The sequence below is a fragment of the Rosa chinensis genome, chromosome 4 (assembly GCF_002994745.2).
Source record: "Rosa chinensis cultivar Old Blush chromosome 4, RchiOBHm-V2, whole genome shotgun sequence".
In the NCBI taxonomy this organism is placed as follows: domain Eukaryota; kingdom Viridiplantae; phylum Streptophyta; class Magnoliopsida; order Rosales; family Rosaceae; genus Rosa; species Rosa chinensis.
In genome coordinates, this window is record NC_037091.1 from 47,083,330 (window position 1) to 47,144,565 (window position 61,236).

The 61,236-nt window shown below is 37.3% G+C and overlaps 7 protein-coding genes and 2 non-coding genes across 10 annotated transcripts; 4 read left to right on the forward strand and 5 right to left on the reverse strand.

Moving 5' to 3' along the window:
- The first annotated feature begins 1,531 nt into the window (after nucleotides 1-1,531).
- On the forward strand, nucleotides 1,532-2,283 carry LOC112201132 (monothiol glutaredoxin-S2). The gene has a single exon (XM_024342145.2). The coding sequence runs from the start codon at nucleotides 1,752-1,754 to the stop codon at nucleotides 2,058-2,060; it is 309 nt and encodes a 102-aa protein (XP_024197913.1). The 5' UTR covers nucleotides 1,532-1,751; the 3' UTR covers nucleotides 2,061-2,283.
- Nucleotides 2,284-14,475: 12,192 nt separating this feature from the next.
- LOC112198011 (acyl-CoA-binding domain-containing protein 6) lies at nucleotides 14,476-19,685 on the forward strand. Its single transcript, XM_024339007.2, has 17 exons — nucleotides 14,476-14,659; nucleotides 14,832-14,916; nucleotides 15,160-15,238; nucleotides 15,324-15,476; nucleotides 15,594-15,671; nucleotides 15,805-15,909; nucleotides 16,187-16,253; nucleotides 16,342-16,403; nucleotides 16,669-16,808; nucleotides 17,000-17,126; nucleotides 17,249-17,363; nucleotides 17,575-17,663; nucleotides 17,785-17,868; nucleotides 17,954-18,304; nucleotides 18,512-19,024; nucleotides 19,143-19,202; nucleotides 19,306-19,685. The coding sequence occupies exons 2-17, from the start codon at nucleotides 14,879-14,881 to the stop codon at nucleotides 19,378-19,380; spliced, it is 2,136 nt and encodes a 711-aa protein (XP_024194775.1). The 5' UTR covers nucleotides 14,476-14,659; nucleotides 14,832-14,878; the 3' UTR covers nucleotides 19,381-19,685.
- Nucleotides 19,686-21,323: 1,638 nt separating this feature from the next.
- LOC112200536 (anaphase-promoting complex subunit 7) lies at nucleotides 21,324-28,510 on the reverse strand. Its single transcript, XM_024341572.2, has 18 exons — nucleotides 28,296-28,510; nucleotides 28,132-28,200; nucleotides 27,994-28,044; nucleotides 27,699-27,833; nucleotides 27,519-27,581; nucleotides 27,181-27,296; nucleotides 26,528-26,612; nucleotides 25,955-26,014; nucleotides 25,409-25,454; nucleotides 24,816-24,889; nucleotides 24,112-24,162; nucleotides 23,714-23,914; nucleotides 23,584-23,628; nucleotides 23,408-23,501; nucleotides 23,129-23,274; nucleotides 22,819-23,048; nucleotides 22,228-22,288; nucleotides 21,324-21,942 (listed from the first exon to the last, which is right to left on the reverse strand). Exons 1-18 carry the CDS (start codon nucleotides 28,362-28,364, stop codon nucleotides 21,856-21,858), a joined length of 1,683 nt encoding a protein of 560 aa, XP_024197340.1. The 5' UTR covers nucleotides 28,365-28,510; the 3' UTR covers nucleotides 21,324-21,855.
- A 31-nt stretch (nucleotides 28,511-28,541) lies between these two features.
- LOC112198381 (renalase) lies at nucleotides 28,542-32,349 on the forward strand. The gene is made up of 8 exons (XM_024339493.2): nucleotides 28,542-28,979; nucleotides 29,434-29,703; nucleotides 30,022-30,148; nucleotides 30,314-30,375; nucleotides 30,468-30,695; nucleotides 31,307-31,428; nucleotides 31,633-31,771; nucleotides 31,988-32,349. The coding sequence occupies exons 1-8, from the start codon at nucleotides 28,644-28,646 to the stop codon at nucleotides 32,147-32,149; spliced, it is 1,446 nt and encodes a 481-aa protein (XP_024195261.1). The 5' UTR covers nucleotides 28,542-28,643; the 3' UTR covers nucleotides 32,150-32,349.
- Nucleotides 32,350-32,904: 555 nt separating this feature from the next.
- LOC112199428 (BAHD acyltransferase At5g47980) lies at nucleotides 32,905-34,526 on the reverse strand. Its single transcript, XM_024340448.2, has one exon. The coding sequence runs from the start codon at nucleotides 34,520-34,522 to the stop codon at nucleotides 33,212-33,214; it is 1,311 nt and encodes a 436-aa protein (XP_024196216.1). The 5' UTR covers nucleotides 34,523-34,526; the 3' UTR covers nucleotides 32,905-33,211.
- A 5,601-nt stretch (nucleotides 34,527-40,127) lies between these two features.
- On the forward strand, nucleotides 40,128-43,244 carry LOC112199429 (E3 ubiquitin-protein ligase Topors). Of its 2 annotated transcripts, XR_005809708.1 has the most exons (6): nucleotides 40,128-40,487; nucleotides 40,586-40,702; nucleotides 40,784-40,841; nucleotides 40,961-41,214; nucleotides 41,913-42,179; nucleotides 42,458-43,244. XR_005809708.1 is itself a non-coding variant. In XM_024340449.2 (5 exons), the coding sequence occupies exons 1-5, from the start codon at nucleotides 40,153-40,155 to the stop codon at nucleotides 41,980-41,982; spliced, it is 834 nt and encodes a 277-aa protein (XP_024196217.1). In that variant the 5' UTR covers nucleotides 40,128-40,152; the 3' UTR covers nucleotides 41,983-43,244. The 2 variants fall into 2 exon arrangements, 1 of the variants encoding a protein (XP_024196217.1); XM_024340449.2 differs by having other exon boundaries at nucleotides 41,913-43,244.
- A 2,499-nt stretch (nucleotides 43,245-45,743) lies between these two features.
- On the reverse strand, nucleotides 45,744-51,834 carry LOC112197009 (probable serine/threonine-protein phosphatase 2A regulatory subunit B'' subunit TON2). The gene is made up of 12 exons (XM_024337527.2): nucleotides 51,484-51,834; nucleotides 50,552-50,643; nucleotides 50,324-50,386; nucleotides 50,092-50,190; nucleotides 49,707-49,865; nucleotides 49,543-49,614; nucleotides 49,264-49,396; nucleotides 48,988-49,052; nucleotides 48,754-48,829; nucleotides 47,392-47,493; nucleotides 46,989-47,181; nucleotides 45,744-46,157 (listed from the first exon to the last, which is right to left on the reverse strand). Exons 1-12 carry the CDS (start codon nucleotides 51,620-51,622, stop codon nucleotides 45,917-45,919), a joined length of 1,434 nt encoding a protein of 477 aa, XP_024193295.1. The 5' UTR covers nucleotides 51,623-51,834; the 3' UTR covers nucleotides 45,744-45,916.
- LOC112201229 lies at nucleotides 46,294-46,408 on the reverse strand. The gene has a single exon (XR_002936683.1). It is a non-coding gene; the product is annotated as a small nucleolar RNA snoR104 (small nucleolar RNA).
- Nucleotides 46,646-46,764, reverse strand: LOC112201228. Its single transcript, XR_002936682.1, has one exon. It is a non-coding gene; the product is annotated as a small nucleolar RNA snoR104 (small nucleolar RNA).
- Nucleotides 51,835-61,236: the final 9,402 nt, after the last annotated feature.

The window sequence follows — 61,236 nt, forward strand, 5'->3', positions numbered from 1 at the left end:
CTTAATTTTCAATTGTGATGCCACTACCCGTCCTCGCATTCTTTGTCTTAAAGTCTTGAACCCTAAACAATCTCCTTTAGTACATATTACGTTGAAGCTCCTTTAGTACGGTCCCCTAGCCTCAGTTGGACCATGTCAAATCAATTAATCACTAAAGGCGATTCGATTGGATTCCTTTTGGCATTTTGACAAGATTTTCCGCGACAAGCATGACCTGAAATCACTTATCACAAAGAATATATACAGGCATTTATACTCTCTCTCTCTCTCTCTCTCTCTCTCTCTCTCTCTCTCATATATACATATATATATATATATACATATATATATATATATATATACAGATTTTATCCAGAGCGGAGGTCCGCTTTGAAATTAAAGTGTTAACTTCGAGTTTTTGGTCGCTTTTCGGTCGCATATCCACATCTCGACCGTTCAGTTTTTAGGTACTAGTGTATAGATCATCTCTGCAAATTTTCAGCCAAATTAATGATCGTTAAGGCATTGATGCCTTAAAGCTAGTACGGTTCAGGTTGACAGATTTAATCCGTCGATTGGTTTAAGCTAGTACGGTTCAGAATCTGATATATATATATATATATGTGTGTGTGTGTGTGTGTGTGTGTGTGTGTGTGTAATATAAGGTATACTTTTGACGTGATTACATAACCAGTAATTCCAGTGGGTGATGGAAAGCTGAAAAATTGATCAAGTGAAGAGGCTTTTCTCTTGTAATGGGGAATAGCCGTCAGCCGACGTATTCTCTTTTGGTCTGGAATGTATCATCAAAAGTGAGGAGACTTTTTTAGCTCATAAATAAACATATTTATATAGATATATATGCGTACGTAGTTTCCAATGTTTTTCCTTTTTGATCTGAAAGTTTCCCATGCATGTTTTTGATATCTACATATATGCTTTCTGTATCCTTTTCATGAATTGGAAGGGAATTTAAATAGTAAAGGAGATCCCAATTGGATTAATACAACTAGTGTCTCCAACTCATCAGATATATGCTAAGCTACAGAATAGATAAATCTAGATAGATACCCCAGAAAATCGATCTGTACGTACAACGCAGCAGGCAGCCCGGCCAGAATGGAATTCGAGTCGCCTGCAGATCGATCTATGATTCATATCATCAAATATCTACATGCACGGGAATTTGTAAAAGAATGAAGAAAATGGATCCGCGTACAGCTGATACGTGTAAGTTGTGCATGCAAATGTATTGAGTTCTCTGTAAGAAAAGGAATTGGAAGGGAATAGGCATGCTATCGAAAGAAGTTAAAGATAAGAATCTGAAGCCGTACAAAATACAAAGGACACGTCTCTATCTCTGTTTGAAAAGATTCGACAATGTTCATTCAACTTTAGTTCTCCTAGTGCTACTTTTGGATAGTTAATTGACAAGTAATGATCAAAGTGTAATGGAACATTCTTACCCTTTAACTTCTGTTTAAGTCTAGGCTGTAAAGTCCAGACAATGCCAATCGACTCTCACCCATCTCCTATATAAACACTTCCATGACACCCCAAATCTCACAAACACATCAAACCGCATCAATTCCTCTAGAGTCATTTCAAACACAATCCTCATCTCTGTTTTTGCTCTGAACTGGTTAAACACGTACTTCACTTATCGACCCACAATTTGCATTGCCATATATACTTAGCCTTCCAATCATTATACTTTTGCGTTGTTTGATACATTGTCATATTGGACTGTACGGGAAGACAGCAAGGTAGCGATGGAGGCAGTGACAAAGATGGTGTCCGAAAGACCCGTAGTGATCTTCAGCAAGAGCTCATGCTGCATGTGCCACTCAATCAAGACCTTGCTTTGTGACTTTGGGGTGAACCCAGAAGTTCATGAGCTTGATGAGATGCAAGGAGGGAGAGAGATAGAGCAAGCTCTGTCAAGGCTTGGATGCAACCCATCAGTGCCGGCTGTGTTCATTGGCGGTGAACTCGTGGGTGGAGCCAATGAGATCATGAGTCTTCATCTTAACCGCTCCTTGATCCCCATGCTTAAGCACGTCGGCGCGTTATGGGTTTGACCGATCAATCTAATGATCAAATTCATCAATCACGTGTCCTTCCATGAGATGCAAAGACCTATTGAGAATCTTAGTTATGCATGCATAAGAGGTAGATATTAGGGCAAATAATATTATCTTCTACGGTCTGGTTAAGAGTTTTATGTTAAGGCTATACATCTTCATAGCTTTTCTTGTAATGCTCTCATTGCTATGTTTTGGTAATAAAAGCTTGCTTCTAATGTGACTGGCCGGGTGACGTCAAAACCCTAAATAGTTTGACCAAACATTATGACCTCTTACACATTCTCTTCGATTAAACTGCTTAATTAGAACTAGGATAAATATACATACGAGCTCTCGACTTTTCACTGTAGCCGCAGGGGCTTACTATCAGTTTTTCTTCACTTTTTCCCTCCTTCCTTCTCCTTCCTCCTCTCTACCTCTCTCCACTTCTTGTAGAAGGAGCCTAAGCTTCCCCACGATATCTTGTAATGTTTTCTGGGTTTCAGACAGTGGCGTATCCAGGATCTGAATATGGCTTGGGCTGGATTTAAGTGCATACAAATTTTGTAAGCTCGTAAATTTTTTTTCTTTTGAGGTTTGGAACCTTGTGGGAGCCTCATCCTCATGCTTTTAATATTATCATTCAAAACATAAAATAGGTGGGGGGGGAGGACATAAAACCAAAACTCCTTAAATTAAAAGTTACAAGCATAAACTTGTTGTAAAATAATAAAAACTAACTAAATAGTACCCTCCGAGGCCCACTTATTTCAAACTCAGCAATCACAGAATCATTGTCAATACTATCAGCAAATTCTTTTTCAATGTTGAGAACCATCAAATCATCAAGAAAATCATCTTCCATCTTATTTCTAAGTTTATTTTTGATGATGTTCATAGCCGAAAATGCTTTCTCTGTTGTTGCTGAAGAAACTGGCAGAGTCAACACAAGACAAATTAATCTATAAATCATAGGAAAGAATGCTGACTTTCTTGATTCAACTAACCGCCAACACAAATCAGACACAGAAGTTGTCTTGGAAAATCTTGGATCCCTCTGAATATCTGTTAGAAAATATCCACACTCCATATCTAGAGCAAGCATATCAGATGATGAAAAATCCATAGGATAAAACTTTAAAGCAAGATTGCAAACATCTTCATATCTGAATGATTGAAAATTATCATGTGGATCAAATGTACACTATTAAAAACAATTGTTTTTGCGACGCCTATTTTGCGACGGCAAATTGAGCTTTTGCGACGGTAAATTGAGCTTTTTGCGACGGCAACACAGGCGTTGCAATAGGTGGCGTCACAAAATCCAATTGCTACGGCAATTTTCCGTCACAAATGCTTTTTTACGACTGTTTTCTCTTGCCGTCACAAATTTATTGTTTTGCGACGGTCCATTTTCTACGGTGACTTCCGTCGCATTGTTTGTTTCAGGATAATCCATGTGGAGGTAGTTGCGATGGCAAGGTTGCCGTCGCAAAAAAGGAATTTTAAAATATATATATATATATATATATATATATATATATATATATATATATATGGTGCTAATTGCACCATATTTTCATTCTAAGAACATTCAAAAATGAAAACTATTATACATGCATCTGAAGTTAAACTACAATATCAAATCCATTATAACTAAACCAACCAATAATTACAACCTCACATCAGCGAAATAAATAACTAAAGCCCATTGTGACACATTGATTAGAATTTCTTCATACATAAAGATTGTGGCACCTATGTACTAGTTCAGGATCGATGATAAAGAATTGCAACACCCAAGTAAGTGTATGCCAGCTTATGCCTAGGAAACTTTAGGCTTTTTTTTTTTTTTTTTTTTTTTTTCAGGCTTCTTTGAGTTGTTGTCTCCATGCTTTGGCAAACTCAGTATCTGAATATAAGCACATGAAGTAGGTGAAGTGTGTATGTAGTGAATAAGTAACAAGATCAGAATCGTAACACTAAGAACTAATGCAAGCAAGAAAGATATTACTCTAGAGGAAAACTAGATAGCAACTCACCATCATAATGACAGATTGAAATAGAAACAACCACAGGCTGCAAATATGGTTTCACTTGCATCCTATATACATAATCACGTAAGAGCTCTATGAACCAAATATTCAAGCCATTGGCTAATTGAGAGTCAGAGCCCACACGCCGCATGATGATTAAGGTAGTCTAGTAGATTAGTAGTTCAGTCCGCATATACTTTCAACTGAAAATTTTAGTTCAAACTTGTATTTCACCTTAGATAAAAAAGAACTAGTACAATAAACTGACTGAAAGAGTATAGAACATGTACACAAGTATGAATATGAAGTTGTTTGACTAGAACATCTAAGTATTGACAATTAAAATGATAGAAAGGCATACCTACTATAAATAGTACAAAAATACAACTGAAAATGAGAGCATGAACTACGTAGAATCTAGATGAAGTTAAAGCATTGATGTTAGATGATAATTTTACTAAAATAATGCATAGCTCTAAGTGTGCATGCTTCTCGACCAAATAAGAAATGAATCATGCACCAATATCAGAAGCTAAATTCTTGCACCCTACCCCACAATGATAATAAAAGTAAAGGTTACGCATTCTCAACTCAAAAATAAATTGGGAGTAAGAATAGACGTTAAGGACATTCACCATTGATGATCATTGCACTAGGAACCTGCGCTTTTTGACCATAAATAGACATTAAATGCAATTGAGGCACCTCACTCCAGAACCGTCTGCAATAAATTAAAGTTCCATTTTGAGATGTTAGCGAACAGCACTCTGAAGTCCAACCACAATTGCATGTACAAGCACCAAATAGCAAATCCATTACTTCATCAGATTCATTTGAAAAGTGTTTCTCACTAAAACAATGGACTTAAGCCTTCCTCTAAGTTACCAAAACTATCTTATCAAACAAATTCACTAACCAAATGAAAACTACAAGCTACACTACCAAGGCTTCAACTTTTGCTAATCTAGTAAAGAAATATTTAAAAGTGGTTCCAGAAAAAATAAGAGAGTACAAAAAAAGTAAACACATGGTACTTCTAAAGTAGTTTAAACAAAGTTGATACAGAACTCAACTTTATTAAAGAAAACAAGACATTTGTAAATCTATGTAACTTAACATCTATGGCCAACTAACAAAAGGATTTAATAACAGAAATCGAGGGTGTGATGGGAGCAAACCTTCCCAAATAAATAGGGTATCCGAGGAAAACTCCTGATAAAAAGGCTGAACCTGCAAGTTGAAGTGGATTGTAAAGAGCAACCAAAGCAAGCCCTAAGTGTCCTCCAACTTATAATTGTCCCTATTACAAAATGAAACTGACGATCCAATAACAATCATGAGTTGCAGAACAACCATAGGCAACTGGAAAACAGTAGGTTAATGATCATATAGTTTTAAGTTAGGACCAATGCTCATATCTGCCCTACCTGATTTAGTGTTGTAAGCCCTCCATGGAGATTTTTGGCGCGATTTGTGCTATAAATATTGGGACCTGTTGATCCACGTTGCTAAATGTTATGAATATCTTAAACTTTATGTCATCATAAAGAATTAAAACCATCAGTTGGTAAAAAAGATTTACCACATAAGAGAAAACTCCAATTCGATATCCAGTTAAAAACCTTCCTATGTCAAGTGACCAAGCTCCCTGCATCAGATTTTTAACCTCTTTTAATTAGTGCCTTTAGTAATAAGATATAATTTGATTGCCTTCAATTAAATGCAAAAGTACAAATGATCCAAATTAACAGCATATACCTCAGAGAAATAGATTGCTAGCCATCCTGTAATATAGAAAGTAGCTGACATTCACTGCCTGGTTAGTCTATAAAATTTCAAGAAGTTTATTAGTTCAGAGTTCAGGTCACAGGTTATTACTAATTAAGCTTCAAATTTTCTTGTTTTACACAACTAAGACTAACATTGTTCAATTATGAACCTAAACATCAACATTAACCTAAACCCATCAAAACTCTGTAGCAATTCACAAAATTAAAGGAGCACCAAAACAAAATGGAACGAGAGAGAGAGGGAACGAACCGGAGCGAAAGAGGAGGAGTTGAAGGAGAGTAGAGAGATCTAGTCGACCTTTTTGGCTGGAAATCACAAACACTGAAAACCTAGAAAGAAAACCGAATCAAAATTAGATCTTGACCCAAATGAAATCCACCCAAACCAACTCAAATTTTCACAATACCAAATTAAATGAAAGATCAACACAATAGATGAGCATGAGAGACAACTGGAGCCTTTTTCTCGATCTTTTCGGACCTCAACTATGTCTTGTTCGAGGCGCTGCGAAGCTTGGGCGAGAGAGAGAGAGAGAGAGAGAGAGAGAGAGAGAGAGAGAGAGAGAGAGAGAGAGCTTGGGCGAGAAGAGAGGGAAGAGAGCTTGGGCGAGAAGAGAGTGAGAGAGCTTGGGCGCGATAGAGGTTAGGGCTGCAGGTCAAGATGTTAGTGGGAAATTTGGTAACAAAAGGAAAAACATAGGGAAAAAGAATTAGGTCAGGCGCCAAGGTCTTTTGGTTTTGCAATTTTTTATTTTTAGTCTACAAAATAGAAATAAGTTTTGCGACAACAAGAGGAAAAAGCGTCGCAATTGAGTATAAAGTTACTGCGGCAAAAATTTTCCGTCGCAAATAATAAGGCTTAATCGCGACAGAACATTTTCCGTAGCAATTGGGTGTCAATTGCGATGGCAACTGTTGCCGAAGTAAAAAAGCGAAGCAATTGCAATTTATTTTAGTAGTGGTACTAAGAACAAGAAGCTCCAATGACTTATCTGTAAATCTACTATCCAGCTCTACCAACTGAAAGTCTATTACAGCATGACCCAATAAAAATGCTCATTTGTAATATTTTGTTCACAGGCCCGCTCTGTACCTTTCTTGTAAGAAGCAGACATATCTGGCATAACAATATCATGCTCACAACAAAATAATTCAACCCTCATAATCAAATCATCCCAACCATCTTCTCTCATATCTTGAAGTTTTGATTTTGTTATTGAAAGAAAATTTAGAGCATTCAAGATGTCTATGGCTTTTTTTTGCAATGACTGACAAAGAAAGTCAGTAATCTTCATGACATCATGCATCAAAAGCAAGCAAAACAGAAAATCAAAACGCTTCATAGCCCTACCTACACTCCTTGCTTCTTCTTGTAATTTCTTTGGTCCATTTGCAACCAAATCTGTAAGAGTTTTTTGAGTAGCTCCAAATAACTTGATCAAACTTGAAATAGCGCGAAGATGTGAGCCCCAATGAGTAGCTCCTGCTCGTTGCAAAGTGCAAGTTTGATTAGCCCCTGTACCTGTCTCAAGGGTACCTGCAGCCACTAAATCTGCAATTTCTTCTTCTCTGATAACTCTTAATGCTGAATGCCGTTTTGCAAAAGAATCAACAAAATTAACAATCACATTTAGAGTTGAAAAGAATTGCCAAATATCATGCACTCCTTTAGCTGCGGCATTTAAAGTCAATTATAAGCGATGAGCAAAGCAATGCACATAATATGCATATGGACACTCTTCACGAAACAAAGTTTGTAAACCATTAAATTCACCCCGCATGTTGCTAGCACCATCATAACCTTGGCCACACATATTTTCTACTTGAAGATCATATTGGGCAAGGACTTTGGATATCTCATTTTTAAGAGTTTGAGAACAAGTGTCTGCAACACTAATAACTTTGAAAAATCGTTCTCTAATAAACCCATCACAACCAACAAATCGAAGAATGATAGCCATTTGTTCTCTATTACACACATCAACCACTTCACCAACAAGGATACAAAATTTAGCATCTCCAACTTCCTCACGAATCTTGGTTCTAACTTTGTTACCAAGAATATTTAGGATTTGTCTTTGAATAATTGGAGAAATATACTTGGCATTCCCAGGAGCATTATGTAAGACTTTGTGGACTTCTATATTAACTCTTCCAAAGGCTTGCAAAACCGCATTGAAATTGCCACCATTGGATGAATTAGCCGATTCATTATAACCTCTAAAAGCACATCCTTGATTTGCCAACAACCTTACACTCTCTATAGTAGAATTAAGCCGAAGTCGGTTACTTGCTACTTCTTGTGATGATTGTGTGCTAATCACTCTTTCAGTATGCTTAGATGAGTTTCTTAGTGTATCCCACTTATGCATGCAAGTATTATGTGGGGAATTAACTCCTCCCACATGATCCAAAATGCCAGATTGTTTGGACATAACATTCTTCCAACCTTGAAACCCATATTCAATGAATATTGGATGATGGGATGGATAACCATCAAATAAGAAACAAGGGATGCAATATGCTTTATCCAACTCTATGGAATACTCAAGCCAATGCCAATCTAAGAACCATTTGTGACAAAATTTTCGACCTTGACCTCCATCTCAAGAAGATAGATAACTACTTAATTGGGGTTGATATGGTCCTAAGACCACATAAGCTCTTCGAATATTGTCATGCTCATTCAAAGGATACTTGCATATTGGACGTCGTATTCCAGGATCACGTTCAAGAGAAGTAACATCAAAACTCACTTCTATCTCAATTCTATCATTACCACACTCTTCTACCGGACTAGATGGACGAGAGTTTAAAAGGACATCATTCATAGAATTTTCAGTCACATTTCTACTCTCACTCCCACTCCCAATCTCATTCCCACTACCACTAGATGGAGTATCACTTGTAAACCATGAAAGAAGATTTTTGTACCGCTTGGGTTTTCGGTGATCCGTCATTGTATTCAATACCTATAATAATATATATGTATCATTATTAAAATTTTATATATATATATATATATATATATATATATATATATATATATATATACAAAAACCAAAAACCAACATCAAGATTCAAGCACCAGGTTATAACTTATAACCAAAACAAAAACTAAGCAACTGAAGCAAGTGAACAATATTTATATAAACAGCCTAATATTCTAATGACCAAAAGAATGGACACCAGGACATGGCATAAAGACCTCCCTAAGTCGGCAGAAATCTACCAAAGCAACCACATATAATATTGCATATTTCAAACATCCATATTTAATATTGCAAGCTTCCAATAGCCACCGCAAACCAATTGATCCACCACAAAGCAACTGATATACCAATTATCATTTATTAATAGCCCATCCGCCATCCCTATCACATATTTCAAGCATTCACTGATCCACAGATATACCGGAACATCCACCGGCTACCTCATGACCTCAAAGCAATTAAGCAAAGATAATGAAAGAGAGAACTCACAGGAATGACAGGATTTGGAAAGATTTCAGACTTCTGCCATTCAATGATCTCTTACGAAGTTCCGGTCTTCCGAATACTTCAATTGAAGCCTCTGAAATTCAAAGCTCACAGTCAATTGCAAGCAAAACCCATCAATGGGGCTTGGGAGAGATGAAATTAGAACTTAGAAGTACCTTTATGCGGGTGATCTGGAGCTAATCGGGTTGGAGGAATTTAGGAAGAGGAACTTACAAACTGACGAACTGATGAACTCGGTCGGAGGAGCTGAGGATTAGGAACTGAGGAAGTTAGGAAGAGGAACGCTGTTGGCTACTCTCTAGTAAGGAACTAAAGGAAGTCACGAACTGAGGATTAATAATTTAATATGATGTGTGTGTGTGTATATATATATATATTTTTTTTTTTAAGTGGGCTACTATCAGTACTATGGGCAATACCTATACTGAGGGCTTTTTCTCCTTGATTCTGGATTGGGCTATAGCCCAACCAGCCCTGTGACTGGTTACGCCCCTGGTTTCAGATCGAGAGATTGAAATTTTGGGAGAAAATTTTCGAGAGATAATAACTGGGTTTTGAGAATTGAGACTGAGAATGAAGAAATAAAAGTGAAAAATCGGCGACATGGTTTTAGGTTTAGTGTGAGGGATTTGGGTGCAGTAGGCATTCCACTAATAAAACATGGACAACGAATAAAAAAATTATATTTAAATATAATTATATTACAAACCGGTTCGGTTTATAATCGGTCAGTTAAAGATCGATTTTGATTTCAAACCGGATGCAACCGATCTGGTTTGGAAAATTGAGAATTTGTGCGCTATCTTAAACGGTTCGATCTCTAACCCAATTTTTCCTCCCTGTTCGATATATTTTGAAACGTTTAGTTTGGTATTTTTTTTTTTAGCAACATCCCAGGAGATTGGTCTCCCTAGAGGAAATTTATGCAAGAATAAAAAAAGAGATGCAAAGAGGGGAACCAAACCAAAGCTCTTAGAAAAAGCAACATTTCTTTTCAAAAAAAAAAAAGCAACATTTACAGAAAGCGGAAATTAGGAATACCTAAAAATATTTATTACAAATCCCAAGAACAAAGGGTGGTACCAAATCCCACCAAACTAGAGCATTTGAAGAACAACCAATATTATTCTCAAAAAATATGCGAGGAATGAAACTAGACTTGAGCAATTCGGTGTAAACAATTGTTCCACTGTACTTGAAGACGCTAAAAGATCAAGTGAGGAGAACGGAGAAAACTAAGCACAAGGGATGAATTAATCTCCAACCAAATAAGCTTCCAATCCCTAACCCATGTCAGCTCAATAGCCTATAATGTTATGAGAGACTCTATTGTTTGCTTTAGTCTTTCACCCTATTTTTAAGAAAAATTTCAAGAGCAATACACAAACAAAATATCACTATAAACTTCGATATTTAAAGTTTTAATATCATCATATTGGCACCTTAGGTTCTAAACATGACCCACAAACAATACATATCTTCAATAACCTCATTAACCTTTATACCATTATTTATTTTTTAAAGGTTAATTTAATCTTGAAATTGCTATAGCATTTGAAAAAAAAAAAAAAAAAACCCTAAGCAGCCTCCCTTGCCGCACTAAAAACCCTAGCATAACGTCGACCACGTTGTTGCCGTTTTGCCATCATTTTCCTATCCCTTCCCCCACAGATCTTGATCCTGTATCACAAATCTCCAGACCTCTATTCATATTTATCATATTTACCATGTCCAAAATTGATTTTGTTACCAAAAGCTTTGCTACCTTTCTTGCTATCGCTACCAATGAGGTCGTGGACATTTCTTCCATGGCAGAGGGGGGAGCACAGCGAAACTCCCAGTCGTATCTTCTGGCACGACCTCTGACACTAAAGCCAACAAATGCTGCAGATTTGAAAAGACATTTTTGCCGAATTTGGGTGCTGAATAAGGGCTTTAATGTTCAACAGCAATCTCCGAATCGTTTTCTTTTCTCCTTTGACCTCCGAGGAGATAGAAACAAGGTATTGATGGGTGATCCATGGAGTTTCAATCGTGCTTTGGTTGTTATACAACCATATGATGGAGTATCGTCTCTGCGATCTGTGGAGATGGAGGATTTATTCTTTTGGGTTCGCATCACAAATATGCCGCTGGCATATGAACAAAGGAATACTATTGCAAATGTTGCTACTGTTGCAGGTAAATTCATTGAATTGGACCAAAAGCTTTTTGATGCAACTGGAGAGATTAGGGTTAGGGTTTCACATGAAATTGCAAAACCTTTTTTCATGCAAAAAACCCTAAAGTTTGCCAAAGGGATTGAGCAAGAGGTTTACTTCTTCTTTGAAAACCTCGTGGGCAAATGCAAGACATGTCATCGTGTGTATCATGAGGGAGAAGCATGCAATGGTGAAACTGCAACTCCACCGGTCACTGCTACCCCATCACCGGCGACAAGAAAACTAGAGCTCAATGGCTCATTTTTTGGGTTTTCAGGAAATCAATTCAAGGATGGAATGTTTCACTTCCAAGGTCTCACTACCCCTATTCTTCTGCCGGTTGGAAGGTCTTTGTTTGGAGGAGCTGAGACAAGTACGATACGCAAACCTATTGTTATTCGTAGTGCAAAAAAAAAAAGACAGGCTACAGAAAGCAATGAGTTGGCTTTGGTACCCATGGACACCGACCTGCAAGCAAAGAGAGAACGGTCATTTCCTTCTCCAAAAAAGCTCCAATTTTTATGTCTGATTTCTTAGAGGGCAAAACAAGCCCTATTACTCCCTCCAAGAAGGTAAAAATGCCTGAATTCCCTACCAAGTTCAGTGCAAAATATTTGGGATTAGTAGAGACACCAGGTGGTATGTTGGTGCGTGCAGAGGTAATGATGCCCAAACCTGTCCGAATAGAGCTTCCTAGTGGAAAAAAGAAGAGAGGAAGACCTTTGGGAGCCAAAAACAAAAATCCTCCTAAAGCAAAGAAAGTTCCTGCTGAAGATGTCCTGAGTGTTCTGTTTTCAGGTAAACCTCCTAGCCCTAGCTTAAAGGGCAAGGAGAAGATTGATATAGGTTTTTTTCTTTTAATGGTTGTAAAGCCTATAAACTATGCAATTGTTTGACATAGTTATAGGCTCACTTTAAATAAGTGAGCGGTAAGTTCTAATATAGTAGGTCTATCCTATGTACCACTGTGGCTCCCCCACGAAACCTTGTTCTGTCCATCAGTATGTGACAACAAGTGGGTATGTAATGGCCTTCTTGGCATGCGCTTTTATCAATGAAATTATCATTACTTAAAAAAAAAAGGTTAATTTAATCTTTTTGAAGTCTCTCTCTATGTGCGCGCGAGTTTTGCAACTCTTCTCCATTAAAAATTCCAAATCTTCATCCATTCTCTACACCTCCATGTTTCAAAGATAAAAGTTTAAGGAATTTCTAGAAGGTGAGTAAAGGAAACTCAATCAAATTGATAAAGGTTGAGATGAAAATAGTAAAGGCATCGACCCACAAATCGTTTTGATCTTATTAAAGAGGAACTTACTCTGATATCATGTTAAACAGTGACATACATGACATGTGGCCCACAGTGTCGGTACAATGGTCCCAACTTAACCACCCATGAAGTATTGAGTTTTAATCACAAAAGGTTTCGATACAATTGAGTGTGAGCCATCCACTTATAATTTACATTTTTGTATGTCACTTTTTTAATGTGAGATCTTTCTTTTAAAACATGTGTTTCTCTTTATGCGTCTCAATCTCCTCAAAAACCCAGAAAAATGGCTACTGTGATTGAATTTGTGACAAATGATAGTAGATGAGAGTGAAAGAGGAAGAGTAGTGGAGCTTGCTCAAAGAAGAATACATAAAAATATGCCATGTCATCGCATAAGTGTTAACGGAGTTATTAACTGTATATAAGGTTTTTAGGTTGAGTTTGGAATTGGAGTTACCATTATAAAAGTCTATATAACAAAGTTTATAGTAGTCTTTTGTTCGAATCATATTCCTTAAATTTTTCTCTATATATATAACATAAGAATTCTTCTCAAAAAAAAAAAATAAAAAAAAAATAAATGTTCGGAAATCTTGAAGGAAAACGGAAAACGTGGATAAAACAGAGATGAGTCTTTCTAAATGTACCCAGCAAATTTCTATGTAGACTCGGCAAGTTTTTTACATCCAGCAAAATGATAGAATTTCTAATTACACCCAACAACTTTTCCAATATACCCTTATTATTAATTAAACCCAGCAAATCTCACCCCCAAAACCCCACACCCAGCAAATCTCACCCCAAAAACCCACACCCAGCAGTCTCCTCCCTGAATTCGTTGTGGTCTGCACCCTTCACCCACTCTGATCTCCATCCACGATACTCTTTTGCTCTAAAACCTCTTAGCAGCCGGTTCATTTTTCTAAAATTTCCCAAATCGTTTCCCAAAAGGTTAGTTTCCTTCTGGCATTGCGAAATTATCTCTAAGAGCTTGGAATGTGGCTTGAATTTTAAGTTCAGATCATATTTGTGTTGATAGCATTTAAGGCCTCAGGTGACAACAACATGGGCAATGATGTTGTGCCACCGATTTACATGCGTCAATCTAATGGTAAGAATGTTGGAAGATAATTGCAACTGTAAGTATCTTTCTTGCTTGCAAAATACAATATACAATATACATGGCACCCTTTGAATGATGTACTTGATGAGTTATCTGATATGGTTCACAAATCGGATGTTTCAACTGGCAGCACCCGAATCTAAATTTTTTCTTGATATAAGTTTTGCTGGGTTTATTAAAAAGGGTATTATTGAAAGTCTTATTGGGTGTACTCAGAACTTTTATAATTCTGTTGGGTGTAAAAAATTTACTGGATATAGTTAAATATTTGCCAGGTACAAATAAAAAATTGACCCAACAGAGATTTGATCTTTCCACTGAAAGTTCCCAGTCCCAACTCAATGACACATATATATATATATATATATATATACAAATCCCAGCAGACCCCACTGCCGCACGCAATAAATGTCTGCTCTTCTCTCTACCTCGAATGCTTAAACCCCGCTCTGACCCAACGGTCATTCAGAACTCGCAAGTATTATTTTTCTTACAGTTCAGTAGTTTTCATTTTCATTTTATGGTTTTAATGTAAAGAGATAAAAATTTCGTACAATGCATTACAAGACAACCTCGGCTTCTACTTGCACTAGTTTCAGGCTTCCAGCTCACTCTAGCTAACTGGGTCGCTCGTGATTCTCTCTCAGTCTTCTCAGTCTCCTTGGTTTTTTCTCGGCCACCAAAGTTTAAGGTAAGTAAAATTTCTCGTACCCACTAAAAATCTTGGTTTTTTCTGACTTTACTGCTTCAAGAAATTCATGGGTTTGTGGTTCTAATCTCAAAGAATGTAGCTTTGTGTCTGAAATTTAAGGAGTTTGGGTTTTAAGTTTAGGCCAGTTAGTTGATGTTTGGTGCTTGTTTAGGGTAATAGAGACTTCATTGGTGCTGTTGAAGTTGTTGGTTCTCCAAAATGTTCGGTTTTTCTCGCAAACGCATGAAGATTGGACGGTGAGTTTGTCTTATCTGAGCTATTAAGTTTTCATATTTATTTATTATTGTTGCTATTAGAAAATGTTGTATGCCCTTCATTGATTTTGTGAGTCCAATCTTCTGTGTCAGTGGTAGTGTTTTTGTATTCAGTAAGAAGCTGAATGTGTGTGGTGGAAGTTGAAATTTTCTTATAAATTATGATGAGGGATTTTTTTTAGAATCAGATTGTGATAGAAGTTGTAATGATTTGTGTTGATTTAGATTGAAAGTCCAGCTCTCAGATTCTGCTCAGGGAACTAGAAGCCCCATAAGACAGCCGAAACAAAATAACAGCTCAAATGTAAGGCATTTTCTTTGGTTGTTTTGCATTTGGGTTTAATGTCAATGAGTCCCTGCTCTGAGCTGAGTTCATTTTGATTTGCCAGAATGACTCTGATGCGCCGGCAATTAGTATTTCTGATGAGCTCGATTGCCAGTGTCCGTCTTCTGCTCCTGAGATTAGTAATTCCACAATGGGGAGCTCTGAGAATTGGATGGTGTTGTCAATTTCTGGAGATAAGCCTACGCCCCGCTTCAATGTAAATTTCTATTGATTTTTACTTGTATAGTTACTTCATATGGTAAATGGATTCGGTTGATCTGTGTTTATAGTGGTGCTGATAGCTAAACCCTTGTTTTTTATTTTCCAAAAACAGCATGCGGCGGCTGTAATTGGGAATAAGATGATAGTGGTTGGTGGTGAATCTGGGAGTGAACTGCTAGATGATGTACAGGTAGGATAATGATTGTTTGTCATTTATTTGTTTGTCATTTATTTGATGATTATGTAGATCTTCACATTTATTTGATAACTACATTAATGCAGATTCATGTTGCAAATCATTATGCTGCCATTTCTATTTTCAGGTGCTCAATTTTGACAGTTTTACGTGGAACACAGCTTCGTCAAAGCTTTACTTGTCACCAAGCAGTCTGCCCTTAAAGATCCCTGCATGCAAGGGCCACAGACTGGTACAATCTTATAGTTATCTCATGTTTGGTTTGCATTTCCTTCTAGAGTAGAGTTCCTTCCTCTGAAAGACATTGGATATCACGACACATACAGATTGGAATTTATAGCTAGTTTTCTAGAAAGCTATGAACTTAGGTCTTAAACTTTGAAAGAATACCATAAATAGGTTGGTTTTTTTTCCTGTAGACTTGGACTATAAAAAGGTTTCCATACATAACTTAGGTCTAGGTAAATCAGGTTGGTTTACCTTTGAAAGTTCTACTCATTCTTATCTAGGTTTCCTGGGGGAAAAAGGCACTCCTGGTTGGAGGAAAGACTGAACCTGGGAGTGACAAAATTTCAGGTTAACATTCCCCGTCTTTTAAGCTTATGAAGTAATCACATTTGGCTTGTGCATATATGAAATTATTCCAGTTCTTTCATTTATGCAGTTTGGGCATTTGACACTGAGACAGAATGCTGGTCTCATATGGAAGCAAAGGGTGATATACCGGTACTTTTTCTTCCTCTTCTTTTCTCCAATTAATTGGTGTTTTGACTTGGACCTTACACTTGCAGAAATTATAACATGACTACTCAAGTTTAAATTCTGGTACCAATTGGTTAAGAAATTAAGAAAACGTTCATCACCTAAATTGTATACCCCTTACTATATCCTTGATTTACCTGGAACTGAAAGTCAGTCACCTAATGAAAATTTAATAGAGGATCAAAATATAATGATAGGCAGTATTTTCCCCATATCTTATACATTGCAGGTTGCTCGTACTGGTCACACTGTAGTCAGGGCAAGTTCTGTATTAATCCTTTTTGGTGGTGAAGATGCTAAAAGACGGAAACTGCATGATCTACATATGTTTGATCTGAAGTCATTAACATGGCTACCTCTTCATTGCACGTGAGTGATTTTTGCTATGGCCTGTGTAATTTGTTGATATTGTTTTCTGATGGAACCCAAACATAACAATCTCACCTTTTTTATGGTTTCTTCTTATTTGGTTGAGACCTTTCTTCTTTACATGGCCAGAAAAGTGTTAACCTTTCTTTTTATGTCATTTTAAATGTCTTTATATGTTGATATACGTGCAGAGGAACGGGACCAGCTCCAAGGTCCAACCATGTGGCAGCTCTTTATGATGACAAAACTCTTTTTATATTTGGAGGCACGTCAAAATCCAGGACTTTGAATGATTTGTATTCACTTGACTTTGAAACGGTGAGCGAATGCCTGTCATTCTTACACTTTCTATAATACTGGATTGTGTGGCCAAACATGTCAACTTTTATAGATGAGAATTAAACTCTTATTTGTGATATACTGATGGGCTTTTTCCTCAGATGGTATGGTCAAGAATAAAGAAGCGAGGTTTCCACCCATCACCTAGAGCTGGTTGCTGTGGGGTCTTATGTGGAACCAAATGGTATATCGTTGGTGGTGGAAGCAGAAAAAAACGTAAGCCTCTTAACTAAGACATGGTTGAGCTTTTTGGAATATTTCTATAATTCCATGCATGAAAGTGTCATCTCCAAACCTTGAATTTCATTAAAGAAAAAAAAAAAAGGAATTCTCTGAACATTCTTTCAACAAAAGAAGAAATTAATTCTTGAAGTGAATTGATTAATTTTGATGTGAATTTTGCATTTTGGTTTCCTAATCTTTCCAGGGCATGCGGAGACTCTGATCTTTGATGTTTTGAAACTTGAGTGGTCATTGGCCATTGCATCGCCTCCTTCTACAATCACTACGAATAAGGTGTGTACAAATATATCAGTTAGCATACATAATAAATTAGCTGGTTGCAACATCCCTGTGATGGCATAAACATAATTCTTTTGATCTTACCTTAAGCATTGTTCTCATGTTGAATTCTCAGGGTTTCAGCCTAGAGCATGTGCAGCACAAAGAAAAGGATTTTCTTGTTGCTTTTGGGGGATCCAGGAAGGAGCCATCAAATCAGGTTTTTAAGAAGTCATTTTTTTTTAGTTGATTCTTTTTTTTCTCATTAGACTTGTGCCTTATTGCCCTCTAATGTTTTGTGATAGGTTGAAGTACTAACCATGGAAAAGAATGAATTATCCATGAGTCGTCGATCTTTTCCCAGCAAAGGACCTGGAACTTTGATGCCTGAAAAACGCCCATCAACCAATGGCTTGGCTAGTCAACTAACTAACGGTTCTTCCCAGCGCTCAGTCAATTCAGTTGCTAGACAAAATCTGGCATCTGCAATTGAACAACATGGTTCTGGAAGAAAATCTTTGTCAGAGTCCTTGCTTGTCGATCCAAATCCTGTTTCTGGTAATGTCTCACTTAGGAAACAATTTCATAATGACGAAGAATACAACACTTCTGTTAAGGTGACAAAGGGTTCAGAAGATGAAAGTTCCCTCTTGCAGGTAAACTGCAGAATTTTTGTTTATTGACAGCCTGATTTATATAATCATCGTGATCCAAAGTTCAGCCAAAAAAAATACCAAAGGTTGAACTTTAAGTTGAAACTTATATGATTGGAAAAAAAAAAAAAAAGAACATTGGAACTTCTCAGTTCAGGTATCATTCTGTTCCTTAGTATACATAATGATTTGATATTGTGTTGATTTCAGCCCTCAGAAAAGAAGAAAAGTCAATCTGATTCTGCAGTACAAACTAACATACATGGAGGTAGACTTTACTCAGAGGAGATGGTCTCTGCATATGAGTTCGAAAACTCAAATCCCCACAACCATGGACTTGGGAACTTTCCGGTTGATAACAATGATTCAATATATCCAGAAAGTGATAGTAAACCAGGATCACTATCAGCGCCTTCAAGTATGTACCAATATTATGAGAAACTAATAAGAAAGAATGGGGTTTTAGAAGGACAGTTGGCTGCTGCATTGGCCAGTCGAGAAGCTGCAGAGAAAAACTTATCCTCTGCTCTCAAGAGCCGACAGGAGATTGAGAGAAAATTAGCAGACTCTGGGAAGGAGATAGAGTTACTGAAGGACAAGCTAGCTGGTGTAGAACTAGCCCAAGAAGAGGCCAACAACATGTCAAGTATTGTTCATTCTGACAATGTGAGGCTTGAGCATGATGTGGCTTTCCTCAAGGCTGTTTTGGATGATACCCAAAAGGTATTCTAATTTCTAAATGCTGCATTTTTATGCAGTAATCTTATAGTCAAGTTATAACTATATTACGTGAAAGATTTGTTTTGACAAACCAATTTTGGTTATTGGATATTGAATATAGGAGCTGCATTCAACTAGAGGAGTCCTTGCTGGAGAGCGAGCAAGGGCATTCCAGCTACAGGTATGGCTTTAAAACAGGATAAAATTGGCTGGCTGTTTACATCAAACACTTGCATTTGTTATGGAAGCTCTTATTAATGTGACTGTTTATTTCATGTATGCAGGTTGAAGTTTTTCATCTTAAACAAAGATTACAATCTATGGAGAACCGAGCACCTACACCGAGGAAACCATTCTAGGAGAAAACAAGAGTAAGCGAGCAAGGAGCTGTTGAACAACTCACAATTGCGCTCCCATCCAGCAGCCATCTCAAACTTGAAGCCACCTCGAACCTTTTCTAGGGTACAAACTGAAATGCACATGCACACCTGAGGGATTGGTGTGAAGATCATATTGTCCTGTACCATGTATATAAGTGAATCCTTTGTACCTTAACTTGTATGTTGATATGCAGCATTTTCGTAGGCTCTTTTCACATTTACATGAAGAAACGTTCATTCTGATGTCTAATGATTACTAGAAGGAAGCTTTTATGGTCTTGGTACCTTTTGGCACTGATAAACTTTTGCTATATATATATATATAGCCATATAGGTCGTTAGGAAAGTAAAAGCCATGTACATGATTTTAGCTTGTGGAGGACAGCAAGCTTCCAATCAGTGAGACTCAGTCTGAGAGTTCTGGGGATCAGATTAGTGACCAACAGGAGTATTACCCCAAATTAGAACATCTATGCCACAACCCTGAAAACCAGGGGGAATAGAGAGAACTTGATTCACAATTTCAGTAGGAGATAAGAGCTCAACTTTGTCATTCCACAAGTCACAAATCTCAGCCTCCAGGTTAACATTGTCTAGATCAAGGGCCTCATGAATCAATACATAGTTGTTGATCCATTTATGTTTACATAATCTCATAGTTCTGACTCCTAACAGAGTACCATTAGGAGTCATATTACGCTCCAGATAGATCAATACTTCAAGTACTGGAGCAAACACTAGGCACCTGAGAATCTAGAATAGAATAGGGTCTTCATATATGCTTGAATCATAGCATACCAGAGCCCCGAGTCAAATTACGCTGTTCTCCAACCAGCCTTGGCCAACATAGCCTGATTCATCTCACAGGTTCATCTTCATCTTCAAGCTACCATTGACTTTAGGTTTGCAAGCGGTATCCCCTTTTCTTTCCCCCCAGTAACTTCCCATAAGAAATTCCTATTGAGTTTATCCAGAGAATGAGAAATACGCATTGGGAGCTTGGTTCTTTGCATGGCATAAATAGGGATAGAGGACGACACAGATAGAACGAATATTAACCGGCCTGCCCTATTACGAAATTTGCTTTTCCAGGTAGCAAGTACTCTGGACCTTATCAACAACACTAACACAAGTTTAATTGTTAATCCTTAAGGAGAACACTAACCCTCAGGGAAGCATTAGGAGAGCAGAAAATAGATGATTCGTTTAATGTACAGCGTGTCCAGAAAAGTTACATATTCAGCACTCGAGCTTGTTTCCAATTTGCTTCAGCAAAAAGCATCAAGTCATTAACAAAGAATGATTTGAAGAAAAGAAAAGGCAAGTAACAAAAATGCAAGGAAATCCTAGCAGTAATTTAAAGACAAAGGTAGATTTTCCATGTCTACCATGTTCAAGGAACATATTGAATCTGTTAAGTAGTTTCAAGAAAGCAAGAGATATGTGAGATCAAAGCAAGAGATATGTGAGATCAAGAAAGTCATCATACTAGCGTTCTTTCCAACCACATGCATTTAAAATGCAGCAAAATTTATGAGTTTCTTCGCTAATGCATAATGGTTTAAGAATGTTACTTTGCCATTCGCCAATACAAAACTAAGAACAGCTCTATCAATGTCGGAAACAAATGCGAATGAGAAACACCATCAAGTCATCAACAATCACATGGTGGATTAACAGAAGTCAATGAGGATGTGCATATCTTCTCTGCTCTTACTAGTACTATCATTGGAAAATAGAGGTATATTAGAATTATATGTAAACCATCACAATATTATAACTTAAAAGGTTTAATATTACAACCACATTTGTAGGATTTTGCAGTCCGAGAGAATCTTAGGTAGGGCAACCATATATATGTTAAACATTACTACTTCAAGAACAAGGTCTTCCAGAATCAAGGAGTATACACATATTATCAATTTCAAGTAATACCCAATGACAATTGCTTGAAAGTTGAACTCAAACTACTATTTAGTACAGAAGTATTACAACAGCAGCAATCCAGAGATGTAGCAGCATGTCTGGGAACAGCTGAGAAGATAATGCAAAACATAACTACTTTTAAAGGACTCAACATTGTTAAAATTGAGATCACAAAGAAAATACAACATGATAAGTATAATGTTATTAAGAATTGACAGAGAAATGGAATGACTAGGGAGGATTGCATGGAGAATTGCCTCAGGCCATGAAGATTTGTTACTCTGCAGCCACCGGTCAATATGCTCTCTGGCTCCCTCTCTATCTTTGAATGCTATCTTCTTGCGCCTTCATTTCACATTTATACAAATAATTTTGGTTACTCGTCTGAAACACAGCCAAAAGTTGGAAAGGAGCTTCATTTCTAGGGGTGTCAATTTGGTTGCAGAATGGCAACCCCCCTGTGATCATGGCAATCTTTGCAACAACAGTCTCTTCACAAAAGCTGTACAGACAATTGTTTAGCCTAATCTATAAAAGTTCAGTCTCATCTTGGTCTCCATCAGCATCATCGACCTCGTTATCTTCATCTTCTTCAGGTGCATCAGGATCCACCCCCTAGAGAAAGTACAATTTTATGAAACAGATCTTCCAGAATTGCCTTGTTTTAGTAAGTAGTAACTAATTCCATAGCCATTATCACTAGTTTCTGTACGTGAAATTTACTTTATGAAAAAGATATTGCTGCTTTTGGATATGTGGATTAGAACAATGTATTTCACATGATGCTAAACCAAAAAAGAAAAAGAAAAAGAAAATCCTTTGGTAAGTGATTTAAATGCGCTTGCTGGAGAGGAAGCACTATCAATTATCAAGTAGCAAAGTATAAACGGGAAGACAAACCTTCATTTGTTTCTCTAAGCGCTCTAAACCTTTTTTTGCAGCTTCATTCTGTGCATTTATCCTGCAATCATAAAATTGTGAACATCTTTTGGTCATTTTATGGTCAAGCCAAGATATCATATTTCAAAAACACTCACGGGATCAGAATCTCCTAAAGATATTTAACGACCTTGTTTTCATTTATGCAACACCGGACTGCTAGTGAGCCATGACCTGTTGATTAGCTAGCCTAACTAACACTGGAGGTTATGGATTCAAATCTCATTGGCATCTAGGATGGGTGGAATGGGGATAAAAAAAACAAACAAAAAATTATGCACCAATGGACCATGAAATTTCATGGTTTGTCATTAAGACAAATAAAAAAGTGTGACATCTCAGGAAAATAACTTACTATTCCGTACCTTCAATAGTTGGCTTTTAACTATTTTAATGACTTCAGTTCGGACATCTAACTCTAAAATGCAATTTCTGGGGGCACTAAATTTCCGTGGCATATACAAACTCATCTAGCCAGAGCTGAGTGAAAAATGCAGATTTCAAGTCCTAACAGAAAGAAAGTGATTCTAGATATTTGATAGATTTTTATACCTCAATGCAGCTTGAAAATGTGATAATGCATCTTGCAGCATATTTGTTGCAGCAAATACTTGAGCGAGCTTGACATGTAGAGAGTCATCGGCCCAATCCTTGAGATATCGCTCTAGCAGAGACACAGCATCCCCGTTACGGCCTTCAATAACATGGAGCTCAGCCAGAGCTAATGCAGCTCCGAGATAACCAGGTTCCAGCCTAAGGGCTGACTCATAGAACTTTTTTGCCTGTTTCAAGATTAGGTTGAATTCATTAGAGGGACACTCGATTTCTTAACTCATGCTGAAATGTTATACGTAAGGTTTACCTTCTCCCTGCCACCAGAGTTACTCGCATGTACATCCCCTACTAATTTTAGAGCCTTCGCAGATTGAGGCATGGCCTTCATAGCCTCCCTTGAAGCATATAAAGCCTCTTTAATTTTAGAGAGAGCTAGATAAGACTGAACCAAACCTGAAATCATAATCGAGTTCCAGACAATTAGCCTCTGCGGTTACATATTTATTTCTTTGCAAAATGATTGAGTCAAATGTGAACAAAGCAATGGTTTCTAAGATGCATGTCATGGAAGTGTTACAAATCCCACCTTGATATGAACGAATATCAGGTCTCAACTCTTGAGCTGCCCTAAAGGCACTTACAGCTGCTTCTGCTCGCTTCATTGATAACAGCAGGTTACCCTGAAAATGTTGAAAGAATATTTATTTGAGAACAGGGCAAGAAGAAAGAAACTCAGTACCATATACAAGATAGCATCAATACCTTCATTATATAACCTGGTATATGCCTCTCGTCGATACGTATGCTCTGATAACAAGTAAATTGGGAGCTTATGAGATATTTTAACAAAAGAAACAATTCCAGAAAGCTTACTCTATTTTGACAAACAAACCTTCTCAGCATAAGATAAAGCTCCTCTCTCATCTTTTCTTTCCCAAAGCACAGATAAGGCCACAAAAACTTCTGGCCTCATAGAGTCAGTGATCAACAAATCATGCACTAATTTGTTTAGCTTTGAAAAGTCAGACTTTATCTTCAGAAGCATTGCATACTCATCCATATATGTCACAACATATGGATCAATTAATCGAGCCTGTAAATAACATAAGCCAGAGAGAATGAGATTTGCATGCATTCATGTAGGGGTGGAGGCACATGTCTGGGTGAGTTGGTTGGTGTGTGGGGTGTGTGTGTGTGTGTGTGTGTGAGAGAGAGAGAGAGAGAGAGAGAGAGAGAGAGAGAGAGAGAGAGAGAGAGAACAGTAGCACTACCATAATAATATTTACTTACCTTATCAAAATTCATTATAGCCTCATCATTCTTCCCAACAATAGCTTCAACCTTCACATTCACATGTAGAAAAGAGTAAGTGAAAGTTTTTATTTTTCTTACTTGCTATGATCAACCTAATATATTATAACATTTAAGACTATAAGATAAAAGAACTCTAACCCAAGTAATCAGAACAGAAGCCCACATTTGCAGTCATCACAGGTAAATTAGTCGTGTCTTTGCTATAGCGCCAAGTGACAGTATCTATCTTCTATATCAAATAAAATTTAGGTATATATTATGTAATTAACTACATTTCTTTTGGTAACTTGTGCTCAGGGAATGTGCCAAAAAATCACCGTATCTTTTTTCTTTTTTTTTCCAAAGTCTGTCAGGTAACTGTTATAGAAAACATAAAATTGTAATTAACTTCTTATTTTTAGGAGCACTGGTGTGAGCATTGGTAATAGTGGTATTCAAGTTTTGTCAGTTTATACTCATTAGAGAGCAACTGCAAGATTTATGTAAGAGTCAAAACTTAAATTATGCAAAGAGTTGTATGGCCTAGGAACTCATGTAAACATAAATGAGAGACCAATATGAGAAGCCTACTTGTCATTGATCAATCAGTACATCATAATATCATATAATTGCTTCTTATGAAGCAAAGCATGTAGACATCTCAATACCTCTTAGCATAGCAAAAAGCTCAAATAGCTAACCTTTGCAATTTCAAGTAGCAAGTGTAAATTGTTCGGGAAACGTTGCAAAAGATCTGTAAAGAGTTCCAGACCACCTGCAACACCAAAATAAGGATAGATTTTAAGAGATTGTACACATCAATCATCAATTATTACTCAACCAGATAATGCAAGTAGAATTGCCACACCATAAACACGCATAACAACAGGACACTACATCTATGAATCAGAGATTATAAATAAAAGCAAATGCAAACTGATATAAAAGGGCTTCTTGCTTATTCTAGCACAGCATACAACATGTATTTTAGAATAAATATGACCAATATATAGAAAAAGTCATTAACAATAATAATCTCATTTATTTTTTACCTGAAGAAATTAGGAGTAAACAAAGAAAAACTTTAGACACTAACAAGATGGTTGACAGAATCATATGAAAATTGTGAAACATGAGATGTGACTGCATATGGCTCACAAATTATAGCAGCAAATAGCTATGACCTATAAGCATGTGACTACAAATCATGCCTTTATCATGAAAATACATTTGTTCTCAAATTCCCACAAACATGTACACAACTATAACTAAATTAGAAGAATGTGCTCTTTACCTTTGTAATCATTAGAAGCAATGGAACACTGGGCCTCAACATAGCGCTGCACAGGAAAAAAACAACATAACCATTTGTAGGAGTAACAGGGTTCCCCCTTCTTTCCATTGTTTGACAACACACACACACACACACACACACACACACACAAATAGCTGGTCAGTCCTGAAATATAAAGTGATGGCAAGCCGAGTTGCAGAATGCACATGTATCTTTTCTCATGCATGGCAGACCATCGGCATAGGCCAGCAGACCACCAAAAACCATGATGACTACAACACTGACTACTTTTGATGAAAAAGAAAAAGGAAAGAAAAAACCTTATCCTTGCAGTATCTGTTTATCCAAGCAAACCTACAAGTTTTTCATGGAAATGTGGGACTGTTCATATGGGTATGAAGCCATCTAAAAATGCTTAGAATAAAAGAGGAAGATAAAGAGATTCATTTTGCAAGTTCGTTATTAAGGGTAGTCCCTACAAGGGATCAGACCATCCAACATGATAACTTAGAATTACTGGCCTCTGCTTCCTGAATTGGTACTTACTGGCAGCCAACGACTCGAGTCCAAATGATCAAATGATGCCCTCCCACTTCTATTTGGAGTCTGAAATTGACATTCAACAAACAGAATCAAAATACGTCACAATGGACACAAGAGTAATGCCAGAGAATTAAGCCAGGGGATTTCTAAAACTAAACCAAAGAATAATGCTTGAGAATTAAGCCATTCAAGAGCTAATGTTCAGAATATTTCATTAAACAACCGCATCTTGCAATAATTCCAATCATATTTCGAAATCAAACTGTGGTGTCAGGTTCCTAACTGACTCTACTACTGAGCTGGGAAGTATGAAAAGTAATTTTATCCAAGTAACAATACAAGGAGCTCTATAAATGTGATCAGAGCACCATGGCCTGATGAGTTATATGTCCCAAATAAAGCCTGCAATTCTTTTTCTCTACGACAGCAGGAGGCAATACAGTTTCTCTATGAATTTTTTTCTTTTTCTTTCATGAAACCCATAGGTGACCCACAGCCGACAATGTAACATGACTTTCGACATGCCAAGTATTTGATCAGCGAAATGTAACTACCATCATGTCTTCACAAACAAACCTGCGGAATCAAGGAAATAATGTCTTTAGCAGAAACTCCTAATTCTGCCAAAGCTATGATAGCCTCGAAGACATAAGGGCAAGACCTGTCAAAAGACATAAAAAATAAAGCAGCATGAATATAAAAAGATGACATAATAAATCTCCAAAAAATAGTAAAAGCTAAATATTTTCCTAACATATTTTGCATACACAGGTGAACTAGCATCAAAAGGGAAAGCTGGGATTCACATGGTCACAGTAATCTCTATGAGCAGGAGAAGAACCAAAAAGCTAAATAGTAATAAATAGCTGTTTAGCAAATAGGCCATGAACTTTAACATCATTCTCAGGCACAATTTTATTTAATGATACAAGAGCTACCCAAAAAGGACAGATATATAAGAAGTCATTAAACCTTCAGCTGACTGTAGAGATTCAACAAAGAAACCTATAATTGCAATCATAATGTTCAACAAAGCACATAATATTGTTTACTCCAGAGAAACAAACTGTGTAATTCATGCAATTTAAAGTATTAATTCAGCATAATGACCATTGACATGCAGAAAATATGTTTGAATATTATCATATTTGCAATTTACTCCAACGATCGAGGTATCTATATTGAAATATACAATCTGAATGATGATATGAACAATGTGATTGGCAAACCTTAGACATTCTTTGAAACAAGAAACAGCAGAACGATTCTGTCTAGAATACCGATAGAGTTTTCCCATCAACAAATTCATCTGCAAGTTTCTCATTTTGCTTGGAATATTATCCATCTGCAAATTTATAAGTGCATTAATCCCACCAAGATGAAAGTGTCAAAAGTGCCATATGAAATAAATAATGTATGTGTGTATATCAAAAGTATAAAGAATAAACTAAATAAAAGGAGGAAGTAAGTAAGCCCACGGTAACACCCTTATACTGGGACCAGACCACTTCACACCAATTATATTAGCATTCTCCCTGCCCCTCAACATGAGTGTATGCATGCATACCTCAGCAAGGGCTGCTCCGTACTCACTAAGCGCACATTGACAAGACGCAATTTTGAACTTCACCTGTCATGTAGCAGAGACAGGAACTTTGAATAAGCAGCTAACGTCAGAAGAGAAATACTACCATGATCTGAGGAAGCTGAGAACAGACCAAATATTTGGGGGATGAAAATCGCCTACCTCATTCTCATTAATTCCTGAAATGTTAAAAACATTTGGAGACGATGACCGATTTGAGACCAATGAACTTCTCGACGATGTTGGATTTGTTTTGGAAATAAGCTTGCAAACTTGCAATGCTTGCTTGTATGTATGCTGTCACAAACAGAAGTAAAAATGAACTTATGGTCCTTACTATGAGTTCAACTATCAAATGGACCTTTAAGCTAAAGAATAACCATTTTAGCTCTATGATATGCCCAAGTTATTTTGCTTCAGCTAATGAGTTTAAAGTGTTTGTGTATGGATTGCTTACAATTGCTCTGCGAAACTCCCTTTCCCGAAACAGCGAATCTCCAAGAAGCACCTGAAATCAACAAAATTGAACCTAATTAAAAACCAAAGAAAAGATAAATAGATGAAGGAGGGCATTGAAAAGCGCAAGCTTTCTAACCAGGCTATCAGCTTTGAGGTGCGGAGTGACTTCGGCATTAGCAGCTGGTGAAGAAACAAGAAAGCAACCCTATCGAAAACCCAGAATCTCAATTAGCAACAAGACTGTAAACTGTAAAAGGGAAATTGAAATTGGGATTTGGAGGGTTGGAGGGGAAGACTCACGAGCATTTGAGCCGAGGTGTAGAGGCCATGCTCCATAAGAGTAGCGATTTGATCCTTGGGGACGTCCATGTTCCAGAGCTCTGTGACTTTTTGAGTGAAAGCTTTGGTCTTTTGCTGCTGAAATTTTTTGAAATGAGATTTGTAAAAAGGGCGTGTTAATTTGTCTCAAAGGTTGCAACTTTTCTGTTTCTCCAAATTTTTGGACTCAAAACGACTTCTGAGTAGGTCGTTTTAGTTCTCAACAATTCAAATACAAACCACAAGAAGATACTGAACTTGACTCTTATCTTTTTCTGTTGTGCAAGTGTGTAACTCCTTCTCCCTCCAAAACCCACTAAACCCATAACCATGCTCTGCTCCTTTCACTCTTCTCTCATCCTTAAACCCCTGCTCAAAACCCATAAACCCTTAACCATAACCTTATCTTCCCAACCCAAACCCCCACCCAGAAAAAGACCCACCTTTGATGGTGGTGACCAGAGCCCAACATCCAGAAACCGACACAAACGCTCCTACGGAGCCTCAAGAAGGTCAATCTTGAAGACCCTTAAGCAGGAGCAAGTCACTTTCACTACTCCAGTCCCTGATGACCCCATTGTGGGCATTATCGGCGGAGGCATGGCCGGTCTTGCTTGTGCTCTCTATTTGGAAAAACGCGGCGTCCGCTCCACCGTTTTCGACACGGTTGGCCTTCTCATTTCCTTCAAGTTATTATCTTTCTGTGGTTACTGACATTTTATTTGACGAAAGTTTGATTCTTTTGTGGATTGTTGTGATTGCTTTACTGTGTTTGTGTGTGGGTTCTTCATGTTTTTCTTGTTGATACTCTCATTTTCTTTTTCTGAGAAAGACATTGCCAAACGAGCGTACTTTCAAGCTCAGTGTAATAATTCTCTTGATTTCTTAGTACCCAATTGAGTGATTCAACTTAAACTAATGCCTTTCGGTGCATCTACTCAAAGTTACAATGTTTACATTTTACAGAAGCTTTTATGTTTTACTTGTTTTTACTCTCATGGCTAAGATAGCTTACTACATTTACTATGAAAGGCGCTTTATTTCAAGCTTAATGTAATAATTCTCTTGATTTCTGAGAACCCAATTGAGTGCTAATGCATTTCAGTACTATATATGTTAGGGGGTTCATGGTCTGGGAGGAAGAATGGGAACGCGGATAGTAGATCCTCAGCCTTTGATATTTGATCATGCAGCTCAGTTCTTTACGGCCAGCAATCCTCTGTTTGTTGAGTTGGTTCAAGGTTGGATGGAGCAAGGTCTGGTTCGAGAATGGCAGGGTACAATAGGTGAGCTTGAAGTGGGTGGTAAATTTGTGCCACTTCCTTCTCCTCCTCCAAGGTATATAGGTGTTAATGGAATGCGCCCTGTTGCTGACTCACTATTGTCTCAGGTAAACTCAGCTCATTGCTGACGGTATTTGGTACATAATTGAATCATCATTTTAGGCATAAGATGATATGAAGATGGTTCAAATTGAAAACTTACTGTCTTTAAACATAAAGTTTGATTACTTCAGCGGCATGGTTTGCCTTGTTACGATAAGATCTTTATTTGTGTAACAAGACCTTTAAGTTAAAGAACTACATTCATTTGAGGCTGAAACATTTGCGTCCTCAGGACTAAGTCAGGATTTGTACCCTTCTGTTTGAGGATCTCAATTCCTCTTAATATCCATTGTTATGGCTGATCAAAATGTCACTTGGTGCAGAGTTCTATGATTAATGTGGAGAGACCGACCTGGATCAGTAAACTTGAGCCATTTAATGGGACGTGGTACTTGAGTGAGAATGGAAAACCTCGTGGGCAGTTTGATGCAATTGTTATTGCACATAATGGTAATATATGTAGTATTTCTTTTAAGTCTGATTTTCTTGCTATTGTCTCTTCACATTTTGTGGAGCTCCTTAATTTACTTGTCTATATTTCATATTCACAATGTTCCTAGTCTATGTGCTTGTGCATGACTATTTACCCTATTTCTATTATTTGTTTACCAACAGGTAAATGTGCAAACCGTTTGCTTGGTTCGTCAGGCTTACCACTAATTGCAGGACAGATGAAGGTATATCTTATATCTGTTTGATCAGTTAACACTCAACTTCGATCACTTCTAGTTGAATTGTCTGCTAATTCCTTTCTGTTGAATAATGGTAGAGGCTGGAATTGAGTTCTGTATGGGCTCTCCTTGCCGCATTTGATGATCCACTTGAAATTCCCGGTACTGCCACATTTCCTTTCGAGGGTGCTTTTGTAAAAGGGGTTGATTCCATCTCCTGGATGGCAAATAATACCAAAAAACTCCTAGGCTCCCAGAGTAGTGGCCCTCACTGTTGGACCTTTCTCAGTACTGCAGCTTATGGAAAGCGAAACAAGGTTCCACAGGTTTGTTTCAACCCAAATACAAGCATATTTCAAACATTGTTTACCAAGCACAAACTCAAATCACTTAATGTCTTGGACCATAACTTGAATGAAATGTCGGTTATTATGATTCCTGGAATCCCAGTTTAGACCACAGAATTGCCACATCTCTCACTTACGTAGCAGACAGGTAGAACCAATTTAGTTATGGTGATACCAACTAAATTCTTTGATTAAGACAGTGTTCTGTCCGTTCATGAATATCATTGGTGGTAGGATTTGTGATGATCTATACTTAAATAGATAATTTGACATGATATGGTATTTCTATGGATCTGTCTGCTTCTCTGATGTGGTGGATGTTGCTGTTCTATAAGGGCAGTCGAAAAAGGAATTAGGAGAAAGCAGAAGGGATAATGATGTTCAGATTTTATTTTTCCGAGTTATTCATTCCTATAGAAGTTTGAAAGCATGATAAACTTTACAAACAAAGACCCATGTAGAAGACTAAGGTGTTGCATATATTCATGTACAAGTCTATTAACTTTGTTTGTCTGCATCCAATATGTTTTAGCTCTTTCTGGATTACACTGTTGTGGAAATAATGTTGTGTGCCAACTGTTGTTTATTAGGAGAATATACCAACTGCCACAAAAGAGAAGGTGACAGCAGGCATGCTTATGGGCGTTGAAGAGGCACTTGGATTACCAAAAGGATCACTTCAGACGCCATTTTATACCCGACTCCAGTTATGGTGAGAAACTGCACTTGGCAACATTATATGTGAATTTTTATCATGTTCCAGTGAGGTCTTGTAACTGAATTGCAGTCTGGAAGTAAAGTTGTGGTGATTGAACCAGTCAACTGTGGAATTTTGTTAACCGTAGTTGTGGGAAATGGCTGTAATTCAGAATGCTATATTTACTGAGTTTATTTCCCTTGTTGTAATATATGCAAGGGGTGCAGCTCTTCCAACTAATACGCCTGGTATCCCCTGCATCTTTGATCCACACGGAAGGGCTGGTATATGCGGTGATTGGTTGCTCGGTTCGAATTTAGAATCAGCAGCCATAAGCGGAATGGCTCTTGCAAATCATGTAAGTAGCTCTTCAACTTTTATTCAAAAGAGTTGTGACTGTGAATTTTATTGGAATATATATTAGGAATACATTGTTTGTCTCTATAACTATGCCTCTTGCACTGAGAATATGATCAAATACACTAAATTCACTGCATTGCTTCCTTGACTGAGCGAAAATAGATGTCTCCTTACTTCATATCATTCAATCTTAGTAAGGCTTTTCTGATTTCAGATGGCGGACTATTTCCAAAGCGGTGGAGACCGTCCCGAAGAGTTTTCTGTTGGTTTACGCAGCGAATTTCAACGACTTAAAGGACATGATATAGGCCAATTTCCAGGGTTGGCGCCCGTAAGCGAAACACATACAGCGCCAGAGTTGCAGCTTACCACTTAAAAATGCATGAGAGTAGCAAGAAAGTCGCTCACAAAAGTTGTAAAACTGTGTAATGTAGCTCAAAAGTGAATGCAGATTAGGAATCATATAGATAGCAATTGCCAAGTTCGTGATTTGGTTTTTGTATATTATCTTTGATTTAAAGAAATGTACCAAATTATGGAAATTTTAATATAAAAGGAATGGAACAAATTTTGTTAGCTTGTAAATTTTGTTACACAAAGAAAACCACAAGAACACCAATACTTCTGGAACTAGAAGCTTCAGCCTTCAAGACGACCCAAGGTCAGAAATTTTCTTAATTATTTTGATTTTGGTCTTCTGGAAATTGCAATTTGGAGCTGAAATTAACCTTTTATTATTTTTTTATTTATTTTTTATAATCAGGTTTGTGATGAATGAGCGGCGGCGATCAAGGCCATTGCCATGGCGGCCGTCATTTGGACGGCCAGGTTCTGTGGCTGCAGATGTGAATGCTGAGAGGAAGCTTCAGTGGAGTCTAAGGTATAAATGTGCAGGCATTTTTTTGTTTTTTGTTTTTTTTTGTTTTTCAGAATGCAATGATTTTTTTTTTTCTTTCTGTGTTGCTGGTTTCGGCAATTTGATATTTTATTTTACTTATTTATTTGGTGAGAAGTATATATGGCAGACGCTTGCAAGCTGTTGCTTCGGCTCCAAGAAACCGTGTTCTAATCAGTTGCCACTATCTGTGTAAAGTTAATATGCTGAATTGTGTGCTGTTTATGAATTTTCAGAGTGCACTGGTTAACGATGCGGTAAAAGAGAGTGTTACAAAGAGTAAAACCTTGGATTAGAAGAGAGCTGCAGGTTCATCTTGGAGACCGAGGTCCATCTGTTGTTGTTCATGTGACCACCTTGCTCTTCATTGCAAGCCTTGAAAAGAAGCATTGTGTCTCTTCACATATGCATTTTTTTTTTTGAAATAGAAGTTGAATTCATTAGATCAACAGCCAAAGGCTAGAGTCTACCATAACATATGCATTACTCTTGCTGTATTTAAATAATTTAGATGTATAAAATGTTACAATATGTATCTGTGGCTTAATAAGATGCGATGCTTGGATTCAAAGATGCATATGCCAGCAGTTCTTGATCACACTCAAATAGTTTCATGTCTTCTTGGCTCAGTCTTACCCAGGACTCTATTCCATCACCGCCTTTTGTATCCATCAGAAATACCATATTCTTGGCAGGTGGAATACCTGAGCTCACCCAAATTGGTTTTCCCCACCCAAAATCTGCAGCCTCGTATAGTGGAAACCTACACCAACTTGTGCACGCATACAAGTCCATGTCATCACTAGTCAGCATTCTTAAAGCCTCCATCTGAGGCTCGCATATCACCGAAATATCCTCACTCAGTGGTAGCCTTTTTGCTTTCTTGCAAAATTCTTCAATGCCTTTCCTTAATTCAGCAACCAAGCCATGTAACTCTGCCTCAGCGTCCTCTGCCCTCGCAATAAAGGACCCAATAAAGTTCCCAACAGAGTCATTTGGTAGGGGAGGGACTGTTCTGTTTCGAATGTTCACATTTTGGTACAGTGCCGATAGCCTGGATGAGGATCCGAAATTTGTCCTTGAAGCCTTCATTGCACATTTCCAGATGAGTGCTGCTACCGTCTCCACCTTTGTAGCTTGTTTGACACTCATAGAAGGTGCTTTGGTCTTAAGAGCAGCAATCTTTGAGCCATTGAATACAAACCTCTTTGTCACGGACTTGTCATCTCTGATCTTAAGATTCTCAAGAGCTGGTGGAGTCATCGAGATATCTCTTGGTGGGGTTATTGACACGGTGTTGAAAATAGGACACACTTTCTGGCCAATCCCAGAAGCAGTATTGGCCCAACTTCTGATGAATGTGCTCAATGTGGCTGCATCAGCTATCTTGTGAGAAAGACATATGCCAAGGCCGATTCCACCGCACTTAAAGTAGTTGGCTTGAACATGCAGCACACATCCCCTGCCTTCTAGAAAGGCTTCACAATTGATAGGTAGCAACTGTTTTAGTACCTCGTGGTCTGGTGCTTTGAGAATGTCAGAAAGAAGGCAGCTGACTTGAGCTTCAGTGAAGCTTGCCCCATCATCATTGCAGTCAATGGAGGAATTGTCTTTGATTCTTCCAGCAAATGGATGGAAGCGAGTTAGAGTTTCAGATAGCGATTTCTTTAGCTGCAAGCGTCTTCCAGCTGCAGCAGTATGATCACTTGTGGTATAGAAGAGCAGCAACGGAATGTAAGTAGCAGGAGCCAGTTGGTCCAAAAGGGAAAGATTGAAGGTTTTCAATTGGATGGGAGTTGGAGAAGAAGGTTTAATGCTTTCTTTAGCAATAATACCAATCTCTATAGTTGCCATTTTATTCTTGCTCCGAGTGTTTAATAGGTTTCAACTCACTTTGGAAATGTGTTTAGCCTCTACATGTTTATAAGCACAAGCCCAACAACCTAACTACTCACATGCAAATGCTGTGAAGGGAAATTTTTTGAATGAAATTACGTACTGAAAATTCTTTCAGTTCTCTTTGAACTCTCAATTCACGCAAATGTTGTGAAGTTACTAATAGTTAATGAGCTTACCAAAATAACGATACCTTCGATGAATTCCAATAGTTACTAGTAATTATATCAAAACAGAGTACAATATAACTCATATATGTTACAATTCAAATTGATTAAACATGTCAAATTATTAAGCACACTAGCTATGGTCATAAACTGGTGTCCTGCAACTGCAACTGTGACGAGCACCTCCGTGATGCCTAAACTACAACTCGTCCAAGCTACTGCAATCCTAGATTCCAACTCCCTACAAGATCAAACTAAAGCGTAGCACCCGCTCAGAATATTCTCTGACCTTTCAAAGTCAAATCATGAAAACCAATGACCAACCAGGAAGAATTGCCTCCCCTTCTGGTTTAGGAGCAGCAGTCTAAAGTCATGTAGAATGCAAAAGAATAAATGTATAACAAACTAATGGCTCCGTTAAAATGACTTATGCACGTCAGTAGCAAATATTAAGATAGAACGAGGGATAAACATCAATGTACACTTTTAGTAACTTCAACCAAAGAACCATTTGAACGCTCATGAGTACTAGCATATTACTGAACATCATGTTTTTACATTATTATGTAATACTAACATCTGGTTCTGCAAATCTAGAAGAAAAACTGAAAAATGATCCAGGGAAGACATCAACCTCCATTTCTATTGCATCATCCAACTCATAACATCTTTGATAATCAAAGATTCCAATACCCTCAACACTCCTCAAGCATTAATTAAACCTTATAATCTCTCCATCGATCCAAACAAGACCTAACAGATTTCAAATACATCGGAAGAGCAGATATCAAAATGTAAGTAGAGTGAAAATGAGGAGTAACTAACTAGATCAGTACTTGGCTACTTGCACAGAGTGGGACAGCTGGTAATTGTTCTTCTGGATATCAGCTTAATTTGCAGGACCAATGCCATCTATTGGGTTTTGAGTCGCCTCTTCCTCCTTCTCTTTGGCTGCATGGGAATCTGGAGTAGACTCTCCTCATACACAATCATTTTAGAATAGGCACTGTCAAGCATATCCATAGCAAGCGGCTCCCCTTTATGTTCAATCCTCATCATCATCATCATCATCATCATCATCTCCTTCCTGGAATCTGTCAGACTATCCATAGTCAATTTTGCCACAACTGTAGTAGTTTCCATAGTCAAGAATGGGAAGAGCCATCTATCATGACCAACAAATCTTTTACCCCAGCAATCTATGGTGGTGAAGAAGAAGAAAAGCGGTATTGGCACCATAATAAACAAATGCATGCAGAGATTGGCTTAAGCGGTATGGTGAATAGTGAAGCAGCTGCTAGTCCTCTTCTTAGTGGCTTGAAGATGACTGAGGTGTTGGCTAGTAAGTCCATATACATTTGCTGTAAGCAAATTAACATTGCTTATGGAACAAGACATTGTTTGGAGTTTGTATTCTGCATATATGCTTCATATATGTAATTAATCTAAGTTTAGACTATAGTATAAGCTTATGATATATCTATACTATTATTAAGAGAAGAGAGCTTGCTCTCCAAAACTGAAATTTTTTACCAAAATATCCCTCAAATATTAAAAAACATTTGAACTCAAATATTTGAGAAAGACAAAATGGTCAATTCACAAATAAAAGAAAAACAAAAGAAAATTAAAATTCAAAATCAAAATCAAAAACAAAATATTTGGAGCAATTTTCTCCACATTCTGTGAAATAACTTCCAATGTAATTATCCACACCCATAGGGTGTGTTTGGGTGTGTTTGGAGTCTAGTATCTAGACCTGTAAATGGACCGGCTTTTGATCCGGACCCGCTCCAGATCCGTGACTATTGGACGGGTTTGGATCGAAAGTTTTGATCCGTTAATGATCCGAATCCGTTAACCCGTTTATTTAACGGATCAAATACGGATCTAGGTCGATCCGATCCATTAATGATCCGGCCCGTTTTTGTAATAATTTTTTTATATTATTAATATATTATTATTTTAAAAAATATATAAAATATAAAATATAAAGAATTTCTAATACAAATTTTTTGCAGAAATCTAAGGGACAGTCTATCACCCAAGATTCCAAGAAGCATTAAGAATGTTGATAATATAATTCTACATTTGGTGATACTTTTCATGTTGTTTTAATATTTTATTAATATCTTATGAGGTATCATGATATAAATTTAATATTACTATCTAAAATTTTAAAATATTTGAAATTATAACGGGTCGGATTAGCGGATCGGGTATCCGTACAGATTTGGATCGAGCTATCAACGATCTGCCGGGTTAATGGAGCGGGTTTAGATCGAATTTTTTTTCAAGTAAACGGATTTGGATTTCGGTCGATCCGATCCAAATTCGATCCATTTACAAGTCTACTAGTATCATATTAAGTCAAGCTTATTTGTTATTTGAATTCAAAATTTGGTTGCAGTTAGACAAGCAGTTAAGGATGATATGCAGTTAAGGTATTGCAGCAGTTTCTTTATGGATGAAACTGATTAGCAAGGTTGTTGTATATATATGTCAGATTGGTCCATTCTAATGCACGAGTTGTTCTTGATTTTAGTCCCATATACTAAGAGAACATAAGGGTGAAATTAGGAGAAGGCTATCATGGACAGTGGGAGTGCATCAAGTAAGTTTTCTGGGTTCATATTCTTGTGTTCTTATTTTCTGCAGATTCAGGATTGATATGTAGTCTTCAATCCCTAGTTCATTCTTACATTCAGTTAATTTGCAGTAATTCTATTAACATGATTTGATCTAGTATAGGTTCAGATAATGTGTGATTTGATATATTTTCATATCTCATGCTATCAATTGGTATCAGAGCTACCATACATAGATCATTTACATGTTGAAGTAATTAATTGCATTGAAATTTTGAATTCTGGGAACTTTAATTACCTTAATCCGCATCAAGTAATTCATATAACTTTATTTGTATATTCATGATCATGATATGCTGATTTAGAAACTTATATTAATTTCATTTTATATGATCACTTGCTTGTTTGTTGCTGGAGCTGCTCCTTTGACTCCTTTCTGTTTGCCAGCTTTGGCTTGCTCACTATCTGCTATGTCTTGAAGCACATGGTCTATGAAAGAGCAAATTCACATTATCACAGTGCAAAGTCATTAAACACATAAATAAATCAAATATTCAAATGATTAAAAAAGTGTATCTCTCTCAACTTCTTCATAGAAGTTCATATCCTCAACTGTTGGAACATATTTTGTGCTTTGAATGCTTTCTGACCTCAATCAGTTTTGGAAGCATATCAATGCTTCAACTGTTTTTGGAGATAGTGAACTCCTGAATGGATCAATTACTCTCCTCCTTGTGCTGAAGCAGCTTCATTAGCAACTGTGCTTACTTGAATTGCTAGCACATCCCTGGCAACTAATGCAAGGTTTGGGTACTTAGAACCGTTCACCTTCCACCATAGAAGAAGTTTCCAATCTTCATCTGTTGGAGGGTCTTCAATAGGGTCCAGCAAGTACCTATCCACCTCATGTGAATTTATAGTCTGATCTGAGTCTTCCAACTCTTGTTTCCAATCAGTCTGCATGGCATAGCACTCTTTGTAGCAAACTGCATCCCCAACTTCCTTTTGTCAACAATATGTGTGTTTTTTTTTTTTGAAAAAGATGTGTTTTTTTTCTTTTTCATGGTTTGCAAAAAATGAGTAGCGAATCTTTATATATACATATATATATATATATATATTGAATAAATCTTATATTTTTAACATCACTAATAATTTTTAGGGGCCGTGACCACTTACCCAATTTTAACCTAAAAATTGCCCACTTGCTCCACTAAGAGTTTTTTGACCCCATTTACCCAATCTAACTTCTACTGACATAATTACCCTCATTTTAATCTCTCTCTCTCTCTCTCTCTCTCTCTCTCTCTCTCTCTCTCTCTCTCTCTCTCTCTCTCTCTCTCTCTCTCTCTCTCTCTCTCTCTCTCTCTCTCTCTCTCTCTCTCCCTCTCTCTCTCTCTCTCTCTCTCTCTTTCTCTCTCTCTCTCTCCCCCTTCCCCCCCAGCCGGACTGCCAGATGCCAAGCCACGACGCCTTCAGCACCATCTTCTCCGAGATCGGTGCCGGCAAGCATGTCCCAGGCGTAATCTTCGCCGAACTCGAGCCCACCGTCAAAGCCCACCATCTTATCCTCCGAGATCGGTGCCAGCAAGCATGTCCTAGGCGTAATCTTCGCCGACCTCGAGCCCACCGTCAAAGCCCATCGTCCCAGTCGCTGCTGCTCGTGCTGGAAGCACCCGGAGGCGCTGGTCCTGATGTGGGAATTCGGGTCGGGTTTGTTTGATGGTCTACTGGGGGGCAGTAGACACATTATTGGCCCCCAGTAGACTTTGATACGAGGGACAGGGATCACTATAGTGTGGTGTTTTGATAAGTTACATGTTGTTTTAGGACATTGGACTTTGTATTGGGAGGCAGTAATATGATTACTGGGAGCCAATAATATGATTATAAATTGATCAATTGTGCCTGTAATGTATTCATTTGGTTTTGGGAGTTCATACAATTCACTGGACGGCAATAATATGATTATTGGGAGGCAATAATATGATTATTGGGGGGCAGTAATATGATTACTGGGGGGCAATAATAGCCGGATTCCGGATTCCGGTCATCGGTCGTGGGATTTCGAATAGCCGGATTCCGGTCATCGGTCGCCGGAATCCGGTCACCGTTCGCCGGAGTCCGGTCACCGGTCGCAGGAGACCGCGCCGGCCACTGGTCACCGGAGCACAGCAAGGTGGAGGGTGACTTCTCTCTCTAAGTGAGAAAGAAGGAGAGGGCAAAAAAGTCTCAAAAAAAAAAAAAAAAGAATTAATTGGGTAAAGGGGAAATAATCCCTTAGAGTGTTTTGGGTAAATGGGGTTAAAAAACAGTTGGTGGAGCAAGTGGGCAATTTTTAGCCTAAAATTGGGTAAATGATCATTTTCCCTAATTTTTAAACAAGGCAGTAAGGCCCCGTTTGGGATTGGTTCACTTTTCAAAAAATCAGTTTTTGTTCAAAATTTTAGATTTTATTGTGTTTAATAAATAAATAAAAAGTAGCTTTAATTGAAAGTTATATGTCACTGCTAGCAGATTTTAGAAGCGGTCCAAATGTTGCTTTTAGAAACTGCAGTTATTTTATGTATTGACAGCACTTTTAACAATATTATTTATCAAACATGAAACTGTTTTAATTCACAGTTGATTATTCTCACAACACAGCATCAGCAACAGTATTTTTTAAAAGTCACAGCAATTCTAAATTAGCCATAAAACTTTGTGGCAGAGTTTATTTGGCAACGTGTTCAAAGTTGATTGGTTCTCCAAACCACGTCACCGGTAGCCGGTGCTTTGTCGGCCTTATAAATACCAACCCCCGAAAAAGAATCGTCTCCGGACTCCCCCCCCCATGGAATCGTCTATCGCTAAACCGCCGGGGACAAGAAGCAGACGCGAGAAGCTGGTAAGGAGAGTAATATTGCCGGCGATCCGAGGGCAAAACTGTCCAATATGCTTGGGAAGCCTCGAGCCTAGCAGCGCGGCGGTGCTGGAGGCGTGTAAGCACGCGTACTGCCTCCGATGCATTCGCAGGTGGAGCACTTTGAGACGAAAATGCCCTCTCTGTAATTCCAACTTCGACTCTTGGTTCCATAACATCACCCTTTCTTCTCCAAATTTCCACACACAGATTTTACCACCGCTCAATACTAACGCTTCTCGAAATAGAAGCGGCGAACATCCAAGGTCAGAAATCTTCTTAATCCTTCTGTTTTTGATTCTTCAAGTTTGTGGAAATTGCGATTTGTAGCTGAAACTTTTTTTTTTTTTTTTTTGATAATTAGGTATGTGATGAATGAACGGCGGCGATCACGGCCGTTGCCATGGCGGCGATCGTTTGGACGGCCAGGTTCTGTGGCTGCAGATGTGATCGCTCAGAGGAAGCTTCAGTGGCGTGCAAGGTAAAATTTCTTTATTTTTTTTATTTTTGTGTGTGTGTGTGTGGTTTTGGCAATTTGATATTGTGATTTTTTGGTGAGCAGTATATATGGCAGACGTTTGCAAGCTGTTGCTTCAGCTCCAAGAAACCGTGTTCGAGTGGTATGTGCATGCCATTACTCAATAGTCAGTTGCCACTATCTGTTTAAAGATAATGTGCTGAATGATTGATTACTGGAAAGAAGGGTGGACTGAATTGTATGCTGTTTGTGAATTTTCAGAGTGTGCCGGTTAACGATGTGGTGAAAGAGAGAGTGTTGCAAAGAGTAGAACCTTGGATTAGAAGAGAGCTGCAGGTTCTTCTTGGAGACCGAGATCCATCTGTTGTTGTTCATGTGGCCACCTCGCTATTCATTGCAAGCCTTGAAAAGAATGATTTTGTCTCTTCAGAGCAACGTAATGTACTAGATAACTTCCTTGAGCCGTTGCGCCCTTTCCTCCTCGATCGAACTGATATGTTTTGGCACGAATTAAGGTAGTACTAATGACCTTGGAATCATTGTTTATGGCATTAGTGTTTGGTGTTTCTCCTACTTTGAATGTACAATTGTCTAACTCATTTGGAAGCCATCAGTTCATCGTGTTTCAGTTGGGTTTAAATGAGAAACATTGGTTCATATTACTTAAGTAGGAAATATCGTTCATAATCTTATGTTGCCTTCACAGGTTTATTCACTTAGTATATAAGATTAAAAGATAAGTAAGAAGCCAAGATTTATGAGAAAAACATCTAATGAAAAGTATAGGCAGTCCTTGGGGAACTTTTAAAAGCAAATGAAGAGTGAAATCGTTTTTATTAATTTTAGGCATATATGTCAATCATATGATTTATAAGGCGCGCAGGCCTAAGCTCTCTACAAAAAGTGAAGGTCCTGTAGGACGCCCTCAGGTTTTCCAACACTTTTGTAAAGTTTCATCAACACCAATGCGCCTAGAGTGGTTCATATAGATGTTGCTGAACCTATCAAAACTCAGTTTTAGATTCATTTTACACGTCTTAGGGCTATTTTAATCATGTCAATCATATCATAAGTAAGTTGCAGAAGGCCTTGGTAGGACTCTAGTTAAAATTCACTTTTCATCTCTCTATAGAGGTGAAGAAAGTAAGTAATCTATTTTTCATTTCTTCTGATTGCATGTACGTGTTTTCTAACTGGAAATATTGCCCTTCAGATGTTTTGCAGAAAGTCCGTTTAACATGGAAACCTATGATGCCGTTGTTGAGTACAGAAGGCTGAGTTGAATGAAGAGAGAAAATTAAGACTATTCCTCATCTTTCTCTCGTATCTGTTCCAGTTTTCGCGTTGGACTATCAAGTTATTAGACGCTGTTGAACTTGCGTATGCATGGATATGAAGTTCTGTATGGTAGTCTCCTCATTGAGGAAGTCAGAGGCGGCATGCCCAGTCACGTTATGCATTACCTGAATTATTTGAGAAGGTAATGAGCAATCCTTACAGCTTTAATGTTTGCGAACAAAATTCGAGGATCATATATGACAACTGCTACTAAAACAATCCAAAAAGCAGGAGCTCATTTTATGGACTCAAAATCTAATATTGTAGTCGGAGTTGCTACCAGTTTTAGGCACAGCAATTAGTTTTGCTTTTTCTAGACCAGCAAGAAGGATTTGAGGTTATCTTTATCTGATGGCTTTTAGAGTCGGGTGTTTATGAGAGGCACAGTGATTAGTGTTTCAGCTTTCTGTCAATATGCAGTAGAAGATTGGTGAGATGGTGTTTCTGCTTGTTCAAGTGAAGTTATTCTACTTCAAGGTGCTGTGTATGAGCAAGCTCATAGGACTATCTTGACTCGATATGCGGCTCTGAAGAATGATAGAAATTAGAAATCTCTAATCTGCCCTTGTGAAAGATCTCCCATTTTGTCTTCACATCACGAGTCTCTTTTTCAGCAATAGGAGATGACCATTTCTTTCTGTCAATCCTATACAACTGCAGTTTACATGTGCAGAACACAACGGATATCTTATGTTAATGGGAGTGATTAACTCGTAAGATCTGCAGGTCCTAGGGTCAGTGTGCGATCTTACTGTCATGGTGGATTGCATGTTGGTCTTTCTCCTACAAGCCTACAACAAATTGTTCAGGTTGTTACAAACAACTTAGGATCATTCAGTATTCCCACGTGCTTACCAATTGCATTGTTCCACAGGGAACACGGAAGCCTCCAGTCCTCTGATGACTTGTGGGGGTAGGAAGAAATGTGGTTGCTGGGAACATTTGAAGAGTATTTATGATGCATCTAAGACAGGGAAGCTAGTCAAGGTCCTCACTTATGAAGTAGATGAGTTTTTCATACATGAATCTAGTTTGCTCTAAATCTAGTTTGCTAGAGCACTGTAATTTGGAGTTGGAAAACACGTCCTCACAACAGAGGTGTTTTGCAAATATCTTTAACAAGACAGAACAAAACAAACCAAAACAAGACCAATTTTGGTGCAAAAAAATAATAAAAGGTCCATTCATTTTGGTTGAAGTTGCCTTACCATTTAAAGTAGGAATTTTTTTAAGCTCAAAATGAATGCTGTTGAATTGGATTTTAGAGTTTGATTTAGAACTGACTGTCTAATGATATAGTTGGAATGACCAAGAAATTCTTGGCATAGATATCACCGTTTTTGCTTTCTCTAGATTATATCGAAAGAATGATTTTCAGTCTATGAAAAGATGCAGTAGACGACTGGTGAGATGCTGTTTCTGTTTGTTCCATTGAGGTTCAGTTTCCAAGATTCCATATAGGATGAAACTCTTAACACAAAAATGCGACCGTCAAGGAAGGAAGTTAGAACCTCTAATTTGCACTTGTTATAGGTCGTTCCATTGGTCTATACATGGTAAGTGTCTTTGTCAGCAAATGGAGATGGCCTTTTCTTCTGGTCGGATCCTATTTCATTACAGAATTTTCATGTGTTCTACATGACCTATAAATTGAGTTAATGGAATTAATAGCACCAGAGTTTAACATTTGAGGCATCCATGAAGCAGATTTTCAAGCTCAGTGCAGACTCTTCCGATCATGGTAGACAGCAATTTAGCACCTTGGTTTTAGGAGACACATAGTACTGATAAACTTGTCTCTGAAATTTTGGTGTGTACTGATAAATGACCCTGGTGCGGGGTCTTCTTGGGGACCAAGATCCATCCATTTTTGTTCAAGTGGCTGCCTCTCTTTTTTCCAAAGCCTTGAAAACAAGGATCACGTCTCTTCAACCATAGCTGCTTAATGTCCGAGAACGGTTCAATTTGAGCTCTTTGCTGCATGAACGAACTGATATATTTTGGCATGAACTAAATTAATGAACTTTTGAGTTTCATTAGCTTCTGTGTTTGGTGCCTCCATAGTATGTAACATTAAAGAAAGGCAAGAAGCCAAGATTTATGTGAAGAACATTTAATGGAACTGTAGCCCTTAGGTGTGGAATTCAAATCTTGTTTAATGTTCATCACCAACATCACCGGATCTTTCAAACTCAGTCGAGGACTGGATTTTGTTTTTCCCTGGCTAGTTATGCCTCCTACGTAGAAGTGTAATCCAACACTTTTTCAAAGTTTATCATCAACACGGTCCTCCATCCATATAGATGTTGCCGCACCTATCAAAACTCAGTTGAAGATTATACGTCTTGGGCTATTTTAATCACATCAATCATATGATAGATAAGTTGCAGTAGACTCCAGTAAAATAAACTCATGCATGTTTCATTTCTCAAAAATGAGATGACTGATTTCACCTTTTTTATAGAGGTGAAGAAACAAAGTAGCCTATTTTTCATTTGCATGTACTTGTTTTTCTAACTGAGACAATTGCTCTTCAGATGTTTTGCAGAGTCCATTTAACATGGAAGCTTATGATGCCGTTGTTGAGTATAGAAGCTAAGTTGATTGCAGTGAGAAATTAAGTCTATCAAGTTATTACACGCCGCTGAACTTGCATATGCATGGATATGAGGTTCTGTATGGTAATCTCCTCAGCGAGGAAGTTGAAGAAGGCAACGAGCGATCCTTTATGAGAGTCTTGATGTTTAAGAACAAACTTCGAAGTTGATTCATGAGAAGGGATACTAGCTAGAATAATTGAGAACAATTAATATATATAATTTATTTTATTGTCTTCAGAGCTTAGCTAGAAGTTTGGACCTCACATATAACAGATTACCGTGAGCAAAGGAAGCTTTTGCATAAAGAAAATGGGATTTTCATCAACTCAGTTTTTTACCGATATGAGGGTGTATTCATAGTTTATACACGAGCTATAACTCTAAAGTAAAAACATAACTCATAAATATCGTCCAACAACTTAGGGAGTTTAATAGTGCTCTTCTGGCTAAGCATGCTTGGAGATTGATCCAATGTCCCAACTCTTTTTGGAACAAATGATCGAGAAGAGATATTTGTAGGGCTTCATGGGGGAAGGAGAGGAATGAGATTATGTGAGAAAGAGGGTGTGAAGCTGTGTAATAGTGGGAAATGAACAAGAGATTGATCTGTAGATGAAGGTAGAAATGGCGAGTACTAGTAAGGGAGGCCTCGAAGGTAGAAGGCAACCAGATCATTGTATCAATTGGAGCTCCGAGAACGGCAGGGTTATCAGCACAGCTTTGAGTAGTTGCATGTAGGTGATCATTGGAAGTGTGCATTCTTGATGGATTTAACTCATTGAAGAAGAGACTTCAACTGAAGGAGATGAGCTTGAGACAGACCCACAAAATGAGCCTCAGGATCGGGTAAAATCTCAAGCATAAGCACAACCAATGACATAAGGCAAGACCATTTCTACACGCGTGGAGTTAAACGAGCGTCATTCACGAAACAACCGAACTTAGAAAATTTAGTACAGAGCATCTCCCTCTCGAAATCAGGAGGCATATAGGTAAAAGCTAAAATAGAGAGGTGGTGGAGACTGATTTTTCTCAACACGTTCTCCAAGAGAACAGTGAATGTTATCCATTTATAGGTCTGAGCATTCCGATCAACAACATTCCAATCAACAATTAACTATACTAGATCACATATCATATTGGCATACACAATTCTACAATACTAGATTACATGTCGAATTGGCATACACATAGCTACAATACAAAGCAATTCTTCTCGTTAAAACAAAATGTCGCTGCATTTGTTAGTAAGCAGACAACCGTTCTCCTCAATGAGTATTTAAGCTTCTTCTTCTGGTTCCTCCTCTTCTTGGAGAAGATTTTCCCTATTGTCATGTGCCCAAAAACCACGCACATCTATGAGCATGCTGGCTACAGTACCTCCCTGTTTGCATGCAAGAAGATCCGCCAATGTTATCCTTAGTGGATCAGCCGGCTTAACCATGTCCCAGATTTCGTCCCTTACATCCTCAATACACAACTCATAGTTTCCACCCTCAATCCATTTTTGGTGTACATCCCTGTTTCATATATCAGGAAAGTAGATCTGTCAGTTGGCGCAATTTACCAAGGGGCCAGTTTAAGGCATATCTATAATCACACGCTGTAAAATGGCACTAGAGAGATGTCATAGATTATTGACTATGTTTTTGAGATTCATTTCTCTAAGAATCAGAGACTTCTAGATATTGCTCAAATACTGCAAGCAGGAAATACTAGAGGTTTTCTGTAGGAAGGTATCAGTTAACATCCCATCTTTTGGATGCTCCCTTCTTTACTTCCATATTTGGCTCTGCTTGGTGGCTTTGAATAGGGTGAGAAGCGATCGTTAGCACCACCAGCAGCCAAGGAAAGCACAGAATCTGAAGTCCTACAAAGTAAAACAAACTTTCCTTCTTTTCTAATTTACTATCAATGTCACTAAACCCTAAGTGTAAAGAATATCTGCGATTTCATACTATTCAATGACACTATAGATCTCATAGGTTGTGGAATATGTTTTTAAGATTCATGTCTCTGAGAATCTGAGACTTGCAGGTATTGCTTAAATACTGCAAGCAGGAAACACTAAGAGGTTTTATGTAGGAAGATTGTATCAGTTAACATCCCAGCTTTTGGATGCTCCCCTTCTTTACTTCCATATTTGGCTCTGCTTGGTTGTGCTTAGAAGATTGCGAAAAGCAATCCTTTTGCACCACCAGCAGCCAAGCAAAGCCAGAATAAAATTTGATAACATCAATCATTCTACAAAATAACAAAATAAAAGAAGTTCCTTTTACTTTATTTTTCATATTTGGTTTCTATGAAAATATGCAAAAACAAGTTAATAGCAATCAACTGAGAATGTTCACCTGAAAAGAGAGTGTATATCAGCTGTTGTAAGGTAACCCCTTCCATGAAGATCAAGGCATCGAAACAAATATGTTAACCCTTCTGGAGTGTCTTTGTTTTCTAAGGCCAGGACAAAGTCCAGAAAACTTTCGAAGTCCATTTCCCTAGAATTTGCTCCACCAATTTTTCCACGACGAGCATGCTCATCAAACACTATTGAGAGCATATCAAATGCAAAAGCATGAATAAACAGGATGAAAAAGAAAACCAAGATGCATGATAAGATAGTTGCAGTTGATCTATATAATATTGTAAAGAAAATATAGCGGACATCATAAGAAGTAATATTTCACATTGATTTTTTAGCACTTTCAGGTAAACGAATATGCAGTGTAAATTGTGGAATCTAAATTTTGTGCATACCTCTTTCAATGATGATTTCAGTCAACGTCCCATCTGCATATTCTCGAAGTTCTTGCTTGCTTAACGATCCATTATTATCTGTATCAAGGCCAAGGAACACATCTACAGAAAGAATGACAGTGCAATTAGTTATAAATTATACCAACTACTAAGTTTTCAACTACAATCATCACATTTAACTTGAGCTTAATAGTACGAGATAGGTATTTATGTCTAGTCTTGACAATTGGTAAATCAATGACCTGTACCATAATGACGATATCTAGAACAGGATGACTTTGAGAGGCTATCAAAACTAAAGGTGATCAAGACATTTGTCATTATGCATCGACAACAATAAGGATAGGCTACACAACCCCGACCTAGACAAGGTAGGCTTAAGAGACCATCCAACTATTGTTAAGTTAACTTGGATAGAGTGTTGATCTTCGACCAGAACACTATTAAGTGAGTCTTAAGGTAGATTGCAAAGTGCAACCATGCTAGTCAATCAACTGCAAAGTTCTATGTTCATTGTGCTTGAATATATTAATACATAATGTTAAATTTGGATGTATGCTCACTGTATGAGTCCATGACTATTGTATTATACGTGTAAGAATAGAAGAGCATATTGACTGTCCATCAACCAATTGTACATAGATAAATTGAGTAGTATATGATGAAGTAATTTGTACAACACGATTTAGGGTAATTCTATATCCCAACATATTCCGAGACATTCTTAGGTGGTCAATTTAATTTAAATACAACTGAAGAAAACACAAAACAAAAAAAAAAAATCTAAACAGTGAAAAAGTATCAGAATAAAATCATATTATTCAACTGGAAAAAAAAAATCATATTAATTCAAATACAACTGAAAAAAGAAATATAAACAGTAAAAAAATCAGAATAAAATCATATTATTCATTCAGAAAACCTAGTCCGATTCATCCCCCGCTAGGACAGTTTCAGAACTGTCACAAAAAATACAGCAACTTATATGCGATAGATATTGGTTATTAGGCTTTCTCTTATGAGAAGAATTCATTCAGCATTCCAAAAACACAGAAACAGGCATTCAGCCTTACCCTTCTCCCACCCTCACTATCCCTTGGACCTCTAAGACAAAACTAATCAGGAAAAACAACAGATTTAGTTTCTATGTAGCAAAATGCCCTTTTTCCTTAGTGTTTATGTAGTGAAGTGCCATTTTTCTTTCATATCATTAGTCATGCTGGAATAGGAATGCAAGTGTTACACTAGAATGGCAACAGATATATGTGACAAGTAGAATATAATCAATCAGAGAAAAGCAAAATAGGTATAGATATGGAACCAAGCAACATGAAATGAAAGTTTAGATACGAAAAAACCCACCACATATTCGCTGGGCAGATGTCATGGAGAACCAATTTTCTGCTTGCTCATTGTCAGTGACTTCTTCCTCACTTTCCTAGTATCAAATAAAAAGTCAGAACATAAAGTTAGACAAGATCAGACTTTGCTCAATGCTTAATCCTAATAATTAATTGCTTTTCAGAATAATATATACCGAATAAGATGGTTCAATTTATAGCATAAAATTTTTTGACAGATTCTTTGACAACCTACCTGGTGCAGTTCCATTAATTCCTGGAGACAATTACTCAATAACACCTTCTTTATGCAGGCTTTTCCTGCATATGCCCAAAAAAAAATTAAAAAAAATTAAGCTATTTGTAACAACACAAGAAGATACAGTATCTGTTCAACTTAGAGCATCAAAACCAAAACCTATTCGCAACAAGTTTAGCAGCCCAAGATTTTATATCTAATACAAGGCTTATAATGACTGTAAGTTTTCAACAGTATCAAAATTACATAAGAGGAAAAGATAACTCGACAAACCTCGTCTATGAGGATCACAAAAGAAGAAGAACTTCTGTGCAGCTATGCGGCAGTACATGTTAAGAAATCCTGCAGGCATGTCCCGTAGTTGCGCCAGATTAGGTATGAGACCTCGTATATATGCTTCCATTTCCTAAATAATTAAAAGAAAGCCATTATAATTATAGGCAAAGATGAAGAAAGATGGCACATTATTAATCTGTGTAATATCATATAATAGATTATGTAGCCAAAGACATAATTTCAATAACTCGATGGTAGTTTGCAATGAGTTCATACATGACGCTGAAGAAAACCATCAGAATCCTCATCAAGCTCACTCATGTCAATTCTAGCTTGTGTCAGTGAAACCTGAAAGAAAGAAATGGATAGTAAGTAGCAGCAGTCACATTCTATGAGAGAGAGAGAGTTTCAAATGAGATAATGTGGTCTCATATACGCACCGTTCTCATCACATAGAGATAGAAGGGCAGAATGGCAATTCTTCCTTGTTCATCTTTCTCAAACTTCATGAAATTTGAAGGGCTGAAAAAGCGACGGCATTTGGGCCCTATCTGCTCTGTGCATACAGAGGCAATGTGGCAGAAGTCTTCATAATTCATCTACAAGATAATCAAGGGGACTTATCAGCCAGATCTAACCACACAACTAAGAAGTCATCAGGATGCAAAGCCATAAATTGAAGATTGATAACATAATTGAAGCAGATGATACATCATAATACTCATTTATAGATTCCAGAAAGAATTAATAAGCACTAATTTAAAAACGATAAGGGATATTTACAGCATAAGGCAAATCTTTAAGCAAATTAAATGGCCAAATTACCTTCTCTGCACCAGTTGCATCATCAATCACACAATTTTCCCTTAAGCAAACCCACATGGAATCTAGATCATCAGCATTTAGCAAAAGATCAGATTGCTTCTGCAAAACCGTAATATACCAATAAAGCATTATACCAGGTGCTTAGCCAACAAAAGAAACAAAAACAACCAAAAAAAAAAGAAAAGCCAAAAGCAACATAAACAATCAGCTGGACAAGGAAGGAAACCCTCACCTTTAAAAACCGATATTTTGCAAGCCTCTGGACCCTTTGACTAATAGATCCTTCTTCAGGTTTCTAAAGCAATGGGAAAAACATGCAAAGTCAAGGTACAAGAATGTAAACAAAAACACAATCAAACAATACTAGTTTTGAATTGTCATTGAAAATACATCAGCCTTTCATACTCAAAATGCCCATCATGAACATAAACCCTAATACAAACAAAATTTTACCACATGCCTTCTTATAGAAGCTTGGGATTGTGGCAGCTTCAGCACTTTTTTGTTGCTTCTCTTTGAAAATGTCAAGCAAGATTCTCTTTGTTTCAAGCTCTACAAAAGAAAAAGGCAGAAAACATGAACCCTTGGTTAATTGTATGCCGCACAAAATTCAGCATCTAGACAGATACACAGGTTGCATCAGCTTTAGCTTCATCTGTGCATTACCTCCGCAGAAATTATAACAGATTAAGAAAGCATATCCAATATAGACACAGATAAGCAAAGCAAATTATAGTGGCCCATATTTACTGAGAAACTTGGGAAAGGACGCGAGCAGAAAAGATTCAAAAGAAACCAAAATTAACTCTTGATGTTGGGTAGCACAAATGAACCATCGATTTAGTCGAGTACACCCAATTTCAACCATTGCCTTAAAAGAACGAATGTGAGGAAATGACATCAACTGCTACACTTTAAAAAAAAAAAAAACGAAGCTTTGAAAGAAACCCAAATTCTCTTACCTAGATATACGTGTTGGTTAGCAGTATCATAGCTTAGCTTACTAGTGTGATATTACATTCGTAGAAAGGCTAGCGCTTGATTAATGGGTTCAAATGGGAAGCTCCTAATTGGTATTACAACATCTTACTAATGGTTTTTCTGGGCATTCAAGCCTTACAAAACCGAAGCTTAAAGGAAACCAATCTTTTCTGCTGCATATTTATGTTGGTTTGGATCATCATAGCTTAGTGTACTAGTTTCATAATTATGGATTCTATTGGGAATCTAATTGATATGAGGGTTTTCAAGGCCATTCAGCTTGCTCTACAGAAAAAGATGGAAAATTTGCATGGAAATGAGATTGAAATTCAATTCAACAGTAACATATTGAACTAACAAGATAATGAAGAAGAAGATGATAGTGAGAAAGTGAAACGTGAGGAAGAATACCCATGAGGGCTTCGGATCCGAGTCCGGCCCCGGATCCGATGTAGCGGCGGAGGTTGCGGACCCACAACATAGACGAAGCCGGTGGGATCTTCCTCTGCGCGGTCTCATGGCTTTCGCCGTCACTGGACCCGCTGTACATTCCACCCAACTTAGGTTTCCGGCAGCCCTAGGATATGATAAAGATGGAAGCTTTGCTCTGATCCCACGCCAAAGTCACGAAAGGGAGAAATGCCTTGTGATTTTTATGGTTTTCTTCTTCAAATGAGTCGAGGCTTGGCTACGAGACCTTTGTCCAAGTCCAAACCATTGGTTATTTTGATTTTTATTTGCATCATATCCGTATGAGAATTCTCATAATTTTGAATTACGGTTGAAATAATATTTGTTCTACACACATATTATCCGGTTGATGTATAGGCGTGTTTTTGGTTGAGTCTCAAGTTCGATTCTCACCGTCACTAATTTTGTGTTGGATCGTGCGATCTGTAAATCTTCTGCGGAAATTCATATATGGGGGCTATGGAGAAAAGTACGTGTCCCATGTCAGTCATTTTGAATCGAGGTTGTAAGTCTACCCTGACGCGAAGGTGTAGGATTACTAGGATAGTCTTCCTCTTTCCACATTTTTTGTAACCGAAAAAAATAAATTTCTAATCAATGATTTAAAAGTCTTAAATTTAAAGGTCCTTAACTCCTTATTAGAGTCACACTCATTCTTATATATGATTTTTTTTCTTTTTGTCTAACATCCATTATGTATGATAAAATAATATATTTCTCAAATAAACTCAACAAGTGAAACTATGGAAATGAGGATTGTGATGAGAGTGACAGTAGAACAAGATGAAGTTAGTGTCTTTTTTCTTTTTCTTTTTTTAAGAATAGATGAAGTTAGTGTCTAAATCTATTTGTTTTATAAAAAAAAAAAATAAGAAAGAAGAAAGAGGAAGATAATAAGTACGGAGTTGATAAATATATGCCGTTTTGAACTATATTAATAAGTTAGTGTGAATAGTATATAACCTACCAGAACCTTAGGGTTTTGAGCGAAAAGCGGCGGCGGCAATCTTCCGTTTGCCGTCTGTTGCTTGGCATCGACGAGGCTTCGTCGGGGGTCGTGCAACGTGGGAGCCAAGGCTCAGCGCGGTGACAAGGAGAAGAAAATCGGGACGAGGTGTTTTGGCTTGTTTTTTGGTTTTTTAGCGCATGGATCGACGTCGAAGCAGGTGGTCGACATCAATTGCAGGTCAAGCGGTGTGCTTCGATCAAAGTTCCTTGCCGGTAAGGCGTGAGAAGGCGAGGGCAGATCGTACAGGTCTAGGAAGCCGGATTTGACTTGGATCACTGATCGACGCGTGATGGAGGGGTGGAACTACCGGCCATCGGACCTGGCGGCGGTAGAGGTGACCTGATATCAGAGTTGGGCTTCCCCCTTTTGATCGAGTTTGGGCTTGGGTCATTGGGCCTAGGCTTAAGTTCAAGCTTGGGCTATGGGAGTCTATTGCAGTGGAAAAGAAGAGCAAGACCAACCTGATGCCGAGGTTGTTGGCTCCTGAAGAGGCTGAGGACGGTGCTGGCTCCAACCCTACGGGGATGGAGCTAGCATTTTCTTAACTCTCTTTGCTATTAGACATCTAGGTACAAGCCTTCTAAAGTTAGAGTAATCTCTATGAGTTTTTCTAAGATGTTTCTAGTTGTTATTTGTACCACAATTGCGTGTTAGCAGATTAGACTAGATGAATTATTTTTCTTTAGGAAAGCGAGGTTGTTCTTGCTTGTTTTAGGCTTGCGCGCTTTCCAGCGAGCGTCCCTTTAGACTTTAATGAGTTTAGTGTGGCTTAAATAGGTTATCTGGTTTTTTTATGTAAGTTCTGTTAGACTCTGGCCTGTTTTCATGGCTTGATTACTAATGAAATTAATTCCTATTCAAAAAAAAAAAGTTACTGTAAATAGTGTCTACTTCAATAGTATCTCAAGAGAGGAGTGGGACAGATTTCCTTGTCTTCCAAGTAGGCCTCATCAAAAAGCCCGCGGATCAAGTGGGCCGATGGAGGCCCGCCGGCCCGTCAAAAAACCCGCAAAAGCCCGCTTTGGTGGGCCGAGGGCCGGCCCGCCTAAAGCCAGCAAAAACCCGGCCCGGCCCGTAGGCCCGGCCCGTAAAAGCCCGTAAAATATTATATATATATATATATATATTTGTAGTTATGTGTGTGTGTGTTTATAAATATATATACACACACACACATAGATATATATATTTGTGTGTGTTTATATATATATATATATATGTGTGTGTGTGTGTGTGTGTGTGTGTGTGTGTGTTTATATATATATGTATATATATTTATATATGTGTGTGTGTTTATATATATGTATATATATATTTATATATGTGTGTGTGTTTATATATATAATATATATATAGAGATATATATATATGTGTGTGTGTGTGTGTTTATATATATGTATATATATATTTATATATGTGTGTGTGTTTATATATATGTATATATATATTTATATATGTGTGAGTGTTTATATATATAATATATATATATAGAGATATATATATATGTGTGTGTGTGTGTGTGTGTTTATATAGAGGATATATATATATATATATATATGTGTGTGTGTGTGTGTTTATATATATGTATATATATTTATATATGTGTGTGTTTATATATATAATATAATAATATATATAGAGATATATATATATATATATATATATATATATGTGTGTGTGTGTGTGTGTGTGTGTGGAAGTTCTTATACTTCTATTATTCTATATAGAATATGTGCATATATATATATATATATTCTACATATCGGTAATCGGTTGACCAATTAGATCGGGTTCAAAACTATGGTGAAATTGACTAAATTTTTAACCACACGCATAATTTATTGTAATAAACTCATCCAACGGTCGGTTTTTCCATTTTCTTTGAATTGATAGGGGTTGCTCTTTGGAGTGTATGATATATAAATATAGGTTTATAAGAGTAACTAAGTTTGACCTAGTTGATCGAATTCGAAACAATAACGAAATTGGCTAGATTTTCTACAATCACCATAAAACATTACAATCTCTCCATCGAGCGGTTGGTTTCTCCGAATTCATTTTCTACTTCATGGTTGCTTTAGAATGAACCTAAACAATTTAAATGCAATGTATAAGTCATACAACTAAAGGAATAAAATTGGTATACACCAATGTGTTTGTAATTAATTTTTTTTTTTTTTATCTTATGTCCACGCACATCCATCGATGGAATATATACAAACGTGATGTGAAAAAATAAGCACGTTTCGCGGTTGCCACGCCATCGGTCAACCAATAAAACATATAAGTGACTACGGTTGACCAATCCGATCGGATTCGAAAATATGGTGAAATTGGCTAAATTTTTTACCACACTCATAATTTATTGTAATAAACTCATCCAACGGTCGGTTTTTTCATTTTCTTTGAATTGATAGGGGTTGCTCTTTGGAGTGTATGATATATAAATATAGGTTTATAAGAGTAACTACGTTTGACCTAGTTGATCGAATTCGAAACAATAACGAAATTGGCTAGATTTTCTACAATCACCATAAAACATTACAATCTCTCCATCGAGCGGTTGATTTCTCCGAATTCATTTTCTACTTCATGGTTGCTTTAGAATGAACCTAAACAATTTAAATGCAATGTATAAGTCATATAACTAAAGGAATAAAATTGGTATACACCAATGTGTTTGTAATTAAAATTAATTTTTTTTATCTTATGTCCACGCACATCCATCGATGGAATATATACAAACGTGATGTGAAAAAATAAGCACGTTTCGCGGTTGCCACGCCATCGGTCAAACAATAAAACATATAAGTGACTACGGTTGACCAATCCGATCGGATTCTAAAGTATGGTGAAATTGGCTAAATTTTTTACCATACTCATAATTTATTGTAATAAACTCATCCAACGGTCGGTTTTTCCATTTTCTTTGAATTGATAGGGGTTGCTCTTTGGAGTGTATGATATATAAATATAGGTTTATAAAAAATTAGTGTCTTTAAAAATTTATTTATCAATAAATTAGTATCTATATATAAATATAGATTTTTTTTGGTACAATATAGTTATATAGATCTATTATCTTTGGTTGTATTTGATCATTATCCATTGAATTTCCAAAGCTTGATTAAAAAAAAAAACTTGTGTCTTTAAATATTTATTTATAAATAAAGCCCGCAAGGCCCGGCCCAAAAAAGCCCGCAAGGCCAAGCCCGGCCCGGCCCGAAAAAGCCCGCAAGGCCCGCTTTATATGGACGGGCTTGGATCCTTTGATTTTAAATAAAACCCGGCCCGGCCCGGCCCGCAATTATTTAAAAATATGGCAAGGCCCGGCCCGAGCCCGCTATAAATGGGCCGGGCCGGGCCCGGCCCGTTGACGACCCCTACTTCCAAGGCTTCAAAAAACAAAAAAAAGAGCTCACCTTCCTCCAAAAAGTGTCATATTCTTCAATTAAGGGCCTTTATATAGGCCAGGGAGCTAACCCTTGAGACTTCTTGTACTAATCAGTCACCTTTTTTTTTTTTTTTTTTTTTTTTCCGGTTATCACACTACTATTTGCAAGATGGTGTTTCCCACTGCTAAGACTCGAGTTCAATGGGTCAAGGTTTTCTCTAGGCCTGGCAATTCAGCCCATGACCCGTTAACCGCTTATTAACCGCCCGCTAAAAACCCATTTATTTCCGCCCGATTACTTAACGTGTTAATGGGCTGCCAACCCGTTAGTTAACGGGCGGAAACGGGTTGTCCGATGGAACCCATCGAACCCGATTAGAAGAGAAAAAAAATATATATATATATATATATTTTTTTTTTAAGAATTGTGAGCCCAATATGTATTAACTTTTGATTTAATGAAAATCAACAATGAAAAAGAGTTATAATGGGTAATGGGTTGGAAGAGGGTTTAAAAAAAATAAAAAATCTTTTTTTTTTTTGTTTTTGTTTTTAAGAAGGGTTTTAATAGATAATAGGTGTGAAAAAGAGTTTTAAAAAATGCAAAAAAAAAAAAAAAAAAAATCATTTTTATGTTAATGGGTCTTAACGTGTTTCAATGGCTAATTTATTGTTAACAGGTATTAACGGGTTTTAGTGGGTAATTGATTAGAAAAGAATTTTAAAATTAAAAAAAAAAAAAAAAAAACCTTAGCGGTCTTAACGGGTTGTAACCCGCGAACCCATCGGGCTCAACCCGTTATAACCCGTTAAGATAACGGGTTATAACGGGTTGAGCCCGTTAAGTCCGCCCGTAACCCGCCCGTGACCGCACTATTGCCAGGCCTAGTTTTTTCCTCCATTGTGAATTGTGCCCACGAAAATTGGAGTTCTTTTCTTTAACTAGGGTGCAAACTAAGTAAAAGCCAGAATAATGTACAAATGTACAAGTTCACACGTATGAAAGTCATGGTATATGTATGATGATATGCAAAAAAGAATAGTAATTTGTTTTTTTTTTTTTGTCATTATTTGATTGACAAAGCTACTTACATTCAAAGTAAACTATGACTATACTAAGCTACGGTTTTGATGAATGGATTCTCTCCTGCAAGTAATGATGCATTTAACTAAGGATGATGTCATTTTAATTACTCAATTTTCCTCTTAGTATTCAATTAGGACATTGTACTTGGGAGAACCTCCTAATTAATCCAATTAAGGCATAAAACTAACTACCTAGATTTTACCCCAAATCCGACTATATTTGAAGTTTAACAGATAAGTTCTTAAGGTTTTAGAGATGAAGAAAGGGAAGTGAAATTTACACTCCTCATTTTACAATTCATACTCTATGTTTCTTTTTAATTATTATCTCAAATTTTGTCTTTTTATAATGTAGATTGTAAAAGTGTAATATTAAGATACTAAAAAAATGAAACATCGAGTGTGGATTGTAAAATTGAGAGTGTAAATGTTAGCTGGATTCTGGAGGATTGTAAGAGATATGCTAGTTCTTTTGCTTTCTTTTGGATTCGGTTTAATCGTCGTGAAGCAAATAGTGTGGCCAATAGGTTAGCACACCTTGCTAACGGTTGTACGTTAGATGATTTTTGGATTGATGAAACGCCTAATATTATTTCAGATGTTCTCTATGATGATCAATGTAATCATTCTAATGTAGCTCGGGGTTCAGGTTATATGTTACCGCCCCTCCCGGCCCCCGCGGATGCAAAATTATATATCAATAAATGAAACCGGTCGTGGGACTGAGCCTCCTAGCTAGAAATGAGGTCAATGGACAAAACCCTTTAAGATATATACACACACACACACTAAAGGTGATTGTAATTCATAACCTTCATGTGGACATATATCATGCTTTCATGAAGCATGTTCAAAATTGATCAAGTCATAATCATTTTCCATGTAACGACAAACACAGTACTCAAATTGATTAGTTTCAAAGAATATGTATTCAACTCTTGACTTAGCATAAAAAGGTGTATTCAAATCCATCTCAACAAATTCATAATATTATTTCAATACAAGATTGGACATGGCTTTCAGTCCTGGTCAGAACAAATTAACCACTTACTCAGTTTGCTCAAGCTAGCGTCAAATCTATGAAAAACATAGATGAAAATTAAAGAGGTAAGAAAAGAGTGAACTAATTGAACCCTGACAACAATGACTATAACTCTTTCTTGGTTCTTCCCCTTATTTGAATGCTCCTTGATGATGATGTGAATGGACGATAATGGAAATATGATGTTCTCTTGACCCGATTTGAGTGGTAGGTGATTGAGTTTATGGGATGGTGACAAGGGTTTACAATGGTAGAAGATGGTTGTTGTGGTGATAGTGATGAATGAGATGTAGTGTGATTTTGGATTGTTTGGACGTGGAGTGTATGAAGAGATGGAGCAAAAGATAATGAACTGAGAGATGGTGGTGATGAAATAGATGACGTATGATTTTGGATTTTTAAGAGGTGGAGTGTATGACGAGATAGAGCAAAAGAGAATGAACCGAGAGATATGGTGAAAAATGAAGAACAGAAAAAGGCTTATAAGGCCTTGGAATTTCAGCTAGAATAAAGAACAGAGAAGGAGAAGGTGGTGGTATTAGTAGTTGGCAGGGTGGTGTAGTGGAGGTCATGGTGGCACAATGAGAATGACAACCAATTGTTGGAGGGAGGTGGTGGTTTGCTGGTTGTTACCATACAGGTTGCAATTGTGGTAGTGGTTAGCGACATTGAACTTGCCAAAAATGAGATTGGTGTCTGTAATTTTCAATTTTTGTTCTTTATAAAAAAACTATGATCAATTCAGTTTCTAACCCAGACATCATATCCACTCAATTAATTTGGGAAAACTATGACAAAGTTGTTATTTACTTGTTGTAGCCCCATTTTCAATCTTGTAAATATTTATTAAACAAAAAGTCCAATGATATACTTGTAAGTTGTAACAGAACTCAAATATTAAACAAGTGAAATAAGATTTTTCACCTTTAACTCAGCAGTTTTTTTCTTTTGAAGGCTAACATCACCTTACAACGTACTATGGCAGATATGGGCTGCCAAGACTTGGTACTATAGATGTTTTTTGAGATTCCAACCATTCAAATGGCATACAAAAGCTCAGTCCGTAAGAACTTTAAGGATGAACTGACAATTATCTTTCGATTCTCAACAAAAAAGAAAAAAGACTTTAAAGGATGAAGTGAACCAGTAGGGATAAGGGTAAAAATCAGCACGTTTTTGAACAGCCTAAATGACAGGGCAGGTACATAGAAAAGTACCGAGTACGCAGGGGTAAACAAAGTTGAAGCAAGATGACAGCTTTGGAGTCGTGCAAACACTCAAAAAAAATTCAGGGCACCAAACACCTAAGGTTCCTCCACAGATCTACTATGTCCCCCGAGAATAACATTACAGATCATATCGAAGAACACATTCGATTAACAAGAAGCAAACATATATTCTTATACCTTCTCTTTTGTCTCAGACCACGAAGAAATGTAGGTTAGACGAAAGAAAGCTTGATGCAAACACAAAAATGAAATTATAATGAGAATCCTCTGGAACAGACGACACTAGGTTATCGAAAGTGCAAGCATATATGGAGCCTTAAGTGGTGGACCAAGTGCCAAGATCATATTCTTTCCGCATAATATCTTAAGTTTGCAGCAACATCCGCAATAAAATTCGCCTCCCCGAAACTACTAATTGCATTCCTAATTTTTGTCGTGACACTCAACTAACCCTCTCAAGTTTAGTAAGATAGTAAGATGTGAGGATCCTGGGAGTAATTTAGGGCCCTTATGACATTGTCTGGTTTTTTGTTTCCTATAGTTGCATTAGTGCGCGATAGGACTGATGGCCCCTCCTAATATAACGTCAGTGAGTAGGTGCAAATCAAATCCAGCATTGCCCAGATATTCCCGGACTCACAGCGAATCTGAATCGAGCTCTCATAATTTATTACATCAACACAAGTACTACAGCCTACTGTAGTCTCACTAGTCTGTACAATTGATTCTTAAAAAATGATAATGAAAGTTGGACGGAAAGGTGGTTGAGTTGAGGGTTTAGGAAGGTATGGAAGTAATACACACACACATGTATGTATATATGCTTCATATTCATTTGATGATTTGAACCCTAGCTAGAGTCTAGAAAACTAAAAGATGAGTTGTGATCTTGGTATGAGAAATGCATTATTCAGTAGGAATTGTACTTTAGACGTGTGCGTTCGCCTCAAGTTCTTTGAGACAATTTAGTTAACATAACTAGCTTAATTAGAAACATATGAATTATCAACTTTACGAGTTTTGTACGAATCCGTTTCGAGTACGAAGACCACATCGTGTACTAAATATTCTTTGTATGACTGGCAATCGGACCGAAGACTTTGCTCTTTTCCCTCCTTACTTTCGAATCATCTGACTAATGTTCCATAAGCAAATTCCTAATAGGGTCAAAAGTTCGAGACTAGCTAGCTAGATTCGGATTCCAAATTTCCAATCAAATAATTGCATATGCTTCTAGCTCACAAGGAAAAGAAAGTTCATTTAAATAATGTAATAGCTTGGCAGTTTGTTTTCGGCGTAACAAGCGGGATTTGGGAAAAAGGTTGCATAAAATATGGTGACTTTAAAAATGTAAGATATAAAAAACAGGTCTTTCACAAGGTAACATTTCATTTCAGGTCTCCACATCTTCAAAGTCTCAAAATTAGCAATGATTAAAGCATTGCGTAAAGTAAGAGAAAAAACCCTTCAATTATTGCATATCAAGAACTCCATATTTCATATGTACAATCTTGAACCTACGAACATGATTTATAATTGAGTAACATATCATGCTAAATTATCCGACGTATATACACTGTTTATTTCATTGGAAAAGATGAAAGAAAAAGACAAAAAAAAAAAAAAAACCAATGTATAATAGATTCCTTCCTCATCATATCCTGCATCAGGAGTCAGTTTCAGAGCTCAAGAATCAAGTGCAGGACACTGCAAGGCTAGAGCAATTCCATCTTCCTTCAACTGGTCCCCCCTTCACACCATTAAAGAATATTGGGGTAAACCATGTTATTGTTATTGACTGATTGCTGTTGTTTTGTAGGTTAGTTTACTTGGTTTCATTAATACCAAGACATATTGAAAAGGAAATAATCAAAGTCTTTCACATATAAGAAAGGATAGTCAGAAATTTCTATCCCCCAGATGCTGCCAGAAA

Coding starts and splice junctions, on each gene's coding strand:
- LOC112201132 (XM_024342145.2), top strand. CDS start 1,752: ATGGAGGCAGTGACAAAGATGGTGTCCGAAAGACCCGTAGTGATCTTC.
- LOC112198011 (XM_024339007.2), top strand. CDS start 14,879: ATGTTCGGTTTTTCTCGCAAACGCATGAAGATTGGACG. Junction 15,239..15,323: donor AACAAAATAACAGCTCAAAT/GTAAGGCATTTT, acceptor TTGATTTGCCAG/AATGACTCTGATGCGCCGGC. Junction 15,672..15,804: donor AACTGCTAGATGATGTACAG/GTAGGATAATGA, acceptor TTCTATTTTCAG/GTGCTCAATTTTGACAGTTT.
- LOC112200536 (XM_024341572.2), bottom strand. CDS start 28,364: ATGGACGTCCCCAAGGATCAAATCGCTACTCTTATGGAGCATGGCCTC. Junction 23,049..23,128: donor ACTCTGGTGGCAGGGAGAAG/GTAAACCTTACG, acceptor ATCTTGAAACAG/GCAAAAAAGTTCTATGAGTC. Junction 21,943..22,227: donor GCTTAGAGAAACAAATGAAG/GTTTGTCTTCCC, acceptor TACTTTCTCTAG/GGGGTGGATCCTGATGCACC.
- LOC112198381 (XM_024339493.2), top strand. CDS start 28,644: ATGCTCTGCTCCTTTCACTCTTCTCTCATCCTTAAACCCCTGCTCAAA. Junction 28,980..29,433: donor GCTCCACCGTTTTCGACACG/GTTGGCCTTCTC, acceptor TATATATGTTAG/GGGGTTCATGGTCTGGGAGG. Junction 30,376..30,467: donor TAATTGCAGGACAGATGAAG/GTATATCTTATA, acceptor GAATAATGGTAG/AGGCTGGAATTGAGTTCTGT.
- LOC112199428 (XM_024340448.2), bottom strand. CDS start 34,522: ATGGCAACTATAGAGATTGGTATTATTGCTAAAGAAAGCATTAAACCT.
- LOC112199429 (XM_024340449.2), top strand. CDS start 40,153: ATGGAATCGTCTATCGCTAAACCGCCGGGGACAAGAAGCAGACGCGAG. Junction 40,842..40,960: donor CAAGAAACCGTGTTCGAGTG/GTATGTGCATGC, acceptor GTGAATTTTCAG/AGTGTGCCGGTTAACGATGT. Junction 41,215..41,912: donor ATGTTTTGGCACGAATTAAG/GTAGTACTAATG, acceptor ATTGCCCTTCAG/ATGTTTTGCAGAAAGTCCGT.
- LOC112197009 (XM_024337527.2), bottom strand. CDS start 51,622: ATGTACAGCGGGTCCAGTGACGGCGAAAGCCATGAGACCGCGCAGAGG. Junction 50,387..50,551: donor TCCCAAGCTTCTATAAGAAG/GCATGTGGTAAA, acceptor CCATTGCTTTAG/AAACCTGAAGAAGGATCTAT. Junction 47,494..48,753: donor ATCTGCCCAGCGAATATGTG/GTGGGTTTTTTC, acceptor TTCTTTCTGTAG/ATGTGTTCCTTGGCCTTGAT.